General features: G+C 48.2%; 2 protein-coding genes across 3 annotated transcripts; one reads left to right on the forward strand and one right to left on the reverse strand.

Moving 5' to 3' along the window:
* Window positions 1-27,689: 27,689 nt before the first annotated feature.
* Window positions 27,690-31,866, forward strand: LOC100285739 (phosphoribosylanthranilate transferase). Of its 2 annotated transcripts, none has more exons than XM_008649749.4 (3): window positions 27,690-28,006; window positions 28,879-29,003; window positions 29,114-31,866. In XM_008649749.4, the coding sequence occupies exon 3, from the start codon at window positions 29,189-29,191 to the stop codon at window positions 31,511-31,513; it is 2,325 nt and encodes a 774-aa protein (XP_008647971.1). In that variant the 5' UTR covers window positions 27,690-28,006; window positions 28,879-29,003; window positions 29,114-29,188; the 3' UTR covers window positions 31,514-31,866. The 2 variants fall into 2 exon arrangements, with proteins under 2 accessions (XP_008647971.1, NP_001152102.2); NM_001158630.2 differs by having other exon boundaries at window positions 27,861-28,006; window positions 29,100-31,843.
* A 2,203-nt stretch (window positions 31,867-34,069) lies between these two features.
* LOC103629724 (two-component response regulator ORR24) lies at window positions 34,070-56,006 on the reverse strand. The gene is made up of 7 exons (XM_008650840.4): window positions 55,698-56,006; window positions 55,491-55,603; window positions 55,195-55,356; window positions 35,809-36,195; window positions 35,637-35,713; window positions 34,775-35,401; window positions 34,070-34,432 (listed from the first exon to the last, which is right to left on the reverse strand). The coding sequence occupies exons 2-7, from the start codon at window positions 55,594-55,596 to the stop codon at window positions 34,373-34,375; spliced, it is 1,419 nt and encodes a 472-aa protein (XP_008649062.1). The 5' UTR covers window positions 55,597-55,603; window positions 55,698-56,006; the 3' UTR covers window positions 34,070-34,372.
* Window positions 56,007-71,512: the final 15,506 nt, after the last annotated feature.

The following is a 71,512-nucleotide window of genomic DNA, read 5'->3' on the forward strand; positions in this document are numbered from 1 at the left end:
AAGATGATTTGCCTAAGCTGTTGAATTTGGGCTATTTCAATGAAGCGAAGAAAGAGCTGGTTCGTTTTGGTGGTGAAGAGACTACTCCGAAGCCAGGAAAGGATGAAGTAGTGGTCTTCAAAAGTTTCTTTAAAGCTGGTTTACGATTTCCTTTGAACAAGATGATTGCTGATGTACTAAAAAAGTTTGGGATCTACCTTCATCAGCTAACTCCTAACGCCATTGTTAGACTTATCGTTTATATTTGGGCTCTTTGAAGCCAAGGGGTGGAGCCATTTGCCAAAGGCTTCTACCAAGTACACGAGCTTCATTATCAGACCAAGGCTAGAGGAGATGGACTGCATGAAAACTTTGGTTGCTACAATTTTGCCTACCGCAAGAGTACACAATTTCCGGTGATTAGCTACCGAAGCAAGTGGCCAGCTGGCTGGAAGTATGAGTGGTTTTACGTCAAGGTTGACGAAGATAAGGAGAAGCTGGTCCAGAGCCTGCTAGAATTAATCTTCGGAGAGACCAGACCCCAGTGCAACATGACACCAGGGAGCCCAAGCCAAATTGCTCTGGCTGAATTTAGAGTTATTGCAGATCATATCGGCACTAGGGACTTAGTGCAAGAATTTTTGGCCTTCAGAGTGTTCCGAACTTTGAAGGAGTGGGACATGCCGAAGCTGAAGGGGGAAAAGAAGAAGGGATAATTTATTCGGTTGCCTTACCATTATAAATTCAAGAAACATTTCAAAGTGCCTTGCCAAGAGTGGCTGGACATGATCGAAGTAATGTGCAATGAAATACTCATCAATTATTCTAAAAAAGAAGATCAATTGATGACTGCAGCCTTCGGCACGCGTTCGAAGCGAAGGTTAAACCGAGTAATGGATGCTCTGGACTTCGAGTATCCCGACTATGAGCGGTTAGACAAGGATGTCGAAGGGCAAAAGAGAAAGAGAGTGGCTGGTGCTCTAAATAAAGACGATGAAGAACAATTAAAAAAAGAAAAAACTGAAGCCTGAGCCAAAAACAGATGATTCGAAGAAGAGGAAAGCTACAGCTCTGAAGCAGAAGGCAATTGACGAAGAAGAAGAAACTGATGCAACACCCTCTGCCACCGACATGGAGGAAATTCTAAAGGTAATGACTGAATCTTTGCCTGTCAAGCTAAGTCCACTGGGGCCACATCTGACGAAGCTTTTTTCAGAAGGAAAAGGAGCCCACAAAAATGAAGAAATCAACTAGGCCAAAAAAGCAAGGAATCATTACAGTGACAGAAGTCATCGAAGGGACACCACCACAAGCTTCAGCTCCGAAGGCCCCAGCTGTTGAGAGCACAACAGCTACCGAAGCTGCACCTTCGGAAGCCAGAGCTGCCGAAGATATTCGTTTGGAAAGCACAATTGCTGATATTGATAAGATACTGCTAAACATGGCTGCAGAAGAAGCTGCCGCAGCCACCGAAGATACTATGGCCCCGGAGCCCGAGAAGGATAAAGAAATAGCCGAAGACACTTCGGAGGATGAAATTTTTAACTTTCAAAATTTAGTTGGTCAAGAGCTGACGAAGGCTGAAAAAGAAGAGCTGAAAGAATATGCTATATCTTGCGGATATGGCCGGGAGCACTTCTCTTCGGTGGCATCGATGACGAAAAGTTGGGCTGTGTCCGGGATCAGACCGGAGCGAAGGTTATCGGTACTCTATCAAAGAGTATTGGTTTCCCGAAGCTTGAAACAGATATTAGCCGCTACCGACGACAGCATATCGTCGGTAGTTTATTCTATTCCAATTTCAAGGTAAACAACTTTTTTTCTAACTTTTATTGTTTTTAATAACGAAGATGTTTCCTAACGAAGGTTGTTTATATGCATAGTATGTTGCTGAGCAAAGCTTTGAAAATGCAGCAAGATTTGGAAGATAAAAAACACGAGGTTATAATTGAGAATTTAGAAAGCAAAATAAAAGACCAATCAGCTGCTCTTGAAAAGAGAGACTTCGAGCTTCAGACAACCGAAGGCTTATTGGCAGAGGCTGAAGCTAAAATAGCAGAATTGAATACAGAGCTTCTCCCCCAATCAGAAAGCTTCGAACAAGAAAAGCAGAAGCTTAATGCAAAATTTGAGGCCGAGATCCAAAAAAGTTCAGATTTGAAAAAATCATTAACAAGCCTTCAAAATAAATGTCTGGAGTTCAGTAATCGATGTGTTCAACGGCTGAAGCAGGTCTTCTATTCGGTTGGAGCCAGCAGCGAAAAATTTAATCCTTCGTCTGAAGACCTGCCAAGGGCCTTCGAACATATCGAAGGTGAAATTGAAGACCTTGAAGAAGTTATAGCTGGACATGGTGACTTTTGTGCCCTAGTAGCTTCTCGGGGCACAACTGTCGCCTTCCTGAAATCTAGCTGCGAACATGGAAAAGTTATCAATAGACCCAATTTCAGCTTATCACCAGCAGACCTGGATAATATTCCCAACCTTGCTCGAAGCATAGCAAATAGATTTATAAAACTGATATGGACAAAGGATGGACGAAGCAAAGCTGGTGATGAAGCTCGGAGTCATCTTAAGCCGGTAACAAAATCATACCTTGTGCTTACCTCTTCCTTCGAACTTGGATTTTGCTTATGATACTTGAATACGTACAGGATGACGAAGCCGAGGCCGAAGCTAAAGAGTAAGAAGACGAAGTTGACGCTTAACGGATGACGAAGCCGAAACTGAAGCTGAAGCTTGAATAGATAACTGTAGAAAAAACTCTAAAAATCCTTGTAATAACCTTTGTAAAGAACAATGTAATTAATCTTTACTTTGTGTACTTTGTCCATACCTTGTAATATATTCTTACCTTTCTATCAATGTATAGAGTGCTTTGGTGTGAACGAAATTATCATTTTTTGAGCCGAAGGCGAAAAACACCTTCCCTTCTTTTCGTACACAACGAAGCATAAAAACTGCTTCTTTTTCTTTTTACCGAAGCCTTATCTTTAGAGCCGAAGCAACTGCCTGTGTTATGATGATGATGATCCTATGTATGTCTAAATGAATGTTTATGAATGCAAATGTATGATGTAATGTATGGTGCAAATGAATGTCCAAACACACGCATACGAAGCCACAACCAAAGCCTTCATTCCCTTAGGAATAATCGAAGTCTCTCTTTGCCGTTTATTTTTTTGGCTTCACCGCTTATTTTTCGGTGTATCAGCGCTGACTTTTTGCTGTAAGTTCTGCATTCCCTTAGGAACGTCTTTTGAACTTCTTCGCCTTCTATTTCGGCGGTATAGTGGACTTTTCGCACTTCGCCTTATATTTCGGCGGAATCAGCGTTGACTTTTCGCTGTAAGCTCTGCATTCCCTTAGGAAAGACTTTTGAGCAGAAAACTTACGCTGCGCTCCCTTAGGAACGGCTTTTTGTAGCTTCGTCGTGCTCTACATCCCCTTAGGGACGTCTTTCGAGCTTCTCCCTGTTTTTTCTTTTCTCTTTGCACTCGATGGTGCATGCTCATCTTTTACATTTACAACTTTGGGGGATATTGCTCTTGTAGAGCTGGAATAAGAAAAAGAGAAATTATATGCTATGGCCCCATTAAAAACCTTTCTCCCCCTTAGAAAGGAAAAGGGTGCCGTAGGAAAAAATAAAAAGATTACATCAAGCTACACATAATATCGCCGAAGCTCATCCGCATTCCAAGATCTAGGAATGTTGTTGCCGTCCATATCCTTCAATCTGTAAGAACCGGGTCTTGACGAAGATACTACCAGAAAAGGTCCTTCCCACTTCAGCTATAGCTTGTCTACTGTATCTGGGTTGGCCACTCTCCGAAGTACCAAATGTCCTGGCTTAATGTTCTTTAGCCGAACTTTTCTGTCACGCCATTTTATTGTTTCGGCTTGGTATTTATTGACATTCTCTACGGCCTGAAGCCTGATCCCTTCTATAGTATCTTTTGCCACATAATAATCAGCTTTGTCCTCTGCCGAAGCCACTGTTCTTATTGATCCTGCTTTAGCTTCTTCTGGGGTTATTGATTCATCGCCAAACAGTAATTTGAATGGTGTAAAGCCTGTTGACCTTGACATTGTTGTGTTGTGACTCCACACCACTTTGAATAATTCATCTGGCCACTTTCCCCTAGGCTGATTGAAGATTAACTTCATTATTCCCGTCATTAGAATGTCGTTAGCTCTTTCGACAAGTCCATTTGACTCCGGATGTCTAACCAATGCAAAATGGATCTTCGTGCCAATTTGCTCACATAACTCTTTGAAAGCTTCGGCATCAAACTGTGTTCCATTATCCACAGTAATAGCCTTCGGCACTCCGAAGCGACAAACAATATTTTGCCAGAAAAATTTCTGAACAGTGACCGAAGTTATTGTGGCTAAGGGCTTCGCCTCAACCCATTTGGAAAAATATTCTACCGCCACCACAACATATTTTAGATTTCCCTGTGCTGGTGAAAGTGGGCCTAGCAAATCAAGGCCCCACCTTTGCAACAGCCAAGTGGGTTGTATTAACTGAGTCAGAGATGAAGGCTATTTTTGATCTCTTCCACATTTTTGGCAGCCTTCACACTTTTGGACTAATTCTGCTGCATCCGAAGCTGCCTTCGGCCAATAAAATCCTTGACGAAAAACTTTCCCCAGCAAGGGCCTAGATCCGATGTGAGATCCACACAGACCTGCGTGTATTTCCTTCATCAATTCTATACCTTCAGCTCTGGATAAACATTTGAGCAATGGAGAGCAGACTCCATGTTTGTATAACTCCCCTTCTATTATTACATATGGTCGAACTCTTGCCTCTATTCTCTTGTTATAAGCTTCGTCATCTGAAAGGCAGTTGCCCTGGAGGAAAGATATAATTTTGGTTCTCCAATCCTCACTATGAACAGGAGATATATTGAGCACTGCTCTTTCAAGAAGTTCCACCGAAGGTGCTTTTATTGTCTCGAAGAATACTTTCAAAGGTAAAGGTAGCCCCTGTGCCGCTGACTTGGCTAGCAGATCACCGTGCTCATTTTCTCCTCGTAGAATATTCTTGACAGAAAACCCTTCGAAAGAAGCTTCAAGCCTTCGAACTGTATCCAAATATTTCTCAAGCTTCGGGTCTCTTGCTTTACAACTCTTGTCAACATGACCAGAATTAACTTGGGAATCAATTTTGAGAACCGCCCTTCTTATCCCCATTGCCTTTAACTTCCGAAGCCCCAAAAGCAAAGCTTCGTATTCAGCAATATTATTTGTGCAGCTGAAATCAAGTTTCACTGCATAGCATGTTCTGACTTTGGAAGGTGCAACTAAAACAGCAGCTGCACCTGCCCTGAAGGTTCCCTAGGAACCATCGTAGAACATTGTCCAAGCTTCGGCATCGTTACTTGCTTCTTCTTGAGCCCCTAGCGTCCAATCAGCGATGAAGTCTGCTAACGCCTGGGACTGGATCGAGGATCTATGCACATAATCAATACTGAAGTCGTTGAGTTCCGCAACCCACTTTCCAATTCTTCTAGTAGCTTCTTTGTTCCTCATAATATCCTTCAAATGCTGTGATGAAGGAACAATTATATGGTATGCTTGAAAGTAGTGTCGAAGCTTCCTGGAGGCCATTAAGACATCATATAGCACCTTTTCTAATTATGTATAGTTTTTCTTTGATAAACTGAGGACTTCGGAGACAAAGTATATTGGGGCTTGCTTTTTAGTTTGTCCTTCAAGCTTCTCTTGGACAAGTGCCGCACTCACTGCAGAGTGCGAAGCTGCCACATACAACAGCAGAGGAGCCCCTGGCGCTGGTGGAGTTAGCGTCGTTAGATCTATCAGATACTGCTTCAGCTCTTCGATGGCTTTCTGCTGAGCTGAACCCCATTGAAAGACTTCGGCTGACTTCAGCACTTCAAAGAATGGTAAGTTTCTCTCTGCTGATCTAGATATGAATCGGTTCAAAGATGCCAGTCTTCCTATCAGCCGCTGAGCTCCCTTCTTTGTGCTTGGCGGTTCCATCCGAAGGATAGCTTCGATTTTATTCGGATTAGCTTCGATTCCTTTTGTTGAAACTAGACAACCAAGGAATTTTCCCTTCTTTACTCTGAAGACACATTTTTCTGGATTCAACTTCAGGCCAACTTGCCTAAAGTTAGCAAATGTTTCCTGTAGATCAGCAATGTGATTTTCTTGCTTCGTGCTTTTTACTATGATATCATCAACATATGTTAGCACATTTCTGCCTATCTGAGAATGAAGGACCTTCGCTGTCATTCTACTAAAGCTTCCTCCAGCATTCTTGAGCCCCTCAGGCATCCAAAGATAACAATATGTACCACCGGGGGTTATGAAGTTGGTTTTTGGCTCATCTTCCTTCTTCATCCAGATTTGATGGTAGCCTGAATAACAATCTAGTAGACTCATGAGCTCTGATGAAGCTGCTGCATCTACTAGAGAATCTATTCTTGGTAATGGAAACTCATCCTTCGGACAAGCCTTATTGAGATCAGTAAAATCAATGCACCTTCTCCATTTACCATTGGCCTTATTTACCATAACAGTGTTGGCTAACCACTCTGGGTATTTTACTTCTCTAATGACGCCAGCACTAAGAAGTCTTTTCACTTTGTTCCGAGCACCTTCGGCTTTGTCATCAGACATTTTCCGAAGCCTCTGCTTTCTGGGTCTGAAGGATGGATCAACATTGAGCGAGTGTTCAATGACATCCCTGTTGACACCACAGAGATCGTTGGCTGACCATGCGAAGATATCTTTGTTGTTGAACAAAAACCTTGTTAGGGTTTTCTCCTGCTCCTCAGACAATTGGGATCCCAGCAACACTTTCTGCTCTGCTATATCTTCACATAAGAGCATGGGCTTCGGCTGATCGGCCGAAGCAGCCTTCTCCCTTCTGTACTTGTATTGCTCACAAGCTTCGACTCCATCTATATTATGGATTGCTTTTGAATCTGTCCAGTTTCCTTCGACTTTTCTGGCGGCTTCCTGACTTCTATGAATAGCAATAGGCCCTTGATCCGAAGGTATCTTCATGCAAAGATATGCTGGATGAAGAATTGCTTCAAAAGCATTGAGTGTCCCCCGACCAATGATTGCATTGTAAGGGTACTCCATGTCGACAATATCAAACACAACTTGCTCAGTCCTTGTATTGTTGACAAATCTAAAGGTTACTGGCATCGTGATCTTGCCGAGCGCTACAATCTGTCTTCCTCCGAAGCCACAAAGAGGGTGTGTAGCATCATGAATCTTATCCTCTGGCTCTTGCATCTGTCTGAAGGCCTTAACAAATATAATATCCGCTGCACTGCCTGTGTCAACCAGAACATTGTGAACCAGAAATCCTTTGATAACACAAGAAATAACCATAGCATCATTTGAGGATAATCCTTGAGCTGGAGGTCCTCTTGGGAGAAGGTAATTGGGATGTGGGACCATCTTGACTTGATGAAGGGTCCCTGCACCCCAACATGTTGTACCCTTCTCTGTGCCTCCTTCTTCTGCTTCTTGTTGGCCGGCTCTAAGCATGAACCGCCTGTTATCGGGAATACCAGCTTCGAAGCCGAAGCAGCTCCAGCTTGGTTGTTGAACGAAGCCATCAGCTCGAAAAGTGGAAGTGAGTTCACCGGAGGTGGGCGCCAATGTTGGGGACTTGTTCTCAAATGCTATGAATTAAGAACAAGGCAACATAAAATGTTAAATATTAATGCCCTTCATCCGCTGAAGCATTATCTCCCCAGGGATTTAATGAACTTCGGACGAAAGCCATGAGCAAAATATCACGAAGGTCACACCTTCGCGATCAGACTTATGAAATAATGTAAAATGAGACATAAAATATAAAACATTAGAGGAAGATATAACAAAAACAGATAATATCATTCATATATTTTATCATTCGGATCTAAATATTAAAACATATTATTTAAGTATATTTATACCTTCGCCTTGACAAAACGCGATAATTCTAGTGTAATGAGTCAGCGATTACAAGATTGCGTGAACAGTACAGGGGTACTGTTCACCTATTTATAGGCACAGGGCGCAGCCTGTGTAAGGTTACATTTATGCCCTTTACAATCGACTACAATGATGACACAAAACATCAAGGGTCTTTAAGTCATTTTATCTTTAAGTCAGTTCACCCCTTCGTCTTGAGATCTGTCACTGTGCCGAAGCTTTATAGGTGATAGCTTCGGCGCTACTTCTGCGAGGATCTGCCGAAGGTGTTCTCTTTCTTTAGGATCTTCGGCTACGAAGCATACCCCCAACACCTCCCATAAAGTGCTTCGAATGGTGACATCTTCAGACTGGCTTGGTAGCTGTTGTTGTAGGAGAATTCTGCATATGGTAGCCTCTTGTCCCAACCTAACTGGTCTTGCAAAGCACAAGCTCTCAACATATCCTCAAGAATCTGGTTGGTTCTCTAAGTCTGGTCATATGTCTGCAGGTGATAAGCTGAACTGAATTTCAAGTGTGTACCCAAAGCTTCGTGTAGCTGCTGCCAAAAGTGAGAAGTAAACTGGGTGCCTCTATCCGATATTATCTTCTTTGGAATACCATGCAAGCACACGATCCGAGACATGTACAACTATGCCAACACCGCACTGTTATAGGTGGTCTTGACTAGTATGAAATGGTCCGCCTTTGTCAAACGGTCCACTACTACCCAGATGGAGTCATAACCAGCTCGAGTGCGGGGCAGACCGATTATAAAGTCCATCGCAATCTCATCCCATTTCCACTGAGGAATCTGTAACGGCTGCAACAAACCTGCGGGTCTCTGATGTTCGACCTTGATCCTCTGACAACTGTCACATCTGGCCACATACTCTGCTATCTCTCTTTTCATACCATACCACTAGAATCTATTCTTCAAGTCTTGGTACATTTTCTCACTACCAGGGTGTATAGAGTATGTTGTCTCATGAACTTCCTTGAGAATTAGTTCCCGAATCGAGGTGATGTTGGGAACGCACAGCCTATCCTTGAACCATACCACTCCTTCTGCATCTTCACGGAAATCTGGACCTTTCCCATCGATGATCAGCTGCCGGATCTCGTTGATCTTCTCATCATCCTTCTGACCTTTTCTGATGTCTTGCTCCAGAGTGGGCTCTAGCTCAATTGTCACTCCTCGAGTGTTGTTCAGAATTTTGAGACTCAACCTGTCGAATTCCTTTGCTAGCTCAAACGGCATCGGGTGAGTGAAAGGGAATTAGGCTTACACCTAGTTCCTAAAAGATTTTGGTGGTTGAATTGCCCAACACAAATAAATTGGACTAACTAGTTTGCTCTAGTGTATAAGTTTTACAGGTGTCAAAGGTTCACACTTAGCCAATAAAAAGACCAAGTATTGGGTTCAACAAAAGAGCAAAGGGATAACCGAAGGCACCTCTGGTCTGGCGCACTGGACTGTCCGGTGTGCCACCGGACAGTGTCCGGTGCACCAGAGGACTCCAACTCAAACTCGTCACCTTCGGGAAAATCCAGAGGCGCTCCACTATAATTCACCGGACTGTCCGGTGTACACCGGACAGTGTCCGGTGCTCCAAGGAAGAGCGGCTCTGGAACTCGCCAGCCTCAGGAATCTTCTCCGCTATAATTCACCGGACTGTCCGGTGTACATCGGACTGTCCGGTGAACCAGCAGAGCAACGACTAGTTCGCGCCAACGGTCACCTGCAACGGCATTAAATGCGCGCCAGAGCGCGCAGAAGTCAGGCACGCACGCGCTGGCACACCGGACACTCTACAGTACATGTCCGGTGCGCCACCAGACATCCAGGCAGGTCCAGAAGTCAGAAGCTCCAACGGTCGAATCCCAACGGCCTGGTGACGTGGCTGACGCACCGGACATGTCCGGTGTGCACCGGACTGTCCGGTGCGCCCATCGCCAGCAGCCTTCACCAACGGCTACATTTGGGTTGTTGGCTATAAATACCACCCCAACCGGCCACTTCAATGTGTGGGAGCCCAAGCAACATTCCAAGTCATCTAGTTGACATACTCAAGCCCTCCCAACCACATATATTCATTGATACATCCTATACACAAGATCTAGACCACTACAACCAACACAAGTGCCACAAAAAAGAGAGCAAACAATCGAGAACTACTCAATTGAGTTTAGCCCTAGTGCATTGTGAGATTCATTGAGAGATAGTGTGTGCTACATCTTTGTGTTCATTTGTGCGTGGAGTTTTGACTCCCATTGAACTTCCTCCAAAGTTTTGGAGGCTTGTAAAAGCTAGCAAGAGACACCAAAAGAGTGTGGTGGTCCTTGTGGGATCGAGAGTGATCCTTGAGGAGAAGAAGAGCTCGCCGATCCTTGGGTGATCGGTGGAGAGAGGGAAAGGGTTGAAAAAGACCCGTCCTTAAGTGGACTCCTCAACGGGGACTAGGCCTTCGAGGGCCGAACCTCGGTAAAACAAATCACCCGTGTCCATCGTGTTTATTGCTTGTGATTTGTTTGTTTTCCCTCACTCTAAGTTTTTCCTTGCACTATTCTTTACTAACCTTATTTGGTGTTGCCTTAAGTTAAATTCTCATTTAGTGAGGCAACACATTGCAAGAAAGAACTCGTGGCATTACTCTTCTTATCTAAACCCTTGTGATTTTATTCCCATAGACTTATTAGTAGTATTGATTTATCAATTCCGCATTATTTGAAAGCAATACTCTTTACAAGCAAGGACTTAGTTTTTATACTCCGATAATTGTATATCTTGTTCTAACCATTAATCAAGGGATCTAGTTGGGGGATAAAGTTTTATTTTTCAGGTTTCGCCTATCCACCCCCCTCTAGGCGACTTTCAGTGAGCAGCCAACATGTTGACTTGACTCTTCCTGCTAAGAGCATCTGCAACCACATTTGCTTTGCCTGGGTGATAATGAATCTCTAGCTCATAGTCTTTGATCAATTCCAGCCATCTTCGCTGCCTCATGTTTAACTCTGACTAAGTGAATATGTACTTGAGGCTCTTGTGGTCCGTGTAGATATCACACTTCTGCCCATAAAGATAATGTCTCTAGGTCTTCAATGCATGAACCACTACTGCTAGCTCCAAATCATAAGTGGGGTAGTTCTTATCATGAACTTTCAATTGTCGGGACGAGTATGCCACTACTTTCCCTTCCTGCATTAACACACATCCTAGTCCAGTGTACGAAGCATCACAATATACTGAGAATGGCTTGTGAACATCTGGCAGAACCAACACCGGTGTTGTTGTCAACTTCTGCTTCAACATCTCAAATGATTCTTGGCACGTTGGGGTCCACTTGAACTCAACCATCTTTGCTAGCAAGGCTGTCATTGGTCTGGCAATCTTGGAGAAACCTTCAATGAAACACCGATAATAACCGGCCATTCCAATGAAACTCTTGATTCCTTGGACATATTTTGGTGCTTTCCAGTCTAGAATCACTGCTATTTTCTTTGGATCCACAGCTAGTCCATCTCGGTTTATAATATGACCCAAGAATAGAACTTCGCTGATCCAGAACTCACACTTGCTAAGCTTGGCATACAACTGGCAGTCTCGTAGCCTTTGAAGTACCTTCCTCAAATGTTCCTCATGCTCTTGCTCATTTTGGGAATATATAAGAATATCATCAATGAACACCACTACGAACTTGTCGGTAGTCCATGAACACACTGTTCATCAGATACATGAAGTATAATGGCGCATTCGTCAATCCAAATGACATAACCATGAACTCATATAGTCCATACTTGGTGATGAATGCTGTTTTTGGTATATCTGCAGGTCGGATTCTGAGCTGATGGTAACCTGACCTCAGGTCTATCTTTGATAACACACTGGCTCCCCTCAACTGATCAAATAAATCTTCAATTCTGGGCAGGGGGTACTTATTCTTGACAGTGACTTCATTCAAAGCTCTGTAATCAATGCACATCCTCTTCGTGCCATCCTTCTTCTCCACAAATAATACTGGGGCTGCCCAAGGTGAAGTACTTGGCCTGATGTAGCCTTTCTCTAACAACTCATCAATTTGCTTCTTGAGTTCCACCAACTCTGGTCTAGACACTCGATAAGCTCTCTTGGAAATAGGGGCGGTGCCTGGGATAAGCTCTATGGCAAATTCAACTTTCCTTTTCAGGTGGCATGCCTGGAGACTCTTCAAGGAATACATCGGGGAATTCTGACACAATCCTAATTGTTTCAATCGGATTGGACTCCTTGTCATCTACAGATAAATGGTGACAGGCTCCTTCTTCTAGTTCAGGTAAGTATAGCTTGGTTACTACTTCCTTTCCGGATGGGGACACCAACTTAACTGTCCTCTTGTCACAACTGACAGTGGCTTGATTTCTGTGTAGCCAATTCATCCCTAGGATGACATCTAACCCTTGAGTTCCCATTACTACTAGGCTAGCGGGGAAGGCTATCCCCCTTATTTCAATCCTTAGATTCGGACAAATCCTATCGGACTAAAATTTTCCCCCAACTGAATTAACTCTCAAAGGTGGGATCATTGGTTCTATGGGGATGTAATGTGATTCTACCCAAGATGCAGAAACAAAAGAATGTGTGGCACCAGTATCAAATAATACTTTTGCTGGGTAGGATTCGACTGGAAACATACCTACTGCCATGTCCTGAGCATCCTGGATTGCTTCGGCCTCTAGGTGGTTCACCTTTCCATAGTTGTAGGCCTCACCACGGACTCCTGGTGCTTGCTGTGGTGCTCCTTGTCTTGCTGGGGCATTGACTGCTGGTGGTTGATGGACTGCTTTCTTGGGACAGTTCTTCGCCCAGTGATTCTGTTCTCCACAGTAGAAGCATGCACGACCTCCTACTTGTGTTGGGGCTGCTTGGCCATTCTAGTTGGTTGCGGGGGCAGGAGGATGAGCTACCTGATTGTTCTGACGTTGGTACTGATTTCCTCCCGGCTGAGTGTTCTGATGGTACTGCTGCTGCTGAGGAAACTGCCTCTGGTACTGGTGCTGGTGCTGACGCTGATGCTAGTGCCGGTGACCCTGCTTGAATTGCTGGGGCGAGTTGCCTGAGTAGCGGGGACGACTGCTACTCCCGGCCTGAGGCCCACCAATCTTGCGCTTCCTATCCTCCATCTCCCGACGCTTCCTTTCAGTCATGTTTGCTCTATCTATCAAATGCTGGAAGGTGGGGAAAGTGTGGTTCATAAGCTAGTAGTGGAGGGGATCAACCAATCCTCTCAGAAAATGGTACAACCTCTTAGCATCCGTGTTGACGACTTCTGGGGTATAACGGGACAGCTGCAAAAACTTATCCCTGTACTCACTGACGGACAGGGGGACCTTGCTTCAGGGCGAGAAACTCCTCCTTCCTCACTATCATCAGTCCCTCGGGCACATGGTAGCGACGGAAGTTGTCCCTGAACTCCTCCCAAGTGGTGGCTTCAGGGTTGGCATGGGTGGCGAGGTAAGACTCCCACCAAGACTGTGCTGCTCCCCTCAGCTGTCGAGGACCATACAACACCTTCTCACGGTCATTGCACTGAGCAGTGTGCAACTCACGCTCCACAGTATGCACCCAATCTTCCGTGTCCATGGGGTCAGCGGAGTGGGCAAAGACAGGGGGATGGCCCCTCATGAATTCTGCCCGCTTGTCTCTGGGCACTTGTGGCATCTGGACTTGCACTGGAGGCTGAGGTGGTGGTGGCTGCAGCTGAACCTGCTACATCGCTGCTAATGTCTGACCAATTGCCTGAACTGCCTGGGTCTGCATCAAGAACATATGCTCAATGGTCATTGGGGGTGGTAGTGGCAAATGCTGCTACAGAGCTGCCTCCTCTTGGGGTGCCTGCTGCTCTGGCTGAGCACGCCTCACACCTCTGCGCCTGTTCTTAGACATCTGTAGAAATCACACACATATCAGATCTGACTCTGCAGTCTTTCAGCATAAGAAAAGATATACGGAAATCTTCACAGCACTGAACAATTGATCATCTTCACTGACAACTTCTCAGATAAAGAGGAAAGTGGAAATAAATGGATGACCCAACTAAATAACTAACTTTATTAATAACTACACCAAGTTGCAGGGGATACCCACACCTTGGTGACAATCATTACAAAGATCCAACTTCATTACATGACCATCATAACAAGCATCCAACATAAGATAAGCAAACTAACTCTAACTAGACCGACTGGACTAAGACACTGAACTACGCATTATTACAGACTTCGACTTTGTCGATCTAGGGATCCAAATCTATCCGGGTCCTGCAGTCTGGGGTACCATAGTCAAAGCGACCACGAGGCGGTGAACAGTAAGGGTGCTGAATCCCAACAGGGGTGGGAGAACCACCATCAAGATAGTGGCGTGCCACACATTTAGCACGCAATTCCGCAACCTCTGCCCGAACCTTGCCCAACTCGTCAAGGGCGTGGTCCAACTCTGTGTTGAGCACGACGACCAAGTTGACCATGCTGCTCAGCCTGGGATTGCCCTCACCAACTGGCGAGACAATCACACCTCTAGCACTGCCAATCGAACGACGAGGGTAGTACTTCAGGTCAAGGCCATCAGCTACCCCGCTGAACAACGAGCAATACTAAGAAAGTGTTTGTCGTACTGCATCTTGCATGGCTGCCTTGGCAGTGTCCCTCTCAGTGATAGAATAGTGCTCTGAGAAGGCCTCTGCACCCCGGAGATCATCGTCCGAATGACGCACCAAGCAAGTAGCCTCCCACTGGTCCGGGTATAACCCGCGACGATGCTGGTAGACTACACAACGGTACTCGATAGACCAAGTGTGTCGGTCGAAATCCTGACACAACAGGGTATCGAGAGCGTCGTGGAAGTGATACCCGCGAGCAGCGTCACGAGTGATGGGTCTAACGATCCATCCCTCTAGCTCCGGCTCCTCCGAATGCTCCGTGCCATGGCTCGAACTGCCACCGGCGTCGGCATCGTCTCCGTCGGGGTCTCCTCCAGCAGCCAGGATGCCCTGGGGTGGTGCAGGGGGCATCTCTGGCTGAGGTGCAGGGGAAGGCAGCCTCTCAGACTCCACCTCCCGCTGAGGCAAGGGGAAGAGTCCTGCTGCTCCTGCTCCTGGCATCGGCGCTCCTGCTCCTCGTGCAGGCGACAATGCAGTCTTTCCAGCTGGCTGGACTGATCTGACACCGTGCGACGCAGTGGACACTCCGCCAGGCGAGAAGGCAAAAATGGGATCACAGACTTACGTGCAGTGCACCTGAGAGGAGCCATCTACAAAAGACATCGTAAGCACAAGAGTAAGAATAGAACTATGAGACCAGAAAGTAAACTGAAAGGAAAGTGGGGCGAAAACTTTTTGAGATAAGTAAATAACATAGAATTGGTCAAGATGACCGACTTTTGAAAAGACACTAAGGTCAAGGTAAGAGTAAGGGTCTATAGTCCTTAGGGCAAGCATTCTAGTCTAGGTTAGTTAGCGGTCCTACAGTTAGCAAGGCTTTGATACCACTTATGTCACACCCGGTTTTGGAAGGTAAACCGAATGCGAACCATGTACGTGCCAGGATCAGAACTCACGTACGCAACGATTACATAATTGGACATCATCACACAATGCTTGAATTAAATAGCGGAAAGGTACTTAGTTACATCAAGATGTCTGAAACATCCACAGAGTCTAATACATATCCATAGTGTTTAACATTAAATCAAAGTGCGGAGTAACGAAACGTAGAATGTAAGCCTACATAGGCAGCTGACTGGGGGTTTGCCACTAAAGTAAACTAGAACTCGTCGTAGTCCTGAAACTCCTCAAAGTCCTCCATGATGCCAGCTTCACCTCCTGAGCACTGAGTACAATGGGGACAACCTGGGGTGGGGTGGTTTGTAAAGCAAGGGTGAGTACACACCAACATAATCAGCAAATGTCCTGTTTTGCTGAAGTGGACTAGCTGTAGGTGGAGTTTAAAGTTAAGCGGTTGCTTTTAGTTGGTCAAGTTTTATTACTATAAGTAGAGCCAAGTTTTAGTAACGACAAATAATTGGACTAACTAGTTTGCTCTAGATTATAAGTTCTACAGGTGCCAAAGGTTCAACACAAACCAATAAAAAGTCCAAGATTGGGTTCAAAAGAAAGGAGCAAAAGAAAACCGAAGGCTGCCCTGGTCTGGCGCACCGGACTGTCCGGTGTGCCACCGGACAGTGTCCGGTGCGCCAGGGTAAATCCACTCGAACTGCTCAGCTTCGGGTTTCTGGAAATAGCTCTCCGCTATAATTCACCGGACTGTCCGGTGTAGCACCGGACTGTCCGGTGTGCCAAGCGGAGCAACGGCCGCCAGCGCAATGGTCGAGTTCAACGATCGGCTCATAACGCTACAGTCCGCGGACAGAGCGCGCAGAGTTAGAGCGCTAGAAGGCACACCGGACAGTGAACAGTACCTGTCCGGTGCTCCACCGGACTGTCCGGTGGCCCCACATATCAGAGCTCTAACGGTCGAACCCTAACCGTTGGGTGACGTGGCTGGCGCACCGGACAGTGTCCGGTGGCGCACCGGACTGTCTGGTGCGCCCATCGACAGCAGCCTTCACCAACGGCCATTTTGGTGGTTGGGGCTATAAATACCCCCCCAACCACCACACTTCAAGGCATCCAAGTTTTTAGCCAACACATTCAATACAAGAGCTAGTGCATTCAATACAACACACAAATAGATTGAATCAAAATCTCTCCAAGTCCCAATTCCACTCAAAGCAATTAGTGACTAGAAGAGAGAGTTTTGCCGTGTTCTTTTGAGCTCTTGCGCTTGGATCGCTTTTCTTTTTCCCCATTTCTTGTTCCCAAGACATTTGTAATCAAAGCAAGAGACACCAATTGTATGGTGGTCCTTGTGGGGACTAAGTGTCCCAATTGATTGAGAAGAGAAGCTCACTCGGTCTAAGTGACCGTTTGAGAGAGGGAAAGGGTTGAAAGAGACCCGGTCTTTGTGACCACCTTAACGGGGAGTAGGTTTCAAGAACCGAACCTTTGAAAGAGAAGCTCACTTATCCGAGCGTGAGCTACCTTTCGCGGAAGGTGATGAGTAAGGTATCCGTATCCTGGAGGCGTAGAAGTCCCTTGGCTCGGTCGGCCCTGCCATTCGAGGTCTCTCTTGTCGTTTTTAGGATTCCGCTATCGATATAGTCGAAAGGCACGAAAGTCGTTTTGGTAGATAACTTTTCTGAGGAAAATTTTGACGTAGAGGGGGTTCCCCCTCTTCTAGACCCGAGGCAACCACTGGCCCTTCACAGTTCCTGGAGAAGTCGTCCAGGTAAGGATTTAGACGTACACCTCGCGTGATCAGGGCATTCTTTGTGATATTCTATTTTCCTCCCTCGGGAGCTCGCGGACGTGAGCACCGCTAAGTCGTTGTTCGTCCGTCGCGAGAGCGACGTTTGGGAGTCGCTGCGGTCCTGGTGGGCCGCGCTTACCGAGGCTAATGAGCGCCTCGCCCAACGGAGCGCCGAGGTGGCGGACCTTCGGCTGCTCTGTGATGAGCTGAAGTCAGAGGCAGCGGCGGCGCGGACAGAGGCAACGTCGGCACGAACGGAGGCTTCGTCGGCACGGGAGCAGGTGGCTTCCCTCGCCGAGGAGATGCAGCAGCGGCAGCTGGAGCTTGGCCAGGTCACCAGCGAGCGGGACCAATTCCGGAGCCAAGCTACTGAGGCCATGAGCCGGGCTGAGGCCCTTAGGGGACAGCTGGCTGAGGTTACGGAGCGGCTAGCCGAGGCAACCGCTCGGGCCGGGACCCTTGCGGAGGGCCTGGCCGTGGCCGGCGGGTCTGCCTGGTCCGCCCAAGCCATGGCCTCGCAGCAGCGTGCCCGGGCCGAAGGTATGTTTTGCCTGCTTTGTGATTTTGTTTTAGCTTCATTCTTCTCCTCGTATCTGAAGAATATTGTCCGGCTGTCTTCAAGGTTCGAGACGACTCTTAATGAGTCCGTCAAGAACTGCAAGGCGCTTGCCCAGGCGGCTGAGCAAAAGGAGGCCGACCGCATGGCCATGTCCGAGGCCATCTCGGCCTTCTGCCGGACCTTTGGACTCGACGACGTCCCCTCGGGCAGCTCCCCCTAGAGTCGCCTGTGGGCCTTGGGTGGCCACGTGCGCAGCAGACTCCGTGGGGCGTTGCACCACGACGTTAGGTAGGCCTTCGTTGTCCTCGCTTCCCACTACGACGTGGATTTAGAGCGAGTCAGCGAGGGCTACTACTTACCCGACGAAGAGGAGGCCGCCCTAGCCGAGGTCCAAAGGCTTGATGTGGCTGCCAAGGGCCCAGGCGCGGCGTTGGCTTCCTTTTTTGAGGTGGAGATCCTTCTGCCTGTGTCACCGTCCGAGGCCGGGCCAGATTCCGCCGCGGGTAGGAACGACGCCGAGGGTGCTGCTCCTCCCCCTGCCGACACCTGAGCCTATGGGGAACAGTTTATTCTAAGTATGTGTATGTTTCTTGCGGCCGCTGAGGCCTAAACATTTTTAGTGTTAGAGTATAAAGCTACATTTCTTTCCTCTTGTTTCGAGTGTTAGGACTTGTTCGGTAGCAGAATCACTTATCCGAGCACGAGTTACTTTTCGCGGAAGGTGATGAGTGAGGTATCCGTATCCCGGAGGCGTAGGAGTCCCTCGGCTCGGTCGGCCTTGCCGTTCAAGGTCTCTCTCGCTCGTTTTTAGCATTCCGTTATCGATATAGTCGAAAGGCACAAAAGTCGTTTTGGTAGAAAACTTTTCCGAGGAAAATTTTGACGCAGAGGGGGTTCCCCCCTTCTAGCCCCCGAGGGAGGGTCGGTTTTGCTGAGGCAAGGCCGATCCTCCCTTGACAGTTAGACTTTTTATTTATACATGTAAAGAAAGCGAGGTACATGAAACATAAATATTTAAGGGTAAAAGCGACGTAGTTGTTCGATGTCCAAGCGTTGCTGTAGACCTCGCCTTGATCGTTGGCCAGCTTGTATGTCCCGAGCTTCAAAATTTTGGCGATGATGAACGGCCCTTCCCAGGGAGGAGTAAGCTTGTGGCGCCCTCGGGCGTCTTGTCGTAGCCGAAGCACCAAATCTCCGACTTGGAAGCCTCGGGGCCAAATCCCTTCAGGCGTGGTAGCGTCGCAGAGACTGCTGATACCACGCTGAGTGTAGTAAGGCTACGTCCCGAGCCTCTTCCAGCTGGTCCAATGAATCCTCTCGGCTAGTCTGGTTGTTTTGGTCGTTGTATGCCTTTGTCCTCGGGGAGCCGTATTCTAAATCCGTGGGTAGGATGGCCTTGGCCCCATAGACTAGGAAAAACAGCGAGAAACCCGTGGCCCGGCTCGGCGTCGTCCTCAGACTCCAAACCACCGAGGGTAGCTCTTTTATCCACCGCTTGCCAAACTTGTTGAGGTCGTTGTAGATCCTTGGTTTTAGCCCCTACAAAATCATGCCATTGGCGCGCTCCACCTGTCCATTTGTCATTGGGTGAGCTACGACGGCCCAGTCCACACGGATGTGGTGGCCTTCGCAGAAGTCTAGAAACTTTTTCCCAGTGAATTGTGTGCCATTGTCGGTGATGATGGAGTTTGGGATCCCAAAGCGGTGGATGATATTTGTAAAGAATGCCACCGCCTGCTCGGACCCGATGCTAGTTAAGGGTCGGACTTCGATCCACTTGGAGAATTTGTTGATGGAGGGAGTTCCGAAGCAGACGGGCAAATCATGTTGCCCAAGGGGCAGGACACGCTTGCCGGGGACAATCCCGTGAAAAGGTGCTGCACCGGCCCGGATCGTGGATAGATTGACCCCCAAGAGCCCTAGGGTCTCGGCGTAGATGATGTTGAGGCTGATGCCTCCATCCATGAGGACCTTGGAGAGCCTAGCGTTGCCGATGACAGGGTCGACGACAAGCGGGTACCTTCCTGGGCTCGGTACGCAGTCGGGGTGGTCGCCTTGGTCGAAGGTAATGGGTTTGTCGGACCAGTCTAGGTAGACTGGCGTTGCTACCTTCACCGAGCAGACCGCCCGACGTTCTTACTTGTGATGTCGAGCCGAGGCATTCGCCATTTGCCAACCGTAGATCATGAAGCAGTTGTGGACCTCCGGGAATTCTTCTTCCTTGTCGCCCCCCTTCTTGTTGTTGCCTTGGTCCTTGCCACCTTCTGCCGAGGGCCCTGTCTTATTGAAGTATCGCTGGAGCATGTCGCACTCTTCAAGGGTGTGCTTGACGGGACCCCTGTGATAGGGGTACGAATCTTTGAGCATCTTGTCGAACACGTTGGCCCCTCCGGGAGGCTTCCAAGAATTCCTGTGCTCGGCAGCAGCGACGAGATCCGCATCAACGGTGTTGCGTTTTGCTTGCGCCTTCTTCCTGGTCTTCTTCTTCGTGCCACGCTGGACGGACGCCTCAGGGACGTCTTCCTCCTGCCTTCCCTGAGGCTGCTTGTCCTTCCGGAAGATGGCTTCGACCGCCTCCTGACCAGAGGCAAACTTGGTGGCTATGTCCATCAATTCGCTCGCCTTGGTGGGTGTCTTGCGTCCCAGTTTGCTTACCAGGTCCCGGCAAGTGGTGCCAGCGAGGAATGCTCTGATGACGTCCGAGTTGGTGATGTTAGGCAACTCGGTGCACTGCTTTGAAAACCGCTAGATGTACTCTCGCAGGGATTCCCCTGGCTACTGGCGGCAGCTCCGGAGATCCCATGAGTTCCCAGGGCGCACGTACGTACCTTGAAAATTTCCAGCGAAGGCCTTGACTAGGTCGTCCCAGTCGAAGATCTGCGCAGGAGGCAGATGCTCCAGCCAGACCCGGACAGCGTCAGAGAGGAAAAGGGGGAGGTTGTGGATGATGAGGTTGTCATCGTCCCTCCCTCCCAACTGGCACGCCAGCCAGTAATTCGCGAGCCACAACTCCGGCCTCGTCTCCCCTGAGTACTTGGTAATGGTAGTCGGGGCTCGGAACCGGGCCGGGAACGGCGCCCGTCGTATGGCCCGGCTAAAGACCCGCAGACCTGGTGGTTCGAACGAGGGGCTCCGGTCCTCCTCACTGTCGTAGCGTCCTCCGCGTCTGGGGTGGTTGCCTCAGCGCACCCTTTCCTCGAGGCGGGCTCGACGGTCGTGGCGGTGTTGCTCGTCGCCGAGGCGATCCCGGGCTGCAGGTGTCCCGTATCCTGTGTGCTCGGTGTGGACCGAGGCCTCGCGCATGTGTCGGGAGGACGCTGCGTGATGCTCCAAGGGGCATCCTCACCTTTGGGAGGCAGTGCTCTCGGCTCGTCGGGCTGCAACATTTTCCAGGAGGTCCTTGAGTTCGCCCTAGATACGTCGCCCCTCGGTGGTGGATGGCTCCGACATTATTCGAAGTAACATCACCGTTGTAGCTAGGTTCTGGCCGGCCCCGTTGAAGGCCGGGGGCAGCCTTGCCCTGGCATCGTCAATAATACGGCGCTGGACATCCCGGGCCCGATGACGCGCTCCTCCGGTGAGTGCTCGGCCTGCCCACTCTTGCTCGAGGTTTTGTCGGAGCTGCACAAGTCACCCTGTTTCTTCGTCGAGCTTGGCCTGCATCTCGCGGAGTTGCTCGAGCTGTGTGCCCTGACCCCTCGCAGGGACCTGGGCCACAGCTAGCTCCCGCGGGATCTCAACGCGAGACGCAGGCACAGGGGCGTCGTCATTTCCTGGCATGCCGAGGTGGTTGTCTTCGTCGTGATCCCCCTGATCGATGTGGAAACACTCGCGAGTTGGGTCGTAACCCTCGTCGTCAAGGCTATGGCCATCATCAGAGTAGTCGGAGAGGTAGTGGTCACATGCGGATATGAAGTCTCGCATGGCACTGGGATCACGGAGTCCGGAGAAATCCCAACTGAAGTTGGGGTCGTCCTCTTCCTCGGAACCCGTGGTCCGGAGGTTGAGACGGCCATCAGTAGGTCCCAAGTTGACCACATATGGTACCCCGGAAGGTCAGGATATGCCCTTGCGAAAGCGCTCGCCGAAGTGGGGTCGCTTGGTGGATCGAAGCTAAATCTAAAGGGAACAGGATGGAAAAGTGATGGTACCTCCTGGTTGATGGATGGTGGTGAAGTTGCATCGGAGATGGAACGTGTCGTTATCTCAGGTGCGAGACTAATGCCCGACAAGTCCCTCGCAAGGGTGCTGGCGTCATCAGTCCTCCTAGGGTTGGCACGTTGCTGGGAAGCGACACCCGTCGTTGTCCCAGGTGCAAGGATAACACCCGACGTGCCCCCCCACAGAGGTGCCGGCGTCGTCGACTCGCTCTGGGCCGACAACCGACGAGGTGCTGCCTCTTGCCTGGCCATGGTTACTCCGTCTCCTCCTCCTCCGGCGAGGAGGGTGGCGGGGGCAAACCCGGGTGTTCCTCTTCCGCCACGGGGAGATGTCGTCGTCGAGTTCGCCTCCGCCGGGCGAACCGACGACCGTCGTTGTTGTCGCGCTGTGGGGGGAGGAGTACCATGTCGTAGCTGCCGTCGGGGGACATGAACTCGAGACTCCCAAAGCGGAGCACCGTCCCAGGCTGAAGAGGCTGCTGAATATTGTCCATCTGGATCTCAACGGGAAAGTATTTCCAACACGCAGCTGGTCCCCTACCTAGCGCGCCAACTGTCGGCGTTTTGGACCCGCGAGGACCCTCAACCGACTAGTGAATTTGACGCTGCGTGTCCCTGCCCAGATGGATTGATTCAAGATGAAACACAAGAGGGGGATGAGGCTTATATTATCTTGCACCGGGGTGCTCGTAGTAGGGGTTACAAGCTTCGCGAGAGAGGGTTTGGCCTTGAAGTGAGCCGTCTGAGTTAGCCTCCTCCGCGTGCCCTGGGAAGGCCCTAGGCATCCCCTTTTATAGATACAAGGGGATGGTCAGGCTGTACATATGGGGGTGTAGCTATGTGCTAACATGGCCGACGGAGAAGTGCTTGAGCCCTGTAGAAGCGTAGCTGGCGGTGCGGCCCTAGGTCCTGCTGATGTTTCTTTGCCTTCGTAGAGAGCTGAGAACAATCGACATCATGGACGCATGCAGGGAACCATCATTACCTATTGCCGGAGTAATCTAGATGTGACACCGGTCTTGTTCCTTCGTAGCCTGAGGCGGCTAGCTAGGGGTAGGGTAATGATGTATCCCCTGTAGCGTAGTTGGTCCGAGGCCGAGGTCGGGCGAGGTGGTGACTTCTCCTGAGGCCGAGGCTGAGGTCGGGCGAGGTTGTCCCGAGGCCAAGGCTGAGGTCGGGCGAGGCGGGACCTTCTCCCGAGGCCGAGGCTGAGGCCGAGGCCTGGGGTCGGGCGAGGCGGAGCTCCCTGTTGCGCCTGAGGCTGAACTCGGGAGAGGCCGTGACTTACTGTTGTTAGTCTTACCCTGGTGGTTGGCGCAGTAGTCAGAACGGGGTGAACAGTGTTGTTTTCCTGTCAGAACGATCAGTAAAGGGGCGAAGTGACTGCGGTCATTTCGACCTTGCCAACTGGGGCGCGCATGTCAGGATAAGGTGTCAGGTTATCCCCACATTAAATGCGCATGCAATACGGTCGGTGGTAAGGCAATTTGGCTGAGGTTGCTATACGACAAAGTTTGCCCGAGCTTAGCCTCGGGCGAGCCGGGGGTGTGCCCGCTGCCTGAGGAGGCCCTCGGGCGAGGCGTGGATCCGTCCGGGACTACTGTTCTTGCCCGAGGCCGGGCTCGGGCGAGACGAGATCGCGTCCCTTGGTAGATGAGGCTTTAACTTTGAGTTGTGCTTACCAGTCTTTATGGTCTGTTTTGAAGATGTTTTCCAGCCATGCTTAGGAGTATTAGGGGTACCCCTAATTACGGTACCCGACAATGTCCATTGGGGATGTGTGTCCAAAAGGATCCGAAGAGCCTCAACAAGCACAAGATCAACCATCATCTTCCATACAAACATCTCCACCAACTCAAGATGAGGAAATGGCTCAACAAGAAGAGGATGAAGATCAAGACGATGAGCCACCTCAAGAGGAGGACATTGATCAAGGGGGAGATGAAGATGATCAAGACAAGGAAGATGATCGAGAGATTCAAGATCAAAGACCACCACACCCAAGAGTCCATCAAGCAATTCAAAGAGATCACCCCGTCAACTCCATACTCGATGACATCCACAAGGGGGTAACCACTAGATCTTGAGTTGCTCATTTTTGTGAACATTACTCTTTTGTGTCTTCTATTGAGCCATATAGGATAGAGGATGCACTAAGAGATCCGAACTGGGTGGTGGCAATGTAAGAGGAGCTCAACAACTTCACGAGGAATTAGGTATGGCATTTAGAAATTCAAGATGTATATGATGGGGGAGTTGAAGTATTTTCTTGGATTCCAAATTAAGCAACTCCAAGAGGACAGCTTCATCTGCCAAACTAAATACATTCAAGACATACTCAAGAAGTTTGGAATGAAGAATGTCAAACCCATCAAGACTCCCATGGGAACAAATGGGCATCTCGACCTTGACACAGGAGGTAAATCCATAGATCAAAAGGTATACCGATTGATGATAGGTTCTTTACTCTACTAATGTGCTTCACGACCGGATATTATGTTTTCTGTATGCATGTGTGCAAGGTTCCAGGCAAATCCTAAGGAAGTTCACCTTAGGGTCATGAAAAGAATAATGAGATATTTAGTTTATACTCCTAAGTTTGGGCTTTGGTACCCCAAGGGATCTACCTTTGATCTAATTGGGTATTCTGATGCCGATTATGCTGGATGTAAAATTGATAGGAAGAGCACATCAGAGACTTGTCAGTTTCTGGGAAGATCTCTGGTGTCTTGGGCTTCAAAGAAAGAAAACTCAGTAGCTCTATCTACCGCCAAAGCCGAGTATATTGCTGCAGGACATTGTTGTGCGTAATTACTATGGATGAGGCATGGACTATGGCTACAAGTAGAGCAAAGTCCCTCTCCTATGTGATAATGAGAGTGCAATCCGCATGGCGGATAATCCCGTTAAACACAGCAGCACTAAGCACATAGACATCCGATATCACTTTCTGAGAGATCACCAACAAAAGGGGATATCAGAATTGCTTATGTTAGCACCCACAACCAATTAGCTGATATCTTCACCAAGCCCTTAGATGAAAAGACTTTTAGCAAGCTTAGTAATGAGCTAAACATCTTAGATTCTCGGATCTTTGATTGAAACATTGCACACATAGCTCATTTATATACATTTGATCATGTCTCTTTCATTTGGTACAAATGCATATTTCTTATTCTTCTTGTGCCAAAGCTAAGACTAATGTGTTTCCAAGAGTATTTCTATCCTTAGTCTTAGATTGAAAGGGAAATGGAATATTCCGCAAAGGAAAAACTTCCACTACAACTATGTCGGTATCATTTATCCTTTGCCCTACTCATAAACTTTCACTCAGATTCTTTAAAAGGAGGAGAAAAATAATAGGCATCTCAAGTTTCTTCATTTTTGGCGATTAATGCCAAAGGGGGAGAATTAGTAGGCCCAAAGCAAAAGGATCGCACCACCACCCTATTTTCAAAAACTATTTCACAAAGGGGGAGAAAATATTTCAATTACAAAACAAAAACCCTCTTCACAACTAAGGGGAGAATTTCTTCAGGGGAGAGTTTTTATTTAGCCAAAAAAAGCATTTGAAAAGGGGGGGGGGGATTTTTCAAAATCTTGAAAATGCCTTTTGAAATCTTATTCTTATACCATTGACTATTTGCAAAAAAATTTGAAAAGACTTTTACAAAAGATTTGCAAAAACAACCTAAGTGGTGCAAATGTGGTCCAAAATGTTAAACTAGAAGAAAGCAATCATATATACTTAGAAATACTTTCAATTGGTTTAATTCAAAGTAACTTACGCACATCTGTCAATTTGCAAACTGGTTACATTCCTGCACTTTATATTTGCTTTGGTTTGTGTTGGCATCAATCACCAAAAAGGGGGAGATTGAAAGGGAAATGGGCTTAAGACATTTCCTATAATCAATTTTGGTGTTTGACGTCCATCACAAACCACGTGGACTAACTAGTTTGCCTAGTTGTTATTTATCTCAGGTGCATAAAGTTCAACATAAACCAATAAAGAAAACGAGTTGGAAAACTCTACAAAGTTTGGAGTAAAAACAAGTATTGGTGCAGCTAGTGGCGCACCGGACACTGTCCGGTGCCTAGGCCGAGGCACCTCGTGAACTGGCCGCTCTCGGGTTTTCTGAGAGTCACTCCGCTATAATTCATCGGATTGTCCGGTGTGCACCGGATAGTGTCGGGTGAGCCAACGGAGCAACAGTCAACTTCTCCAACGGTCGACTGCGACGATGAGTGAACAGTGCACATAGCAGAAGCCAGAAGTCAGAACTGCAAAGTCAGAACGCACCAGACTGTTCTGTGTGCCACCGGACTGTCCGGTGCCGCTAGAGGACAAAGAACTTCAACGATCAACCACTCCAAACCTCAACGATCGGCTGGCGTGACACGCTCCGGACAATGAACATTGTCATGTCCGGTGCACCACCGGACTGTCCGGTGTGTCCATCGACAGGAACGACTGGAATAATGGTTGGGGCTATAAATACCCCAACTACCATCATTCAAGCCATCCAAGTTTTCAGACCTTCACATTCAATACAAGAGCAAAAGCCTACACTCCAAGACAAAATCAAAAGATCAAATCCTCTCTAAGCCTCAAAATCAACTCAATTGCTTAGTGACTTGAGAGAGGGTGTTTTGTGTTTCTTTTGTTGCTCTTGTTGCTTGGATTGGTTTATTCTTCTCACTCTAATCTTTCTAAGTGCTTTGTAAAGCTTGCAAGAGACACCTAAGTGTGTGGTGATCCTTGCGTGGTATTAGTGACCCAAGTGATTAAGGAGAAGCACTCGACCGGTCTGTGTGACCTATTGAGAGAGAGAAAGGGTTGGAATAGACCTGGCCTTTGTGGCCTCCTCAACGGGGACTAGGTTCTTTGGAACCGAATCTCAGTAAACAAATCGCTGTGTTCATTTGTGTTGATCTATACTCGATTTGTTTCCCCCTCCTTTCCTCTCTCTAAAGTTTCCTTGCTCATATTGATTTGAGTTGGCTCCCAAAGTTATCTGCATTGATTGAGCAACTCTTAGCAAGGAGAACTATCTTCCGCACTCCGAATTATTTCTAACACTAACCCCGAGTGTAGTGCGTGTTTAAAGTTTGTAAAATTCAGATTTCGCCTATTCACCCACTTTAGGCAACTTTCAACCTATCGCGACTAGGCATGAGTGCGCATGATGGTGGTAGAGCGCAACACGACAAGCCGTACTGAGCCCCAGGCTACGAAGACAAGGGGTTGACAAATTAGACATGCAAGATCTAGGTAAAAAAAAATTTGTGCTGAAGAGAGATCAAATTTACAATGTCTTATCTTGCACCTTCCTACGCTATAAGGTCCTGCCACTTATCTATTAGGCTGTTCGCAACCATCATATAAAATAAGAGGATTTATATTGTAGATGACACTGTTTGCAAAGTAAAATTTGAAATCTAAGATGTGATAAGAGATTAGATAAAATAACTGCTCGGGACAACCTTAAGTTGCAGATCCGTGAGGACCACCGTGCAAAAAAAGTTTAATTTTTTATGATAAGATCCCTGTATCCTATTGGTTTGACGGTAGACATATATTTTTTCAGTTCCAAGAATAATTTTGAAACTCTAAATATTTTTAAATATAAAATTGAAAAAGGTGCGGAAGAAGCCCACGACCACGGTCCAAAGCTAAAAAAAACGACAATGCAGATAGTGCTGGCACGGGAGCCTAGGCAGACGGCCTGTCCTTCCACCGAAATCCTACCAAGCACGAGGGTCTTCGCGGATAAGCGCCGACCGGGTAGGGGCTTTTGCCGTTTTGCGCCCCCAAGGCCCAAGCCAAGTCCCAACCCCCCCCCCCCCACCCACATACACTCTGGAGTCTGGACTTCACTTCGTCCCCGTCGAACACTCCACGCCGCTCTAGCACTCTCTGCGCTCTCCCATCCTCCTCGCTAGCCGTACTCTTCACCGCCGAAGCTTCTGGTTCCTCATCGCCGCCGCTACGCGTGAGATCGACCCGCCGCCGTCGGTAAGCAGCCCAAAGATCCCTGCTTTGTTTTCGGGTTTTTTTTTTGTCCCTGTGGGCTGTGGTTGGTTTCATACTACTGTTCTCTTCGAGCTTGTGGGGGAAACGGTAATGCCGGTGGCCGCGGCAGCGGTTCCTTGGTCCGTTCCTGTTTTCCGGGTACCTGCGGGATTTTTGCTTGCACGTCCGGCGTAGCGCGGTGCGGTTCAAGCGGTCAGGCCTTTAGCCTTTAGCACACAGGTGGTTTCTCTGTGCTCTTGAGTTGTTTAGGGTGGTAAACTGGTAATGGCGTGGGATCTGGGATTTTCGCCTCCTAGGTCATCGTTGAGATGAGGGTGGTAGTGGTGAAAAAGCCGAAAAGAAAGAAGGCTAGTGAGTTGGAAAAGGTAAAGCTGTGTAATTATTATGGCGCCCACGGCCCATCTGTACCTCTTGGCTTCTTGCAATGCCAGGGAAGATGCTGCCTCTTTGGTCGTTGGTGTTTTTAGATCTGTTATTAGTTTGCGTGCTCTGTGCTGAGTTCCGTTTACTCCTTTTCTTCCACCCAAGCAAAGAAAAAACGGTGGATTTTTTAGAAATCCTTTGGTTTCTCACTGTGGTAGTTGCGAGTCTTGTTTATTGAGATTATTCGTATTGTTTCGATGGACTAAATTCCTTGTTCTTGGTTTGGTGCGCAACTACTAAAGTTGCTTGCTTTTCAGCAGCCCCCCGCCCCCCCTTTTTTTGGGCTTCGCTTAGCTACTATCTGGACGTTGCAATTGTTTACTGAATATCTGGAGTCAGATGGCTGCAGTACTCAGGCGGGATTTAGATTGACTGAATTGCAGTTCCTTATACTACCTGGTTGGTTCATTCCATCTTAGTACTTGCTGCAGGTCTTTTTCCCTGACTGGTAATCTAGTGTTCATTCTCTTAATTCAAATGGTTTCCTCCCACGGAGCAAGATGAGGAAATATTCAAACTGCTCTTAGCCGTGTAGCACGACAAGTTTGTTGCAGAGGTAGTAGTTTCATCTCAATATCACATTATTGTTCATTAATGCTCTTTCCTTGTAATAGCTATTTAAAGCTAGTTGTTTGCTTCTGCTCTGTTTTAGCTGGTCTACGACAGGTGGACAGCTGGGATTTCTTGGCACTTTGTCAAGTCCACGAGTAGAAGTGTGGTGGAAGATTGTCTTCGTTCAAGATGATGCAGAGGCCACTGCTCCGTCCGGAGGAGTACTCCTTGAAGGAGACCTCACCTCACCTTGGTGGTGCAGCTGCTGGTGACAAGCTCACCACCACCTATGACCTGGTTGAGCAGATGCAGTACCTTTATGTAAGAGTTGTAAAAGCAAAGGAACTTCCAAACATGGACATCACTGGGAGCTGTGACCCGTATGTTGAGGTGAAGCTAGGAAATTATAAGGGGCAAACTCAGCATTTCGAGAAGAAGAACAACCCAGAGTGGAATCAGGTCTTTGCCTTCTCAAAGGAGCGTATTCAGTCATCAGTTGTGGAGATTGTAGTCAAGGACAAGGATCTTGTCAAGGATGACTTCATTGGCCGTGTTATATTTGATCTGAATGAGGTCCCAAAGAGAGTGCCACCTGATAGCCCGTTGGCTCCACAGTGGTATCGGTTGGAAGACCGAAATGGGCACAAGGTGAAGGGGGAGTTGATGTTGGCTGTTTGGATGGGCACTCAAGCTGATGAAGCATTCCCTGAAGCATGGCATTCTGACGCAGCCTCGGTCCCTGGTGATGGCCTTGCAAGCATTAGATCGAAAGTGTATCTTACTCCAAAGCTTTGGTATCTCCGTGTCAATGTCATTGAAGCCCAGGATCTTATACCAAATGACAGGGCCAGGTTCCCTGAAGTTTATGTCAAAGCAATGCTAGGCAATCAAGTCCTCAGAACCAGGGCACCGAGCCGGACCTTGAATCCAATGTGGAATGAAGACTTGATGTTTGTCGCAGCTGAGCCATTTGAAGAACACCTAATTTTGAGTGTAGAGGACAGGGTGGCCCCAGGAAAGGATGAAGTAATTGGAAGGACAATGATTTCACTGCACCATGTACCCCGGAGGCTGGATCACAGGTTGCTAACCAGCCAGTGGTATAACCTTGAGAAGCATGTGATTATTGATGGTGAGCAGAAGAAAGAGACCAAGTTTTCAAGTCGGATTCACTTGAGAATATGCCTCGAAGGTGGATATCATGTCTTGGATGAGTCAACACATTACAGTAGTGATTTAAGGCCAACTGCGAAGCCTCTGTGGAAACCTAGCATAGGCATGCTTGAGCTTGGTATCTTGACAGCACAAGGCCTGTTGCCAATGAAGACCAAGGATGGGCGTGGCACAACTGATGCGTACTGTGTTGCAAAGTATGGACAGAAATGGGTGCGTACTAGGACTATAATCGACAGCTTCACTCCCAAATGGAATGAACAGTACACCTGGGAGGTGTATGATCCATGCACTGTGGTCACAATTGGTGTATTTGACAACTGCCACCTGAACGGCGGGGAAAAGGTCAATGGTGCCAGGGATACCAGAATCGGGAGGGTCCGCATCCGTCTCTCGACGCTTGAAACTGATCGGGTGTATACCCACTCATACCCTCTTATTGTCCTGACACCTGGTGGCGTTAAGAAGATGGGCGAGGTGCAGCTTGCTGTCCGTTTCACGTGTTCGTCACTGCTCAACATGATGCATCTGTACACACAGCCCTTGCTGCCCAAGATGCACTACGTGCACCCGCTGTCCGTGATGCAGGTGGACAACCTCAGGCGCCAAGCCACGAACATTGTCTCGACAAGGCTGGGCCGCGCAGAGCCACCGCTGCGAAAGGAAATCGTGGAGTACATGCTCGACGTGGACTCGCACATGTGGAGCATGAGGAAGAGCAAGGCGAATTTCTTCCGCATCATGAGCGTCTTGAGCCCCTTGGTCGCGGTGACAAAGTGGTTCGATCAGATCTGCCGCTGGAGGAACCCACTGACCACCATACTGATCCATGTCCTCTTCATGATACTGGTTCTTTACCCAGAGCTGATACTGCCCACAGTCTTCCTCTACCTGTTCCTGATAGGGGTGTGGTACTACCGGTGGCGTCTGAGGCAGCCGCCACACATGGACACCCGCCTCTCCCACGCGGAGACTGCCCACCCCGACGAGCTGGACGAGGAGTTTGACACCTTCCCCACTTCCCGCCCGCCAGACGTCGTGCGGATGCGGTACGACAGGCTGCGCAGCGTCGCGGGGAGGATCCAGACCGTGGTCGGCGACCTTGCGACGCAGGGCGAGCGGTTGCAGTCGCTGCTGAGCTGGAGGGACCCGAGGGCCACCGCCCTGTTCGTTGTCTTCTGCTTCGTTGCCGCCATCGTGCTGTACGTCACACCGTTCCGGGTCGTGGTCTTCCTCGCGGGCCTGTACATGCTGAGGCACCCCAGGTTCCGCCACAAGATGCCGTCCGTCCCGCTCAACTTCTTCAGGCGTCTGCCGGCGAGGACTGACAGCATGCTGTAGGTTGTGGGCTTGTGGCAGATGCCTGGCTCCATTGCTGGTTCAGTGGTTTCACCCGTCAGTTGCAGCTCACAGATGGTCACTCTCCTAAGGTAGTGTATCCGAAAACAATGAACTGCCAGCTATCTTCGTGACTTTTGTAGCTTCTCTCTGTCGCATGGTTGGTTATGTATTCAGATGGTTGTGAACCTTTCCTGTAGCTAGGTATGCGTGATGCATGATGCTTGAAAACTCCGGGCGTTGGTTAAGTTATTGCTTTACCTACTTGCTCAGCAGCAGTGGTCTGCTAACGTGGTCCTCTGCTGCTGCATGTGCATCGTGTTGTTTGGTTTCCAGCTCAATTTGTCAGTTTGCCACGTGATTGGTTTCAGTTTTTACTTGGGTAATACCGACCTGAATTCCAGGCGAATTATGAACAGGAGACCCTGCGAGTTTTCTACTCCGCAGACTGGAACTAATTGGGTGCCAATCTAAAGGTGGGTACTAAAGTTAGCCAGCTAATAGCTGCTGTTTTGTTAGCTAGGTACTCCCTCCATTTTTTTTATTTTATTTGACTTTTTTAGTTCAATTTTGTACTATTTGGCTTCAAATAAAAAAGGATGGAGGTAGTAATTTTTAGCAGAGGCTGTTTAGATCCATTTTTAGCTAATAGTGTGTTGAAGGTGCGGCTGTTTAGATCCATTTTTAGCTAATAGTGTGTTGAAGGTGCATAGGACCATAACGGTGCTTCTAAGGCTTTGTTTGAGTACTCTAGTATTGATTCCAACGTACATGTGTTATACTCCAATCCATCTCAACATGTAGGTTGCGGTCAATATTAGACAACGTACATGTGTTATACTCCAAGCCATCTAAACATGTGGGTTGCGGTCAATATTAGAGTACTCAAAGTAGGTCTAAAGGCTTATGGTTTTGTTTGGGTACTCTAATATTGATCCCAACGCACATGTGTTATACTTCAATCCACCTCAACACATGTGGGTTGCGATCAATATTAGAGTACTCAAAGTAGGTCTAAAGGCTTATGGTTTTGTTTGGGTACTCTAGTATTGATCCCAACGCACATGTGTTATACTTCAATCCACCTCAACACATGTGGGTTGAGGTCAATACTAGAGTATCCAAACTAGGTCTAAAGGCTTATTCGGTTACATATGGATCGGTATGGATCAGACGACATTGAAATGGTTTAAATCTCCTTCTATTTATGTTTGACTAACAAGAGATTTAATCTCTTTCACTCCACTTCTAATCGAACGAGCCCTAAAGCTCTCCCTAAAGTTTTAGAGACACTTTAAAACTGCAACGGTTGTCTATAAAGGCAACCCCTAAATTTAGTGGTATATCCGCTAAATTTATGGTGTTTTGTCTTTTACTTTAGATTTTTGAACTCTAAACTGCAAATTAAACAAGAATTAATATGTACACATAATTTTAGACTGACAAATATATATATGTAAAAATCTAATTTAAAATATATTTGGAATATGATGCATTGTATGTAGGTGATGGATTTAGAGGGAACCGTCATGGGAGCTAGGATTTAAGGGATGTAATCTTTTAGAGTGTGGTAAAAAGTAGGATTTAGACCGTGTTCAGTAGTTTACCTATATAATTATTTAAAATACTGTTTTGTACAATGTTTACATAGTTAAATTTGAATATAAAGATAAAATAAAGATGTGTAAGTTGTTGCAGATAGTTTTAGAGGTATATATAGAGGTAACCGCTACTAGCACATGTCCCAATATATGGCCAAACCAGTCTAGTGAATAGTGATTGGCTGATGGCCAAGGCATAAAACTCAAAATTCTAGTAAAACTCAAAACTATGCCAGATCACACGACAACACATGTGTCCAGCAGAAGTCCGGTCCGGAAAGTTCACCGAGTCCGGGCGCATCAACTGCCGAAGCCCGCTCCTTGCTGCAATGCCAATGGCCCAAAGCTAGCTGGTGTGGGTGACAAGCATTTTGTTTCGAGAATCGAAGGTCCCAGGAATGTGCTTCCCGACCAGTGTCTGCCATGCTCTTTTGCCTCCTGTTTGAATTTAATGCTCACAGTTCGTACTGCCCTGTTGTACTTCATGGGTGGCGCCTAGATTGCTTTTTTTTTTTCATTTCCACTTGCAGACCAGGGATTCTAGAATTGTTCTTAATGTGCATGGTGTCTGTCAAAAAGGTTTCTAGAACTGTTTGTTTTGAATTCATAATTCTGAATCTGGACTCTTTCGATGTGGTACTACCACTAGTTTCATTAAACTTTACTTTTTCCCCTTAAATCTAGCTGTTCTCTTCTCTATCTTTACATCTAAAAGACTGTATGCAACATTACTGTCTATCTAGTGATATCAAGTCCAATATGAATCATCCTTTATTCCAAGCTCATACGTCGCACTTATTCTGTCTGCTATAGTGTTCCATAAAAAGGATATGAGCTATCAAATACAATTTCAAGAAAAAAGCAACATTTCATTGATTCAAAAAACAGATGACATACAACAGTTCAAATACTTCATGAAAATCATATCACTGCATATGGAAACTGGATCTATCTGACATAACTCCGTCTATGATCACAACTATATATAAAAAAAGACCCCTAAGAGGGGCTAGATTGTTTAATATAAAAGTAAAAATGACCACCAAAATTCAAGCCGAAGAGTAACACATGGCTTGGGGGGTTGGCAGGGGTGACAGTGGCACAGCCACACCTCCCGCCAAACTTAACACCACAGGCTAAAAACATGAGTACACTAGAGAAACATGGTGATTCCATCCAAGATGGCCTGCTCCTAGCTAGCCTTATTACAACCATGAATTGGTCAGTAGCTAGGCGATGCAGAAACATCTCCCTTCCAGATTCAAGGGGCAAAGTCCTGGTCCCCGAGGATGAAAGAATCACCATTGTTGATGAAATCCCGCTAAAAGAAAACAACTTCAGTTAGATAAACATCATATATGTAAATTCCACATGCAAAACCTTAGTCTAGACGGAGTAAATTTAAAACAAGCTAGCAATTTAACACATCTTATGGTCGAGTTATGCATGAACAAGCATGATGAATCTGAGTCAATGACCTGAGTACTAACAACTAGAAGTATTTTTTTTATTTAACACCTAGTAGAAGTAATTAAACCAACACCAGTTAGGTAAATTCCTCGTGTCTTAATTTACTTTTACACAAAAAACGCGGAATGGGATACAATGAAAATCAGGACCGAGATAGATTTTATGCATAAAAAAGAAAGAGGAAGGGTCTTACTCGATTAACCATGTAAGCAAGGAAATCATCCAAGCCATCACTCTCCGCATTGATGTTATTCACTTGGTCACTAACAACAGCTTGCTGATCAACAGTGCTGCCTCCTTCACGGAGGCTATTGTCACTTGCCCCGCCGCCATTCAGCGCCTGGGTCGAATTGTCTATCTGAAGGTCAGATCTGGTGCTTGCAGAACCAGCCCAAACAGACTGAAGCTCAGGAGACTGCGATGACAAATTACCAGGAGCCAGCATCTCACCATCTGGCGTGTCTTCGAAAGGAATACCTCTGCTCGATCCCAGAATCTTGCCACGCAGTATGCTCGCATAGGAGCTGCAAGAACGAGACGAAGAAAACCACATGTTCGAGGTCAATGGTGGCATGTCTGACCGAGGAGTGCTCAAGTTTTTCTGGGAGCTCATGACATGAACTGGTGGCTGTGGGGGTAGCAAAGTTTGGGTTCTAATTGCAGATGAGGAACCGGCATTTGTAAAATGGTTGCTTGAGCTCGGAGAGGTAATGAAGGATGGGACATTCAAGTATCTCCACAATGCTTCGGTTTCGTCAGCAAATGAATTAGAGTTCCCCAATGTGCCCTCGATGAGCTTTCTGAGGTAGATTCGGTACTTCTGAAATCACAAAAAAAACATTTTGTTACGAAGAAATGACAAAGCCATAAAATGAATGAAGTGGGCTCTTAATCATGGGGAGAAAGTAAGAAACAAAAGAAATTCAGAAGTGCACATGTGTATAGCACACCAACCTCAATACATGTGTCATGTGTGTACGCCACTAGAGCTTTGTAATATAGTAGATAGGAACACAAGCATAGTGATCGATCTAGCATAAGAGTAGAAACCAAACCTGCAAATGGCTGGCGACATTCTCTCTGGTAATGCCTTCCACATTCATGGCTTCTAGTATCTTCTTGGGAACAGCCTCTGCATTTACAGCAGCAACAAAATATCTGTTAAGAGAAACATATCTAACAGAATAACTGTCGATAGATAAAAGCCATGAAACGTGAGAAACTCACTGTCGATGCCAATCTGATGGACAGCTTCTACGAACTTGCGGTGTAGTTGACCACACCACTGGACCCTTGGCTTCTTCTGGGCTGATGTGTTCTCGCTGTGCCCACCAGCAACATCCACAGCCGGTTTGTTCTTCTTTGAACACTTCTTCTTTCTGCGGTTTGCTCCAACCTTGTCACCTTCACCACCATCCCCAGATGGCAGCTTCTGTACATCATCATCACTGCCACTGTCGATGATGCTGGTCCGTGGATCAGTCCTACTGTTCTTCACCACATGTGTCCATATGCCCCTAAGCTGTTCGAGGCGCACTGGCTTTACGATATAATCACAGGCCCCGTGCTTTATCCCTTTCATTATAGTCCGTGTCTCGCTGTTTGCGGATAGCACTACATGACATGAAGGAAACATAAGTCAATTATGACATACAGAAGTCAACAACAAGCTCAATAGACTAGATATTGAATGGTCTAGTGACCTTCATGTTAAGTTGACTAGGCACATTTTTCAGTTTTGTTTTCTTTAGGCATTACATGTGCCATTTACATTTTTTAAGAAAATGTGTCGTACACATAGTAACAATTCTATATCATTTGCACTTTTGTGTGAAAGGATCTTTAGCTTAGTTGGTTAGTTAATCTGAATAGCACTCTTCAAGTACTAAGTTTAACTCTTTGTGGGAGCGAATTTTAATTAGATTGGGTAAAAAAAATCTCCTTACCACTCTCATGACAAGCCTCTTCTTAATATATACACGTGGTTGTCTTACCTCCCGCAGTTGAGTTTTTATAATCATTTGCACCTTTTGTCATTTCAAATAATTTCATAAAAGGGCATTGTTCACATCCCTATGGAAATGAACGAAAACCAACAATGCGAAAGTGTCTCTAGCTAAGCTGGTTAGGTGGTATGAGTAGCAATCCTCAGGTTCTGAGTTCTCGACTCCCCGTAAGAGCGACTTTTAGGACGTGGTTAAAAAAAGTTGCTCGTCTGTCCCATGCCAAAGCACAAGTCTAAGGCTCGGTCCCGGTCGTGGTCGTTCTCACATGGGCTACGATGCCACTGTGTATGGGTGGGGCAGGGGTTTGGGGGTTTTCTCGACATGTATAAGAAGATCTTAATACAATGCCTGGGGGGTCGAGTTTTTTTTTAAAAACCAACAATAATGAACCAAAATGCACTCCACAAATTTAGGAGTTATCTTGGTTGCATCTAGAGCTTACCAATCCATAGAAATGTATGAAAATGTACATAAATGACATGATGCAATTGTTAGATTGATTGCTCTAGTTACTTAGATTTGAACAAATTGTAGCACATGAAACTATAAGCAACAATATGTAGTAGCTACTTTTTTCGAACACGTAGGAGAGCTACACATCATTATATTAAGAAGAAGAGGGGTCCAAAATAAACCAACAATTATAGACACAATGCAAGCTTCCTTACGGAGGACATAAACAAAGATACATAAAAACCATCATAGGATAGAACTAGCCTAGAATTACTACTTAGGCCAAATGTCTGCCAACCCAGCGGCTCCTGCTAGAGACCATCTAACGGCGTCATCTCGGATGGACTGCAACAACTGCTGGGCACACGAAGACTGCCCCTCGAAGACACAAGCGTTCTAATGTTTCCACAACCACCAAGCGACTAAGATTATAGCTGAATTGAAGCCTTTACGCTGACTTTTATCCACCGGTTGTTCTAAATTCCTCCACCAGCCTTGGAAAACATGATCATGAGGTTGAGGAGTCAAGACTTGCCAGCCCATTGGGGGAAACATGTCACCGGATTTGTCTAGCAAATACACAAGGCAATTAAAGGTGTTGCATCGTCTCCTCCTTGTCACAAAGAGGACACCTCTCATGATGGTTAGATTCTAGTTGTTAATTGTTAGAGTGGACGCGCTAACCAGTTCAATGCAAAATCTTAAGCTGTACTGAGAAGGTAGGTTAGAGTGGATGCACTAACCAGTTCAACCCAAAAGCTTAAGCCATTAGAAGGAAGACGATCCCACTTACACACTTGAACATTAATTAGGGATCCCTGGGCCCTAGCACCAGTAAAAACCCATCTAACGTATTCCAAAGCCACATGTACTCTCTGAGCACTTGAATGGACAACTGACCTCGAATGTCGCACACCCATTGAAGATCAATAAGGCCTCCTGTACTGTTATTTTTTCGACAATTCGCTTGGGTATAGCAACAACCAAGTCCGGGGCTAGGGCTGTGACAGAGTGCTCATGCAAGCACTTATCCGTCCAGAAAAAGGTGTTCGCCCCATCCCCCACAACCGTCACCACGACATCAACAAAGAGGGCAGCTACGCTATGGTGCACTTGCACCTGTGTATCTTTCTAGGGGCCATCAATTGCAAATTTCTTCTTCCATAATCACCTCATAGTCAGGGATCAGCGCAAGGCTTCAAGATTATGAATACCAAGACCGTCAAGATCAAACGACCGGCCTTCCAGAGAAAGCCCCTTCTTATTTTTGTTGACGACCTTAAGAACCCACTTGGGACAGTGCAAGGCGATGAAATGGTATATGGGGATTGCATTTAGTACCAATATAACCAAAGTGGCTCTACCAGCCAGGTAAATTAAGGTCGCCTTCCAGCTTGGGAGGCGATCAGCCACCTTATTAATGAGAGTGGCAAGGTCAACGTTGGTGAGCTTCCGGACTGAGAGAGGTAAGTCAAGGTACTTGCACGAGAACTGAATTGTTGGAAAATTGTGTAATATTCTAAATCCAGATTTTAAATCGAAACAAATTTCATAGATATTCAAACGCTGCAAGGCAACATAGCTTGCACCTGACAATAGATAAGCGTGGCTGAACACTTGCTTAAATTAGTCACAAGACCGAAGACAATTCAAAGATTCTCAAAATCTCCTTAATCACTCCCAACTCCTCCAAACATGGCTTCAGATAGAGGACAACATCATCCGCATGAAAGGATATTCTTTGTGCCCGACCTCTCCTCAACAAAGGTTGCAAGAACCCTTGTTTACAAGCTTTTCATAGTCAAGGAGTTTAGAACTGTAAGAGAATGAACTGCTTGATTGTATTGCATAGGAGAGGGATATATATATCTGAAACCCTAACCCTAATGGGTCGCATCCAACAGTGGTGCTGCCCCTCCACACACAGAGAACACACATTGTCTGGCATCCCCCACAGTCGCAACGGGGGCACCACACACAATAAGGCTGGAGCAGAGCCAAGGTAAGAGCCAACGGGTTGACGTCCCCTCGCAGTCGCAGCATTGTGAGAGTGTGAATGTTGCGAGTGGAGAAGAGACCAGTGTGCACTCCAAGAAGACAATAGCCCCTAGATGTCGAGGTAGCTGATGTCGAGGTGTTCGTGGTTGAGAGACACACACCAATATCCTGTTCTTCGGGAGGGGTCGACATTTGAGCGTCAACGATCGACGGGACGACACAACAAAAGAAGAGTAGCAGCAGACCGGGGACCATCTTGCTTCTTCTATCGTCCGGTCATCGAGGAGCCTCGCCAGGGAGGTCGGCGGCAGTGCATGCGACTGCATCGGCCATGGTGGTCGTGCTCGCAGCATAATAGAAGGGGTAACGGCGGATCCGACTGGGAAGGCCATGATAGCGACAGATCTAGCCATGAAGATGGAGATCTGGCTAAAGGGACGATGGACCTAGCCGGGAAGGCGACTGCAATGGTGGATCTAGCCAGGAAGGCCATGACAGCGACAGATCCAACGAAGGCGACGATGAACAAGGGGGATGTCGACGGGGCGGTTCTAGCTGGGCAGAGGCCTGCGTAGGGCTTGGTAGAGATGGTTGAAGCCGGCTATAGGCAAAGGTCGAAGGGGGAGCTGCACTAGGCCTAGCGACGACGTCATCCGTAGAGAGGAAGGGAGCGGCCTTCTCGTTGGTCGATAGCGTGTGGAGCATGACAACAGTTGACGAAGTTGGGAGGCACGACAGTGGTGGATTAGGTGACCAACGGTGCTGAGAGGCATGTCGGCGGCGGATTAGGTGTCCTGTGGCGCTGGGAGGTGTGGCGACGGTGGATTTGGTCCACGGCCACGCCGGAGGGGCGTAGTGCAGGGGAGGAGGCACCGAAGAGAGGGGAGGACCGCGATCAGTCGCTAGCGGCGTAGGGGAAGACAGGTGAGCCACGTGGTCGTGACGTGGGGCGAGTGCTGCAGGAGTTGCACTGCAGCGACGGGGAGATGAAGGCAGAGGACGACCACGGAGCGCCACGAGCAGCCGCGCGTGCGGGCGCGGGCCGCTGCCGTCGCGAGCGCTCCACGGGAGCAGTACGCCGGCGGATCCAGTGGCACAACAGCGAGGAGGGTGCAGCTCAAACATGGAGCTCCACCGTGGGGGGGGGAAGGAAGATGCGACCGCCGCGAGTAGAGGAGATGGGGAAGATGCTGGCGGCCTGTTGGGCCGGCGGGAGGGGAGGTGCACAGGCCCCGCGACTTGAATGGGGGCCGCCCCTGGGAGGGAAGGAAAAGCCTCCCGAGGGACTAAAAGGGAAATAAGGTTAACCTTTTCCCAATATTAATTTTGGTGGTTGAATGCCCAACACAAATATTGGACTAACTAGTTTTCTCTAGAATACATGTTCTACAGGTGCATAAAGGTTCAACTCAAACCAATAAATATACAAGAAAGGGTTCAAATACAAAGGAGCAAAGAAACCGAGTGTGCCCTGGTCTGGCGCACCGGACTGTCTGGTGTACCAGGACCGTACAATCCCAAACCAGCCACTCTCGGGTTTTTGCCAGCGCGCTCCGCTATAATTCACCGGACTGTCCGGTGTGCCACCACTCTGTCCGATATGCCAGCGGAGTAACAACTATCCAGCGCAACGGTCGTCTGCAACGGCGCCTGACATCGCTACAGTGCGCAACAGTGCATGGCAGAGCAGAGCGCAGAGTCAGAGGCGCACCAGACACTGCACAATGTCTGTCCGCTGCGGCACCAGACTGTCCGGTGCCACAAAAAGACAAACGTGCCAACGGTCAAATGCTACAAACCCTAACGGTTGGGTGACGTGGCTGGCGCACCGGACTGTCCGGTGCACCCATCGACAGCAACCACCTCCAACGGTTGTTTGGTGGTTAAGGGCTATAAATACCCCCAACCACCACCACTACAAGCATCTAAGTTTCCAGCACTTCACATTCAATACAAAAGCTAGTGCATTCACTACAAGACACATTTTAAAAAGATCAAAGCCTCTCCAAGTTTAGAATTCATTCCAACCACCTAGTGACTTGAGAGAGAGTTTGCTCATGTTATTTTGCGCTCCTGTTGCTTGGATCGCTTCCTTCCTCATTCTTGTTCCAAGTGAATTGTAATCAAAGCAAGAGACACCAAGTGTGTGGTGGTCCTTGTGGGGTCTAAGTGACACGTTTGATTAAGGAGAAAGCTCACTCGGTCTAGGTGACCATTTGAGAGAGGAAAAGGGTTAAAAGAGACCCGGTCTTTGTGACCACCTCAACGGGGACTAGGTTCTTTAGAACCGAACCTCGGCAAAACAAATCACCGTGTTCATCCGCTTTATTTCTTGGTTGATTTGTTTTCCCCTCTCTTTCAGACTCGAATTCATTTCTAACGCTAACCCCGACTTGTAGTGTGTGCTTAAGTTTATAATTTTCAGATTCCACCTATTCACCCCCCCTCTAGGCAATTTTCAGGGACGACAACGTGGAAGTTGGTGGGTCGATGTCCTGTGCAAGAGGTGGGTGGCGGTTGTGGTGGGAGGGAAGGCAACATCAAACCCTAACTTGATACCATGTAAAATTGTGGACTGGTTGATTGTGTTGCGTAGGAGAGGGATACATATATAGACCTAGAACCCTAACCCTAATGGGCCGGCATCCCAATAGTGGTGCCAGCCCACACACAGAGAGAACACACACAGTCTAACAAGAACATTCATAACTAGGATGAATGACATAGAAGAGAGAGGGTCTCTCTGTCTTAACCCACACTAATGATAGATCAGATCCCATGGCTCCCCATTAACCAACACTCTTGTAAAAGACAACCTTAGGAGTTTAGACAGAATGTTGCACCACACAGGACCAAAACCAAGATGCGTCAATATTTTAAAACGAAATTCCCAAGAGATCGAGTTAAAAGCCTTGCTTATGTCAAGCTTGAGAAGGACACACGGTTCCTTTTGAACATGAAGTGCTTTAACAGTTTGCTGCACCATAAAGAAACTGCCATGGATGCTTCTACCCTTCACAAAAGCACTCTAGTTGACAGAAAGTAGATTAGGAAGTTTAGGTGCAAGCCAGTTAGCCATCAACTTAGTCACTATCTTGGCGAAACTATGAATTAAGCTTATAGGGCGATAATCTTTGACAACCGCTGCCTCCACATATTTGGCAACAGAGTGACGTAAGCTGAATTCAGTAAATGGAGTTTATTGACGTCCGCATCTTCCAAATGTAGGTATAAAATCAATTTTGATGATTTGCCACACTTAGTTGTAAAAAGAGACCATCTAGGCCAGGAGCTTTGTCAGAAAGCAAGGATTTAATAGTCGACCTCACCTCTTCCTCTAAAATAGGTAGATCTAGATTAGAAAGATCTACTACGGGAATATGAAAGGATTGCAGGTCAGTGAAGTCTCTATGAGCCTCACATACCTCCAATTCAAACCCCTCACATTCCATATCAAAATTTTAGACGCATCCATTGTGAACACTATAGAGACGACCAAGGGGAGCAAAGTCCTCTTCACACCTCCAAGGGGGTATCCCCCACAAGGACCTAAACATCATCAAGATCTTCAAACTGCTCAGGCACCTGCCACCCGAATAAAGCTGCCAATGCCGCCACATGATGTTGCAAAAGAGGTTTAGATAAGAGATGCTTGTTTCTGTCAACATCATCTAGACATAGAGCCTCTTTATCCCCAATCAAACCTAATTAACGAGCTATTGTAGATTGAACTTGCTTGGCCACCGCCAATTGTCACCCACCTTCGCCATTATCAATCGGTTGTTGCATCAAAGAAAAAATTTTTGATGGCAATTACTTTGCCCGACGCCTCCGGTAGGCTGTCTGCAAAAATAAGCAGGACACCAGTCGCAGACACTTGATAACGAAGCATCTAACCGGCGAGCACAAAGGGGACATCACGAGAATCGATGCTCCATTATTTGCTCTTCGTCTTTTGTAAACTTTGGTCGCAAGCCTCTTGGTAGCCTAGTGGGAGGGGGTGGGTCTGAGACCACTCTAGGCTTGAGAGTAGTCTAGGCTAAGGATAGAAGCACCTGAGGCCCCAAAAATGATGTCTTGTCGGGGCCCAAGAAGCCATCCAAACCGTTGTCCAATGAAATGGGAGGCACTTGTGCGCACCCATCCACATGCACCGCCTTCATTGCCTCGCTTCCCGCCACCGAAACATCCATATCTTCCATAATGCCCAAAACTTTCCTTGGAAAGGAAACCAACTTTTCATTATTGTGGGTCACGAGGATCAACATGTCTTGAAAGATCAGTGGGTGACTTTTCGCTGACACTGAACCACCTTCGACCATGAGGCCATGTCCAGATTGATAACAACCGAGGCGCTCATGAACTGAATGTTAGCACCACCACCATCACTAGGACCATGAGGACTGAGGAGGCCCCAGCGAGCCAGGGGGCGACCAGGCGCCACACTACCACCATTTATGCCATAAGCACCCAAGGGACAGGGGCGAACCATCGCCGCCCAAACCCAGCGCCAACCTAGCACGTACCACATCTGGGTACAACATACAACGTTTCCAAGCATGATCATCCTGGTCCGTTGGCTCGATGATGACGTGATTCATAGCTAGAGGGATCCACTCTAAGGCGAAACACCAAGCATGTAGACGAGGGCAAGACAAATCCCGCCGTGATAGGAAGTCTGGATGAAGCTCGATCATCCAATAGTGCTCCCTATAGTCACAATAAATGAGTACAATGGTAATTTTCATTCGCACTATGTAAAAATCTCTCACAAGTAGCATGTCTCGTTCCTTGACCTTATCGATATGGGAACTTTGTGACTATTGTGCTCCCGCAGAAGCTACTCAGCCGTAGTGAGCCCTTAAGCATGCATCAGAATTCCTCTCAATTCAAATTCGATAGGAGTCGACAGTCCAAAGGCCTCAACATGAGCAAAACGAGTCCATCTTTTAAATTAATTGCACACTAAAATTCAAACAATGGAGTAGATTTCTATCCACCTCGCGAACAATATCCTTGCCATGGACCTCCAGTCTAGTGCCTACTACAGTGGCAAAGAGTGCACTGCACAGGGCTATCTCCTCCTGAGCGATGTCGGCCAAGAAGTCCAACATGGACGCATGTGGGGACCGAAAATGTGATCACTGACCCATGGCACGCGCTCAACAATGACCCATCCACAGGGCTAGGGGCGAGGGGTGGTTGATCATTATTCTGCCCCCTAGCACCTTGCCGGCTGTGGGAATGGGGTCTCCGCTTCTGTTTTCATGTCTCCACTAGGACCTCAACCTTGGACACTTCAACAACAACTTCTCCATGCAGGAGAGCATCCAACGAGACCCGTCGCCAACCCTGAACTAGGCCCGGATTTGTCCCACCTAGCCGTGAAGGGGCATAAGAGCTCTCTTCCGACTTATGCCCGCCATGAGGCTAGCGATCCTTCACCAAACTAATACGCGCTCCGCCACAGCATTCCCCTTTGGTGTCGGAGCCCCAAGCCATCGCCACACTTCCCTTTTCAGCACCCAAATTCCTTCTATCCCAACACATTGATGCCTAATGGTCGGGCCACACACATGTGAAATAGTGGGTCTGCCTTCGACACTCCAAAGTCTAGTGCTTTGTTGACAAGCAGCCAAAGCACTTGCCCCATAAATCTGTTGGTACCGACCTCGGTGGAAGGCGATTCTCCACCAAGCGACGTCGACAAGACCACTGGCTTTCAACCTTTCGCCACCTGTCTGCAATTGGCGTGTACCTCTCCACCGCGGGATGCACAATGACGACTCGAACCCTCGTCCTAGGCGCACCAAGTTGCTCTCGCACCAACCTTGTTGGGTAAGCAACCATCGTCGCACCATTCACAGTCCGAAGCGCTTATTTACACGCGCAAGGGGGAGGTTGGCCATCAATGTAGACACATCGTTGCCACACGAACCACTCACATACAACAAAAGGCTAGTGAACCATCTTTCAAACTTCAAACACATCTTAGGCATAAATGGAACCACGCTTGGAGACAAGGAGGGGGATGGGGGAATCGATGTCTGGTAAAAAAGAAGGGGGTGGCTGCGGCCGAGGAGGTGTATGTCGACCCTAGGGTGGGCACCAACGTGGGTTAACGGGGAGGGGAGACGTCGGGAGAAGGAGGGATAAGAGCCACCGGAATAAAACATGACATTTTGGGCAAGGTTTGGTCAAAGCTTCAAGACTACAAACATTATTAGCTTTTAAATTAATTAGCTTTAAGATATATAAGTTATATGTATAGATTTGCAATGGTAATGCACAAAACTACAAATAACAAAATTTCGTTACATATAGAGGAAATCGTAACATGTTACTTGAAAGGGAAATAGGCTTACACCTTTTCCTAAATAATTTTGGTGGTTGAATTGCCCAACACAAATAATTAAACTAACTAGTTTGCTCTAGATTATAAGTTTTACAGGTGCCAAAGGTTCAACACAAACCAATAAAAAGTCCAAGAAAGGGTTCAAATAAAAAGAGCAAAAGACAACCCAAAGGCAGCCCTGGTCTGGCGCACCGGACTGTCTGGTGTGCCACCGAACAGTGTCCGGTGCACCACCGGACAGTGTTCGGTGCACCAGGGAGTTCGACTCTAAACTTGCCACCTTCGGGAATTCGGGGAGGCCGCTCCGCTATAATTCACCGGACTGTCCGGTGTGCCAAGCGGAGCAACGGCTACTCGTGTCAACGGTCGTCTGCAAAGGAACAGTGAAACGCTACAGTGCGCGACTGCGCGCGCAGAAGTCAGAGCAGGCGCAGAAGGCGCACCGGACAGTGAATAGTGACTGTCCGGTGCACCACCGGACTGTCTGGTGGCCCACATGTCAGAAGCTCCAACGGTCAGAACCCAACGGCTTGGTGACGTGGCTGGCGCACCGGAAAGTGTCCGGTGGCGCACCGGACTGTCCGGTGTGCCATACGAGAGAAGCCCTCACCAACGACCATTTTGGTGGTTGGGGCTATAAATACCCACCAACCACCACACTTCAATGCATCCAAGTTTTCAGCCATCAAACCTCATACAAGAGCTCTAGACTCCATTCCAAGACACAAACAAAGAGATCAAATCCTCTCCCAAGTCCGGAACCACTCCAAACAAATTAGTGACTAGAGAGAGAGAGACTTTTGTGTTCTTTTGAGCTCTTGCGCTTGGATCGCTTTTCTTCTTCCTCTATTCTTGTTCCCAAGATCATTGTAATCAAAGCAAGAGACACCAAGTTGTGGTGGTCCTTGTAGTGGACTAAGTGTCCCATTTGATTGAGAAGAGAAGCTCACTCGGTCTAGGTGACCGTTTGAGAGAGGGAAAGGGTTGAAAGAGACCCGGTCTTTATGACCACCTCAACAGGGAGTAGGTTTGCAAGAACCGAACCTCGGTAAAACAAATCACCGTGTTCATCTGCTTTATTTCTTTGTTGATTTGTTTTCCATCTCTTTCGGACTCGATTATATTTCTAACGTTAACCTCGGCTTGTAGTTGTGCTTAAACTTTATAAATTTCAGATTTGCCTATTCACCCCCCGTCTAGGCGACTTTCAATTGGTATCGGAGCTCGGTACTTCATTAGAGCCTAACCGCTCGAAGTGATGTCGGGAGCATCCGCCATGAGGGAGATCGGGACCGGCGACAAGTCCGCAAGCTCGGGGAGAACACACTCAAGGAAGTACGCCCACAAGCACAAGGAGGAATCCTCTTCCTCCATCAAGTCCCAACGGAAGGGTGACAAGAAGAAGATGATGAAGAAAGCGGTCTACTACGAGACCAACTCTTCGTCACCCTCCACCTCCGGCTCGGAATCAGCATCCGCCACTTCTAAACGCCATGAGTGCAAGAAGTATAGTAAGATGCCCCTTCCCTATCCTCATATTTCAAAACGCACTCCATTACTTTCCGTCCCATTAGGCAAACCACCTATGTTTGAAGGTGAAGATTATTCTATGTGGAGTGATAAAATGAGGCATCACCTAACCTCACTCCACAAAAGCATATGGGATATTGTTGAGTATGGAGCGCAGGTACCAAAAAAGGGGATAAGGATTATGATTTGGAGGAGGTCGAACAAATCCAACACTTCAACTCCCAAGCCACTACTATACTCCTCGCCTCTCTAAGTCGAGATGAGTATAATAAGGTGCAAGGGTTGAAGAGTGCCAAGGAGATTTGGGACGTGCTAAATACCACGCACGAAGGAGATGAGGTGACCAAGATCACCAAGCGGGAAACGATCGAGTGGGAGCTTGGTCGCTTCATGCTTCACCAAGGAGAGGAGCCACAAGCCATGTACAACCGACTCAAAACCTTGGTGAACCAAGTGCGCAACCTCGGGAGCACCAAATGGGATGACCATGAGATGGTCAAGGTTATTCTAAGATCACTTGTATTTCTTAACCCTACTCAAGTTCAATTAATTCGTGGTGATCCTAGATATAAACTAATGTCTCCCGAGGAAGTAATAGGAAAATTTGTGAGCTTTGAATTGATGATTAAAGGCTCAAAGAAAATCATCGAGCAAGGCGCCTCCTCCATACTCGAGGCACAACCCGTCGCATTCAAGGCGACGGAGGAGAAGAAAGAAGACTCTACACCAAGTAGGGTCCCCATCGACGCCTCAAAGCTCGACAATGAGGAGATGGCGCTCATCATCAAGAGCTTCCGCCAAATCCTCAAGCAAAGAAGGGGGAAGGACTACAAGCCCCGCTCCAAGAAAGTTTTCTACAAGTGTGGTAAGCCCGGTCATTTCATTGCTAAATGTCCATTATCTAGTGATAGTGACAGGGGCGACGACAAGAAGGGAAAGAGAAGAGAAAAGAAGAGGTATTACAAGAAGAAGGGCGGCGATGCCCATGTTTGCCGAGAGTGGGACTCCGATGAAAGCTCCACCGACTCCTCCTCTGACGAGGACGCCGCAAACATCGCCGTCAACAAAGGTCTTCTCTTCCCCAACGTCGGCCACAAGTGCCTTATGGCAAAAGACGACAAGAAGAAGAAGGTAAAATCTAGATCCTCCACTAAGTATGCAACTTCTAGTGATGAGGATAATTCTAGTGATGATGAGGATAACTTGCTCACTCTTTTTGCCAATCTTAACATACAATAAAAAGAGAAATTGAATGAATTAATTAGTGCTATTCTTGAGAAGGATGAACTCTTGGATAGCCAAGAGGACTTCCTTATTAAGGAAAACAAAAAGCATGTTAAGGTTAAAAATGCTTATGCTCTAGAGGTAGAAAAATGTGAAAAATTAACTAGTGAGCTAAGCACTTGCCATGACACTATTTCTAGCCTTAGAAATGAAAATGCCAAATTAATTGCTAAGATTGAGAAATCAAATGTTTGCGATGATTCAATTGTTAATCTTAGAAATGATAATGCCAGTTTAATTGCTAAGATTGACATGTTGAATGAATCCCTCTCTAGCCTTAAAATTGAAAATGAAAAATTAATTGCTAAGGCTAAAGATTTAAATGTTTGCAATGTTTCTATTTCTAATCTTAGAGATGAGAATGCTATTTTACATGCTAAGATTGTTGAATTAAATACTTGCAAACCTTCTACATCTACCATTAAGCATGTTACTATTTGCACTAGATGTAGAGACATTAATGTTGATGCTATTCATAATCACCTAGCTTTAATTCAACAACAAAATGGTCACATAGCTCAACTTAGTGCCAAAATTAATGAGCATGACTTAAAAAATGAAAAATTTAAATTTGCTAGAAGCATGCTCTATAGTGGGAGACACCCTGGCATTAAGGATGGCATTGGCTTCCAACAGGGAGACAATGTCAAGCTTAATGCCCCTCCTAAGAGATTGTCTAATTTTGTTAAGGGTAAGGCTCCCATGGTTCAGGATAACGAGGGTTACATTTTATACCCTGCTGGTTATCCCGAACACAAAATTAGGAGAATTCATTCTAGGAAGTCTCACTCTGGCTCTCATCATGCTTTTATGTATAAGAGTGAGGTATCTAGTTCCAGGCAATCAACCCATGATAAATTGCCTAAGAAGAAAACTCCTATTGCATCAAATGATCATAACATTTCATTTAATACTTTTGATGCCTCCTATGTGCTTACTAACAAATCAAGCAAGGTAGTTGCCAAATATGTCGGGGGTAAACACAAGGGGTCAAAGACTTGTGTTTGGGTACCCAAGGTGCTTGTTTCTAATGTGAAAGGACCCAAGACCGTTTGGGTACCTAAGAACAAGGCCTAAAATTGTTTTGTAGGTTTATGCATCCGGGGGCTCAAGTTGGATTATTGATAGCGGGTGCACAAACCACATGACTGGGGAGAAAAGGATGTTCTCCTCCTTTGAGAAAAACCATGATCCCCAAAGAGCTATCACATTCGGGGATGGAAATCAAGGTTTGGTCAAAGGACTTGGTAAAATTGCTATATCTCCTGACCATTCTATTTCCAATGTTTTTCTTGTAGATTCTTTAGATTACAACTTGCTTTCTGTCTCTCAATTATGCAAAATGGGTTACAACTGTCTTTTTACGGATATAGGTGTTACTGTCTTTAGAAGAAGTGATGATTCAATAGCATTTAAGGGAGTGTTAGAGGGTCAGCTATACTTAGTTGATTTTAATAGATCTGAACTCGACACTTTCTTAATTGCTAAGACTAACATGGGTTGGCTCTGGCACCGCCGACTAGCTCACGTTGGGATGAAGAATCTTCATAAGCTTCTAAAGGGAGAGCACATTTTGGGACTAACAAATGTTCATTTTGAGAAAGACAGGATCTGTAGCGCATGTCAAGCAGGGAAGCAAGTTGGTGTTCATCATCCACACAAGAACATCATGACGACTGATAGGCCGCTTGAGCTACTCCACATGGACCTATTCGGCCTGATAGCTTACATAAGCATCGGCGGGAGTAAGTACTGTCTAGTTATTGTGGATGATTATTCTCGCTTCAGTTGGGTGTTCTTTTTGCAGGATAAATCTCAAACCCAAGAGACCTTAAAGGGATTCTTGAGACGGGCTCAAAATGAGTTCGGCTTAAGGATAAAAAAGATTAGAAGCAACAACGGGACGGAGTTCAAGAACTCTCAAATTGAAGGCTTCCTTGAGGATGAGGGTATCAAGCATGAGTTCTCTTCTCCCTACACACCACAACAAAATGGTGTAGTGGAGAGGAAGAATAGAACTCTATTTGACATGGCGAGGACCATGCTTGATGAATACAAGACTTCGGACTGGTTTTGGGCGGAAGCAATCAACACCGCTTGTTACGCTATCAACCGTCTCTACCTTCACCGAATCCTCAAGAAGACATCATATGAACTCCTAACCGGTAAAAAGCCAAATGTTTCATATTTTAGAGTCTTTGGTAGCAAATGTTTTATTCTTATTAAAAGAGGTAGAAAATCTAAATTTGCTCCTAGGGCTGTAGAAGGCTTTTTACTTGGTTATGATTCAAACACAGGGGCATATAGAGTCTTTAACAAGTCCACTGGACTAGTTGAAGTTTCTTGTGACATTGTGTTTGATGAGACTAACGACTCTCAAGTAGAGCAAGTTGATCTTGATGAGCTAGATGATGATGAGGCTTCGTGTGTCGCGCTAAGGAACATGTCCATTGGGGATGTGTGTCCTAAGGAATTCGAAGAGCCTCCACAAGCACAAGATCAACCATCTTCCTCCATGCAAGCATCTCCACCAACTCAAGATGAGGATCAAGCTTAAGGTGATGAAAACGAAGATCAAGAAGAGCCACCTCAAGAGGAGGACAATGATCAAGGGGGAGATGCTAATGATCAAGACAAGGAAGATGATGACGGTTCAAGGCCGCCACACCCAAGAGTCCACCAAGCAATACAACGAGATCACCCCGTGAACTCCATCCTCGGCGATATTCATAAGGGGTAACCACTCGATCTCATGTTGCTCATTTTTGTGAACATTACTCCTTTGTGTCTTCTATTGAGCCATACAGGGTGGAAGACGCATTAAGAGATTCGGATTGGGTGTTGGCAATGCAAGAGAAACTCAACAACTTCACGAGGAATGAGGTATGTCATTTAGTTCCACGTCCTAATCAAAATGTTGTAGGAACCAAGTAGGTCTTCTGCAACAAACAAGATGAGCATGGTGTGGTGACAAGGAACAAAGCCCGACTTGTGGCCAAGGGATATTCACAAGTCAAAGGTTTGGATTTCGGTGAAACCTATGCACCCGTAGCTAGGCTTGAGTCAATTCGCATATTACTTGCCTATGCTACTTACCATGGCTTTAAGCTTTACCAAATGGACGTAAAAAGTGTCTTCCTCAATGGACCAATCAAGGAAGAGGTCTATGTTGAGCAACCTCCCGACTTTGAAGATAGTGAGTACCCTAACCATGTTTATAAACTCTCTAAGGCGCTTTATGGGCTCAAGCAAGCCCCAAGAGCATGATATGAATGCCTAAGAGATTTTCTTATTGCTAATGGCTTCAAAGTCAGCAAGGCCGATCCTACTCTCTTTACTAAAACAATTGCAAATGATTTGTTTGTATGCCAAATTTATGTTGATGATATCATATTTGGGTCTACTAACAAATCTACTTGTGAAGAGTTTAGTAGAATTATGATTCAAAAATTCGAGATGTCTATGATGGGGGAGTTGAAGAATTTTCTAGGATTTCAAGTCAAGCAACTCCAAGAGGGCACCTTCATTAGCCAAACGAAGTACATTCAAGACATACTCACCAAGTTTGGGATGAAGGATGCCAAGCCCATCAAGACACCCATGGGAACTAATGGGCATCTTGACCTCGACACGGGAGGTAAATATGTAGATCAAAAGGTATATCGGTCGATGATAGGATCTTTACTCTATTTATGTGCATCTCGACCGGATATAATGCTTTCTGTATGTATGTGTGCAAGATTCCAAGCCGATCCTAAGGAAGTTCACCTTAGGGCCGTGAAACGAATCTTGAGATATTTAGTCTATACTCCTAAGTTTGGCCTTTGGTACCCTAGGGGATCCATTTTTGATTTAATTGGTTATTCAGATGCTGATTGGGCAGGATGTAAAATTGATAGAAAGAGCACATCAGGGACTTGTCAGTTCTTGGGAAGATCCCTGGTGTCTTGGGCTTCTAAGAAACAAAATTTTGTAGCTCTTTCTACCGTCGAAGCCGAGTAAATTGTCGCAGGCCATTGTTGCGCGCAATTGCTTTGGATGAGGCAAACCCTTAGGGACTATTGTTACAAATTAACCAAAGTTCCTCTCCTATGTGATAATGAGAGTGCAATCCGCATGGTGGATAATCCCGTTGAACATAGTCGCACTAAACACATAGCCATTCGGTATCACTTTTTGAGGGATCACCAACAACGGGGGGATATCGAAATTGCATATATTAACACCAAAGACCAATTGGCCGATATCTTTACCAAGCCATTAGATGAGAAAACATTTACCAAACTTAGGCATGAGCAAAACATTCTTGATTCTAGGAATTTTGATTGATATTTTGCACATATAGCTCATTTATATACCTTTGATCATCTCTTTCATTTGCTATGACTAATGTGTTCTTCAAGTGCATTTCATGCTAAGTCATAGATTGAAAGGGAAATGGAGTCTTCGGCGAAGACAAGGCTTCCACTCCACTCCATCGAATTATTCATCCTTCGCCGTCACTCCGCACCGCTCTCCAATTTGGTATAATCTTCACTCCTATATTATTTACCACATGGGGAGAAAGTATGAAAAAGGGCTTATATTTCACTCACAAGTATCCGTTTTTGGCGATTCATGCCAAAGGGGGATAAAGTATTAGCCCAAAGCAAAAGGACCGCACCACCACCAATTTCAAAAATGTAGTCTTTCAAATTTGTATTAAAAGAAGGTTTTTCTATTGGTATCTTATTGTTGATAGAACTTTCAAATTGGTATAACCCCTTTCAAAATTTATATCTAAAACCCTCTTGAACACTAAGAGGAGAATTTTATTAAGGGGGAGTTTTGTTTAGTCAAAGGAAAAGCATTTGAAACAGGGGGAGAAAATTTCAAAACGTAAAAATGCTTCTCACAATCTTATTCATTTACCCTTAACTATTTGCAAAAAGACTTTGAAAAGAATTTCCAAAAGAATTTGCAAAAACAAAACAAGTGGTGCAAGCGTGGTCCAAAATGTTAAATATGAAGAAAGCATCCATGCATATCATATGAAATATATATTGGTTTAATTCCAAGTAGCCTTTGCACTTACATCATGCAAACTAGTTCAATTCCGCACTTATTTATTTGCTTTGGTTTGTGTTGACATCAATCACCAAAAAGGGGGAGATTGAAACGGAAATAGGCTTACACCTTTTCCTAAATGATTTTGGTGGTTTAATTGCCCAACACAAATAATTAAACTAACTAGTTTGCTCTAGATTATAAGTTTTACAGGTGCCAAAGGTTCAACACAAACCAATAAAAAGTCCAAGAAAGGGTTCAAATAAAAAGAGCAAAAGACAACCCAAAGACAGCCCTAGTCTGGCGCACCGGATTGTCCGGTGTGCCACCGGACAGTGTCTGGTGCACGTGCACCATCGGACAGTGTCCGGTGCACCAGGGAGTTCAACTCCAAACTTGCCACCTTCGGGAATTCGGGGAGGCCGCTTCGCTATAATTCATCGGACTGTCCGGTGTAGCACCGGACTGTCCGGTGTGCCAAGCGGAGCAACGGCTACTCGCGTCAACAGTCGTCTGCGAAGGAACAGTGAAACGCTATAGTTCGCGACTGCGCGCGCAGAAGTCAGAGCAGGCGCTGAAGGCGCACCGGACAGTGAATAGTGACTGTCCAGTGCACCACCGGACTGTCTGGTGGCCCACATGTCAGAAGCTCCAACGGTCAGAACCCAACGACTTGGTGACGTGGCTGGCGCACCAGAAAGTGTCCGGTGGCGCACCAGACTGTCCGGTGTGCCATACGACAGAAGCCCTCACCAACGGCCATTTTGGTGGTTGAGGCTATAAATACCCACCAACCACCACACTTCAATGCATCCAAGTTTTCAGCCATCAAACCTCATACAAGAGCTCTAGACTCCATTCCAAGACACAAACAAAGAGATCAAATCCTCTCCCAAGTCCGGAACCACTCCAAACAAATTAGTGACTAGAGAGAGAGACTTTTGTGTTCTTTTGAGCTCTTGCGCTTGGATCGCTTTTCTTCTTCCTCTATTCTTGTTCCCAAGATCATTGTAATCAAAGCAAGAGACACCAAGTTGTGGTGGTCCTTGTAGTGGACTAAGTGTCCCATTTGATTGAGAAGAGAAGCTCACTCGGTCTAGGTGACCGTTTGAGAGAGGGAAAGGGTTGAAAGAGACCCGGTCTTTGTGACCACCTCAACAGGAAGTAGGTTTGCAAGAACTGAACCTCGGTAAAAACAAATCACCATGTTCATCCGCTTTATTTCTTTGTTGATTTGTTTTCCCTCTCTTTCGGACTCGATTATATTTCTAACGCTAACCTCGGCTTGTAGTTGTGCTTAAACTTTATAAATTTTAGATTTGCCTATTCACCCCCCCTCTAGGCGACTTTCATTACTAAAACTGAAAACAATGAGAGGTCTACTTGGTTATGAACAAATGATAAGACACACAAGTACAAACAAACAATTTTTACTTTTCATAAGACTAATGAATGCGGCGTAACATACAAAACTTAAAACAGAATCATTAAGAGGTCAACCAACACCATCTAGGGCTTATGAATAAATAGTAACAGTATAACAAACATAGAAAATGGACAAAATTTTAGTTTCCTGTAATGCTTACAAGCAAACTGTAAGTATGAAGCTACAAATGACAAAAATAAGTAGCCAGCTCCAGTGTACTTAGCACTTAGGAACAGACAAAACATTAAGGGAGAGTAATTAGCTTGATTGTATCAGAACACATGCACCCCCAAAATCAAGACTTATGATTGGTATATGTACCATTTATTGATACCCTCATACCCAAACAATCATAACCAGCAGCTCTACGTACCAACTGAGTTATAAGCAATCCATCGAATGCATGTATCTAGAACAACATCCAAAAATGGTAGTACTACAAATTCTCATGATTGCTATTCTCTAAATGATCAAAAGAATGCCATGCATAAAAATGGGAAGGGCAAGGGCTTTACTAATGACTGGGAGATCCATCTCCACGCCGATGAGCTCGAGGAGCTCAAAGCCGTCCATGTTGGGCATGACAACGTCGCTGATCACCAGGTCAAACTGGTCCCCGTCATCCTTCCTCTCCCTGAGCATTTCCAGCGCCGTCCTGGCGTCCGTCACCACCATCACTATGTCGCCAACACCAGAATTCCAACCGTAAAAACAAAATCACCCAAACAAAATTTTCATCGTCTGGACTAAAATTGTATCACAACGGAACCAGGGGTAAAATAGGGGCGGCTAAGAAGGCAATAACACACACCGTTGTAGTTGCAACACTTCAACTGCCTCTCTAGGACCTTGAGGCAGACGCGATCGTCGTCGACGACGAGCACGCGCAGCCCTGCTGGGAAGGTTTTCACGTCCATCTCTTCCCTAATATCGGAAATGCACACGATCAGTTCCAAGAAAGCAATAACCGACCACCAAAATCCCCTCAAGGAACCCGAAAAGGCTTGAACTTTCTTACCTACTAAAACAATGTATTCCGTCTAAGAACCTCCGGGAAGCAAGAGCAATAGAGGCAGAGGGAAAAGCGAAGAAAGCGAGGCGATTTCCGGGTGAAGTCCAATGTAGTGAGTGCGAGGGGAAGGGGGGATTTATAGCAGGGCCAAGGGGGACTGGGGGAGGAGCAGGGACTGGAATGCGCTACAAAGATGGAAGGTGTTCATCCCTGCAATGTAGAATTCCCCTCGCATTAATTCCTGCCTTCAGTTATCCTGTGTTTCCACCACCAGCATTGCTGTGTTTGCTCGTCGCTTATGCGCCGAGGTTCGTTTCAGTTTCTTGATGGAGGAAAACCAGCCAAACCACCAAAGAATCGCACATTGTTTAAGAATTGTGGTCTGCGCCGGCCGAACTCACCCGTCTTCGCCGCCGGTGCTGACGGAGTAGCCTCGCCCCCGAGGGGTGGATTCGCGGGCTATGGCGTGCACAACATAATTGGAAACCTCCGACCTGCTTTCACGGGAGTCTCCATCACGACTATCTATCGGTCGCCCGATTTGTTTTCTGTTGGTGCTGCGCGGAGGCGTCGACATGGTCCGTGAGGTGAGGTAGGCGAGAGAATCGTGATATGGCAACCGCTGACCCGGTGAGACAGTGTGGTCCACGCCGGTCAAACTGCAACTGCACATCTTCTAGCTCGTTTATTAATTTATTATTAGGTAAAAATAAAATTAACAAATATATTTTATATAAATATAATAATACTTCAACAAAGTGGTTTTGATCACAAAAGGTTGAGATTAAGATTTTTTACAGTTTTGATGTTTCATTAAAAAATGAGTGGTTTAGCCTACTTAAATCATCTACAATGATATAGAAGCATTGTTCGATCTTTTTCATTATTCATTCATGTATAAGATGCATGTTGAACCATCGATATTTCAGTTAAATGGTTGTTAATTTAGCCTACTTTTGTCTGACAATAGCTAGCAATGTTTAGCATTTAATATTTAGGTGAAATATATTGTTTCTTATAAAATGCTAGAGCAATATTTTTTTATTAGGGATGATGATTTCCAAACACATAGTAGAAATAAGCATACAAAATGTCAAAAATGGGTAACAAAGTAATAGGAAAATTAAATCTTAAAAACGATAGAAATTCATAAGTAAATATAAATATATACAAAAGGGCCAAGGGAGATGATAGCAACAACTCATAATCTTTTACCAACAACTATATCACAAAAGGTTTGCTAGCCTCTTTGTCCTATTATATTTTATAGTAGAATTGTCTGTAGCTTATTGTATTTGTGTTTCAAGTGAAGATGACTCTATATAATTTAACACATAAAACATAATTTTATGGATTGAATAAGATATTATATTCAAAGGTTAATTGTGGCAACAAGATAGAAAATATAGAAACAAGAGTTATGGCCAAATTTGCATCCTAAGAAAACAACAAAGAGCAAAATAACATATAATAGAGAAGTACAAACAAATTTCTAGCAACAAGTAACAAACTTTGTTGAATAATGTTGCCACTTGAACATTTTACGGCTCTTTTGTTCTTTTAATATTTATCTTTCAAAGTTAAGATTGTATTGTATTTCCAGCAAACAAAAAAACAGGCTTCTATCAACTTTGACCACTATTCCTATTAGAATATATTTAAAAATTCCAATAAACTGTATGCTTATGGAACTACTTAAGATGAACGTACACAATGATACGTTTCTACACGCCAACAATAAATACTTCAAATATTATTGACATCAAAATTTTAAATTAGTGGACCAATCTTGTCCAAATTATCAGTCTCTATAACTAGATGAGAAGGCAAAGGATGGAGTAAAATCCTCATTTAGAAATATAAGAATATAAGACAGACGAGGTTCTTAAAATATCAATAGTTAAAAACTCTCAAATATGCATATGGATCATGAGCATATATAGTCTGCAACCTGGAAGGTTCCATATGGATCCTTGTATTGTCATGAAGTTATGTGGAAAAAGATATGTTTAGCTAACTTTGCATGTTCCATGTGAACCCTTGTTCTACCCTGAGTTGATGTGGATTCTCTATCATGGACATGATGTACACAACAACATTAGAAATATCATATCTTGTTTCATGGGAGTCTCCATTCCCACCATTCATGGCCCTTCCAAATTTGTTTTTTTGTTTTTTTGATAAATCAAGGTGCCACTAAGGAAGGCGAGGGGCTCATGGTATGGGAATATGGGAAACAAAGACCCGACGAGAACAATGTGGTCCAACTTAGTCAAATTATCTAGCTTGTTGTTTCTTTTGCTCCTTTTTTGTAATACCTACTTTGTAAAAAAATCAAAGAGAGAAATAAAATTCATGTATATATGTATGTGTGTTATCTCTACTTGTCATTTCATGTGGACACCTCACTCATACAAATGAATAAGTAATAAAAGACACTCAAACAAATTATGCATCATGCTGGTATTTTATTTTGTGTGCATTCTGTTACAATATAAAAATAATATAGAAAGAAATATATTAATATCCAAACTTGGAGATTTAACCCTAATATGCAAATCGGAGTTTAGAGGGAAGAAAGAAAAAAAATGCTATACAAATAAAGGAATAGATATATAAATAAAGGTAAAACTATTAATACTGGTATATTAATTTGAACAGTTGACCTAATTATGAATATCACAACTAGTGGAATTCAAATATGAAATCCAAGAATTTGGGAAATAGGAAAAATGGAGATAAGAATAAAGGAAAAGAATCCTTAACTCGGATGGGCCTAGGAAACGATTTTTTGGCCCACCTTCACTTTTATACCGCGTGGCCTAGGTCTTCAACCCGCGCGTCGCTCGCACTGACAAGGATGGCCCAGTGGCCGGTCGCACGGGCATGCTTGTCCATTGCATGCCGCTGACGTCTGGGGTCCGGCTGTCAGCCACTTATGCGCTCGCGCTCGTTGGATGACTGGTGGACCTGGGTTGGCAGCGCTATCCTCTCCAACGAACACCGAGGATGGCGGATCGTAGCAGGGGCGTGCGGTCATGTGGACCTGGGTTGGTGCACCGGCACACCGAGATCCACGGGGGCGTGAGCTTATAAGTTCCGTGGACTCCGCCATAGGCGCAGGCGCTTGACCCTGAAACCAATCCGTGCGAGTAAGTGCAACCGAGGCGAAGAGAGCGGGGGAAGAACTTCGTCGCCGCGGCGAATTCGCGCCGCCGGCAGGGGAGTGGACTGCGATTGGGCCTACGGTGGCGGTCGGGTCCCTAACTTTGCGTCGGGTGGAGTTAATCGGAGTTCGGGTGACGGTGTGTCCGGGAATTCCTCGCCGGATATCTATCGCCGCCGCGGAACAATTGTTGGCGCGACTGTGCTTGCATCGCCGTTCTGTGGGGGAAGGGAAGGTGGAAGAAAGGGCACCGGCCGTTGATCAACCTGTGAACGGGTCAGATTGAAACGCTGGTACCTTTTCACTCCAGAGAACCCTGACCATTGATCCGTGTATCAACGATCTAGATTTGGTCTGGGCATACCTCTTGTGTGGGCAGATCAGAACCGTTGATCTGCAGGCATGCGGCCAGAATTAGATCGTTGGGTAACCCTTCGCGCATGTAACCTTGGCCATCGGATCGTGATCCCACGGCTCAGGTTTGATCGTACCCCTTCAACTAGCGCAAATTGCTAAAGAACCCCTAAGTAAATGAGAATTCAACCCGCCGTCCACATGTGGGGCGCCCTGTGTCTTAAGAACTTTCACTTAGAGACCCCTGACCTTTCTTCTAAATGAGGCCCAGTCCAGAACCCATTTAATTTGAATAAAAGAAATAGAAAATGGATTTTTAATATGAAAATAACTACTAGAACTTGATAAATTCATAGAAAATTCATACTTGCTCCAAATTAATCCATTCCACTTTCTAAAATTTTGTAATTTTATTATCTATCACTTAGAGCCTCTGTTTTGTCATGAAAACAGTAAGAAAATTTATTTCTCATTTAATTCCATTTCAAACACATAAAACCTTTAAAAATTCATATATTAAAATCTATAACTCCAAAATTAATGATTCCTGTTCTTATAATCTTATTTTAATGTGTAGATTATTATTATGTATTTTGTTTGCATGTTTGGTGTGATGTTAATATTGCCTATACATTGCCTGTTTGTATTGCTACGACTAGCGTGAGGTCGCGAGTCATCTGAAGATCATCCTGGTACCTGGAATCTCAAGTCCCAGGCAAGTTGTGCCCTTGATCACTTCTTTTTACCTACTCATGTTCTGATTAATCATAATGATCTGCATAGGTTAATTTTGATGGGACCCAATAGGTTACCCTAGTTTGTCTATCTTTATACCTTGTTTACCACTGAACTTTTTGGGTAGGACTTGCTAGTGCTTTATGTGGTTTTGGGTATGAAGATACATTATTCATGATCACACTTTTATTATCTGTTTATTATCACTGTTCATGATAAGATCATTATGTTAATTGGAACATGGAGAACCACCCGGGAAAACAGTGCTACCACAAGGGTTTAATGGGACGCCCTTGGCCGATTAATTAGGAAAGCTAGTGGAAGACTACCTTACCTGAAAGGGGCAAGGGCAGTAGGGGAGTGGTCAGTGTAGGGAGGCCCTCGGGAGGATTTTGCTGCGATGGCGGTCCTGCAAGGGATTCCTGCATTAGAGCTTCCTATAAACTGTAGCGGGTTTTCTGAAGCTAGTGGAACTTTGTAAAGGCCTCGTAGTGTTACCCTGCCTCGCCTCCTCGGTAGAGGTGTATGGGAAGTCGCGATCCCTTGGCAGATGGGTAACATGACTTGTGGGTAAAGATGCGCCACCTCTGCAGAGTGTAAAACTGGTATACTAGCCGTGCTCACGGTCATGAGCGGCTCGGACACTCACATGATTAAATTATGGAACTTAAACTCAATTTGTCATATGCATTGCATCGCAGGTGAGGTTGTTACTTTTGTTCTACTATTTAATTGGGTTGGTATTTACTTATACTTAGTAATTGCTAATAAAATTTTGACCAACTTTAAAAGCAATGCTCAGCTCTAACCATCCTCTTTGGTAAGCCTTACACTTCACGTGAGCTCCCACCTTTGGCGAGTTCATGCACGTTATTCCCCACAACTTGTTGAGCGATGAACGTATGTGAGCTCACTCTTGCTGTCTCACACCCCCCCACAGGTCAAGAACAGGTACCACAGGATGAGGCGCGTGGAGGAGGCTGCAATGTGTTCGTGAGAGGTCTAGGTCGTCGTCTCCCAGTCAACTTTGGTTTGCTGGACCGTTGTCTCCTTATAATGTAATTATTTATTTTGTACAGAACTCCTATTATATAGTAAAGATGTGACATTCGATCCTGTGCCATGATTCATCATATGTGTGAGACTTGGTCCCAGCACACCTGGTGATTATGTTCGCGCCCGGGTCTTGGTGCCCCGAAATCCGGGTGTGACAGAAGTGGTATCAGAGGAATGTTGACTGTAGGACGAAACCTAGATAGAACTGGACAACAAATATTTACTTACCTTTGCTACTCTGATTCTTTCTAAACATTTCTTAATCTTTTCTCATCTAATTCCGCTTACTGTGAATATTCTTACCTTTTCTTTCTAAAGACAAATGTGGATTTCACACTTTGAAATCTTGTGCCTAAAGTGACTTTAGGAATAGGAGACATACACTTAGGAACAAAAACAAAACTATTTTTATAGGTATTTATACGCTTGAGTGCTTGTTCTTATGATACTTGTTTGATTTGGATCTTTGATTGAGTGTGATGAGTTGTGGAGTAATGTCCACAATTACATCTGCATATACATATAGGAAAAAAATGCTTATAAAAATAACTAGACAAACTAGATTATCCCTCATTAAAGGATCTAGCCTAAAAATATCCATCTCATCTTAAAAGATTCTATCCTACACTCATAGATCCATCTTATCTTAAACCATACTCTCTTATCTTAATAGACTCATCTTATCTTGAAGATTTTATCTCATCCTAATAGATCTAACTGGCCTCAAAAGATTCTATCTTATCTTTATGGATCTGTCTTATCCTAATAAGCATACTTATCCACCCTAGTTTAACAACCATGATCTAATGCAAATTAATTAGATCATATCTAGTCAAACTAGTCATACCAATCTAATCTAGATCCCATCTAACCTAATATGATCTAATCTAAAGTGAGTTACATAAATAGGTTAGTGTCGGCGTTTCGAGACAGGGGGGTCCCTAAGCCGACGAGTGAGTGTGCTGCGTGCCCCAGCCCAGATGGGTCGAGCGCGTGGGCGAGCGCGAAGGGGGGAGAGGCGAGGTGGCCGGAGTCGAGCGTGAGAGAGGTGGAAGTCCCGCGGCCTTCGTGTTCGTCCCGCGCCCAGGTCAGGTGCGCTTGCAGTAGGGGGGTTACAAGCGTCCACGCGGGTGAGGGAAGCGAGCGGCCCCAAGAGAGCGCCTGTCCCGTCCTCGGTCCCGCGCGGCCAACCTTCTCTAAGAAGGCCCTGGTCCTCCCTTTTATAGTCGTAAGGAGAGGATCCAGGTGTACAATGGGGGGTGTAGCAGAGTGCTACGTGTCTAGCGGAGGGAGAGCTAGCGCCCTAGGTACATGCCAATGTGGCAGCCGGAGAGATCTGGGCACCCTGCTGGCGTGATGTCGTGGCTGTCGGAGGTGCGGCGGAGCCTGGCGGAGGGACAGCTGTTGGAGCGGTCGAGTCCCTGCTGACGTCGTCCTGCTTCCGTAAGAGAGCTGGGGGCCGCCGTCGTCATAGAGCTTGTGGAGCGCCATCATTGCCCCTTCGGCGGAGCTGGCCGGATGGGACGCCGGTCTTGTTCTCCGTGACCCGAGTCGATTCGGGGTAGGATGATGATGGCGCTTCCTGTTGACGTGGCGGTCTGTGCCCTAGGCAGGGCGACGTGGGGGTTCCTCCGAAGCCGAGGTTGAGTCTGCCTTCCGTTGCCGTGGCCGAGCCCGAGCCATGGGGTCGGGCGAGGCGGAAGTCGTTCGGCCGAGGCCAGGGCGGAGTCCGAGCCCTGGGGTCGGGCGAGGCGGAGTTTCGTCGTCTTCCGGGTCTTAGCCTGAGTCCGAGCCCTGGGGTCGGGCGGAGCGGAGTTTCGTCGTCTTCCGGGTCTTAGCCCGAGTCCGAGCCCTGGGGTCGGGCGGAGCGGAGTTCGCCGTCTTCTGGGTCTTAGCCCGAGTCCGAGCCCTGGGGTCGGGCGGAGCGGAGTTCGCCGTCTTCCGGGTCTTAGCCCGAGTCCGAGCCCTGGGGTCGGGCGGGGCGGAGTTCGCCGTGGTGCCTTTGGCAAGGCCTGACTGCCTGTCAGACTCACTCTGTCGAGTGGCACTGCAGTCGGAGTGGCGCAGGCGGCGCTGTCCTTCTGTCAGACTGGCCAGTGGAGCGGTGGAGTGACGACGGTCACTTCGGCTCTGCCGGGGGCGCGTGTCAGGATGAAGGTGTCAGGCCACCTTTGCGTTAAATGCCCCTGCAATTTGGTCAGTCGGTGTGGCGATTTAGTCAAGGTTGCTTCTGAGCGAAGCCAAGGCCTCGGGCGAGCCAGTGATGTGTCCGCCATAAAAAGGGGGCCTCGGGCGAGACGGAAGTTTCTCGAGGTCGGCTGCCCTTGGCCGAGGCTAGGCTCGGGTGAAGCATGATCGAGTCACTCGTGTGGACTGATCCCTGACTTAATCGTACCCATCAGGCCTTTGCAGCTTTATGCTGATGGGGGTTACCAGCTGAGAATTAGGCGTCTTGAGGGTACCCCTAATTATGGTCCCCGACAGTAGCCCCCGAGCCTCGAAGGGAGTGTTAGCACTCGCTTGGAGGCTTTCGTCGCACTTTTTTGCAAGGGGACCAGCCTTTCTCGGTTGCATTTCGTTCCGGTGGGTGCGCGCGAGCGCACCCGCCGGGTGTAGCCCCCGAGGCCTCGGAGGAGTGGTTACACTCCTTCGAGGTCTTAATACCTCGCGCAATGCTTCGGCTGGTCTGGTCGTTCCCTCATGCGAACTGGCCGTAGCCCGGGTGCACGGTCGGGGTCCAAGCTCTCGGGCTGGTATGTTGACGCTGTCAACGATTTGGCCGGAGCCGGTTTTTGCGAGAGCAGCCCCCGAGCCTCTGCACAGGGCGAGAGGGCGATCAGGGACAGACTCGACTTTTTACATACGCCCCTACGTCGCCTTTCCGCAAGGAGGAGGGGGGGAGTGCGCCATGCTACCCTCGATGGGCACCGAACATGGTGTCTCCGGTGAGCTGCAAGCGGGTAATCCGAGTGGACGTCCGTGCCCCGTTCGTTGGGGGTCGGCTAGGGGCCCAGAGGCACGCCCAAAAGTACCTGCGGGTGATTTGCCAGACCCGGTCCCCTGGCGACGGGGTCCGAGGGCTCGATGCCTCCCTCCGATGGGATTCCGTTACAAGATCGTTCCCGCTGGTCTCGGAAATGTCCTAGGGTACCTCGGGAGCGCAGCCCGAGCCTTGGTTATGTATCGAACGTACCCCTGGTCATCCCTCGCTCGGTGTCTGAGGCGACTGTGAACCCTTCGGGGGCCAGCCTTCGAACCCCTGATCAGTAATGGGCGCGGAGCCCGAGTAGCCTGAGGCGGCCATGGAACCCTTCGGGGGGCTGGCCTTCGAACCCCTGACCAGTAGTGGGTGTCGGGCCCACGCGATCTGAGGCGGCTGTTGAACCCTTCGGAGGGCCAGCCTTCGAACCCCTGATTAGTAGTGGGGGGCTCGGAGCCCGGTTCCTTCGCGGAGAAGGATCCCTTTCGGGGTATCCCCCTTTCCCGGTCCCTGTTGCAAGAGATAGAGAAAGAGGAAAACGGAAAAGGATACGAAATCGGACGACGTGGCGTACCTTTTCTGACGCGATTATTACGGCGAAGGTGAAGCGTCGCGCGCTCCTCCTGCCAGAGGCGCCGCGTGTCCCACCGCGGAGTTAATGCGACGGGGCGAGTGGTTGGCGGGGCGGCTGTTGCGCGCGTGCGATCCGTTCGAGGAACGGGTCACGGGTGCACCGTCTCCACGCCGTGAGAGGAGGCTCTCTTGCTGTCCCAGGATGGGACGTGAGCCTGGCTGACGACGTGACTGCTGCGCCCGCCCGCCTGCCACCGCTATTACTGCCGGCCCTCTTTCGGTCGCTTTGACCGACGCGCCAGACTGGCGCTGTTGGGTCGCCTCGAGTCGCGGCATTGGCTCCGCAACCGAAGAGGCGCGATGGTGGCACAAGTGGCGGTGCGGTTGCTTGCATGCAGCAACTGGCGCGCCGGTTGCTCGACGCGTGGGCCTGGGTTCCCAAGCTGGCGTGTCAGAAGTTGGAGAAGCGCGTCCATCTGGCGCGGTTGCATGCCGCCTGCATGGCTGCCCGCCCCTTCTGCCCGTTGGTCTGGGCGGAAATGGGGGGTCGCTTGTAACCGCTGGACGATCGTGCGCACCACGCGGGGCGGTTCGGCTTCTTCTGCCCTGAGCCGGCTCGCATGACATGCGGGACCCAGCCCCCGAGTCGCAGGGGAGGGCCTTGGAGCGTGTTGGAGAAGACTCAGCCCGTGGCGCCTAGGGGCGCACGTAGGGAGAGTTGCCTTTAAAAGGAGGGAGACTCCTTTCGGAAGGCAACCATGTCTTCTTCCTCCCTTAAGCGTCGTGTCTTCGCCTCCTCGTTGGAGGAACGCAACTCCATGGGAGTTGGTACCTCTCAGCCATCGTTCGGCTTCAAGGATTTTCATCATGCTGCCCGGCTGCTCCCCTCCGCCGGCGGTCACCTGAGATGGCGACCTCCGGCTTGATGGTGGGGGAAAGCGAGCCGGGCTGCGGCCTCTTCCCCTCCCTCAGCCTCAAGGATTTTCATCACCAGGGCTGGGGAGGGGAGTGCGCCGAGTTGAGGTCGGCCCCCGCGTGGGCGGCGGCCCGCTCCTTCACTCAGTGATCAGAGGGAAAGGCGGCCGTCGTCCGTGGCGCTGGCAGCTGCAGCGTGCCTGGCTTTCAGGCGCGGGTGGCTTCGGAGCCGCTCACGGTGCCGGCATCCGCCACGGCAGCTTGAAGAGGTTCTGCTGCCGGCGAGATAGCCGGGGCCGGCCACGGGCTGACCTCCAACTCTACGGCCTTCTGCCCGTCCTTGCCTTACGAGTTTTGGCATGGGCGGGGGCCTCCTGGCAGCGGCATCTAGCCTGAGGTCGGCGTTGCCGCTGCTTGGTCCCTCGGAGCAGAAGGCGTCGTCGTCGCCGCTGCTGGAGCAGGTGACGGCGCGCCATTCGTCGGCCTTCAGTTGCTCCGCAGGCCTTCCCCCTCGGAGTGGGGTCGTTCGTGCCTGCGGAGGGGGAACCGGAGTTCCGTTCGTAATGGCACTTCGAATGCCAGTGTTTTTTGTTCATTGCGGCTGTCGGGGCCTGAACATGTATGTAATTTCGGCACGGAGCCGTGTTTTTTCCTCATTTTCGAGCACTAAGTCTCGCCTGTTGATTATCTGAACCGCTTTACCAAGCATGAGTTGCCCCGTGTCAAGGTGACGGGTGAGGTATCCGTATCCCGGAGGCGTAGGAATCCCTCGGCCCGTTCGGCCTTGTTGTCTGGGGTTCCTCTAGCTTAGTTAAAGAGACCCCTCGGCTGCCCTTCGGTGGACCGAGGCTAGGGGTAGCGATATCAGTATGAACAGAGGCGGAGTTGGCTCGAGAATGGGAACCTGGTTGGCCGGAGCCTAGCCGTGTTGTCCGTCAGCGGAGCCGACGCCGAAGTCGATCAGTCGAGACCTCGGGTCGGGCTGGCGCCCTTGGAAGCCGGTTGACCGAGGCCCCAGGGGTAACCGGTCGAGCCGCCTGCTCGGGCCGGATTCCCGGAGGAGTCCCTGGGCCGCGTCGCCGCCCGAGGCTGGGTCGGGCTTTGCTGAAGACGTCGTCGATGCCGAGGGTGCTACGGCTCCCTTCAGCGTGAAGACCCGAGCCTGCAGGATCAGATCATCTTGTAGCGTGTGCTTTCTGCGGCCGCCGAGGCCAGAAAAAACACACCCTCGCCACGCTTGCGAAGCTGCGCCTTTTTTCCTCTTGTTTCGAGCATCTGGACTCTGTCGGTAACAGGGATGTTTGTGTGAGCGAGAGTTGCTTTTCGCGGAAGGGACGAGTGAGGTATCCGTATCCCAGAGGCGTGGGAATCCCTCGGCTCGGTCGGCCTTGCCGCTTACGCGTACTTTCACCCGTCCATGAGGCCCTGTCCCCGACTTAGTCGAGAAAGCTTGAAGGACTGCTTCGGCAGGAGAGCTTCCGAACGTGAAGACTTGTTTGGTCCACGGAGTCGCTTTATCCGAGCGCAAGTTACTTATCGCAGAAGGTGATGAGTGAGGTATCCGTATCCCGGAGGCGTAGGAGTCCCTCGGCTCGGTCAGCCTTGGCTGCTTACGTGTACTCCGTCGTTTCCAGGATCCGCTTTCCGAAGCAGTCAAGAAGCACGAAAGAAATCCTGCTAAAAAGAGATCCTTTTTCGAGGAAAAATTCGACGCAGAGGGGGTCTCCCCCCTTTTAGCCCCCGAGGGAGGGTCGGGCTTTGCCGAGGCTAAGCCGACCCTTCCTTGACGACTAAACTTTGCGTAGGTGCGAGGTATATGAACAACTTGAAAACATCTTAAGGGTAGAAGCGACGTAGCTGTTTGATGTTCCAAGCGTTGCCGTAGATCTCGCCTTGATGGTTGGCCAGCTTGTATGTTCCGGGCTTCAGAACTTTGGCGATGACGAATCGCCCTTCCCAGGGGGGCGTGAGCTTGTGCCTCCCTCGGGCGTCTTGCCGCAGCCGAAGCACCAGATCGCCCACCTGGAGTTCTCGGGACCGGACCCCTCGGGCGTGGTAGCGTCGCAGGGACTGTTGGTACCGCGCCGAGTGTAGTAAGGCCCTGTCCCGAGCTTCCTCCAGCTGGTCCAGCGATTCCTCTCGGCTAGCTTGGTTGCTTTGTTCGGTGTAGGCCCTCGCCTTCGGGGAGCCGTATTCCAGGTCAGTGGGCAAGATAGCTTCAGCCCCGTAGACCAGGAAAAACGGCGTGAAGCCCGTGGCACGACTCGGCGTCGTCCTTAGGCTCCAGACCACCGAGGGGAGTTCCTTCATCCATCGCTTGCCGAATTTGTTGAGGTCGTTGTAGATCCGAGGCTTGAGCCCTTGTAGAATCATGCCGTTGGCACGCTCTACTTGCCCATTCGACATGGGATGAGCCACGGCGGCCCAGTCCACCCGGATATGGTGATCCTCGCAAAAATCCAAGAATTTTTTGCCGGTGAACTGGGTGCCGTTGTCGGTGATGATGGAGTTCGGGACCCCGAAGCGATGGATGATGTTGGTGAAGAACGCCACCCGCCTGCTCGGATCTGATGCTGTTCAGAGGTCGGACCTCGATCCACTTGGAGAATTTGTCGATGGCGACCAGCAGGTGCGTGTAGCCCCCGGGCGCCTTCTGCAAGGGACCGACGAGGTCCAGACCCCATACAGCGAAGGGCCAAGTGACGGGTATTGTCTGCAGAGCCTGAGCGGGCAGGTGCGTCCGCTTCGCATAGAATTGGCACCCTTCGCAGGTGCGGACAATTCTAGTGGCGTCAGCCACCGCCGTTGGCCAATAGAAGCCTTGCCGGAAAGCATTTCCGACAAGGGCTCGGGGCGCTGCGTGGTGGCCGCAAGCCCCCGAGTGTATTTCTTGCAGCAGTTCCCGACCTTTGGCGATGGAGATGCATCGCTGGAGGATGCCCGAGGGGCTGCGATGGTAGAGCACCTCTTCGTCGCCCAGCAAGACGAATGACTTGGCGCGTCGCGCTACCCGCCGAGCCTCGACTTGGTCGAGGGGTAGCTCTCCTCGACGGAGATATTGCAGGTACGGGGCCTGCCAATCTTGATCTGGCGTGGCCCCGCTCTGCCCTTCCTCGACATTCAGTGCCTCACCCTCGGAGGCCGAGGGTACCTTGGGCTGTGCCGAGGGTACCTCGGGCTGTGCCGAGGGTACCTCGGGCTGAGCCGAGGGTACCTCGGGCTCGGGCGCGTCGTCGAGCTTGACGGAGGGTTGATGCAGATCCCGGGAGAAGACGTTCGGGGGGACTGTCGTTCGCCCCGAGGCTATCTTAGCCAGCTCGTCTGCGGTTTCGTTGTAGCGCCGAGCGATGTGGTTGAGCTCAAGCCCGAAGAACTTGTCTTCCAGGCGCCGAACCTCGTCGCAGTAGGCCTCCATCTTTGGGTCACGGCAGTGGGAGTTCTTCATGACTTGGTCGATGACGAGCTGCGAATCACCGCGGGCGCCGAGGCGTCTGACCCCTAGCTCGATGGCGATCCGCAATCCGTTGACCAGAGCTTCGTACTCGGCCACATTGTTGGACGCCGGGAAATGGAGGCGCAGCACGTAGCGCAAGTGCTTTCCGAGGGGCGAGATGAAGAGCAGGCCTGCGCCGGCTCCCGTCTTCATCAGCGACCCATCGAAAAACATGGTCCAGAGCTCCGGTTGGATCGGAGTCGTTGGCAGCTGGGTGTCGACCCATTCGGCCACGAAATCCGCCAACACCTGGGACTTGATGGCCTTCCGAGGGGCGAACGAGATCGTTTCGCCCATGATTTCCATCGCCCACTTTGCGATCCTGCCCGAGGCCTCTCGGCACTGGATGATCTCCCCCAGGGGGAAGGATGACACCACAGTTACCGGATGAGACTTGAAGTAGTGTCGCAGCTTCCGCCTTGTCAGGATCACAGCATACAACAGCTTTTGAACTTGCGGGTAGCGGATCTTAGTCTCGGACAGCACTTCGCTGATGAAGTAGACCGGCCTCTAAACGGGCAATGCATGCCCTTCCTCTTGCCTTTCGACCACAATCGCGGCGCTAACCACCTGAGTGGTCGCGGCGACGTAGACCAAGAGGGCTTCTCCGTCCGCCGGGGGCACCAAGACAGGCGCCTTTGTAAGGAGCGCCTTCAGGTTGCCGAGGGCTTCCTCGGCCTCGGGGGTCCAAGCGAAACACTCGGCCTTCCTTAAGAGGCGGTACAGAGGCAGACCTCTTTCGCCGAGGCGTGAGATGAAGCGGCTCAGGGCCGCGAGGCATCCCATGACCCTCTGTACCCCTTTTAAGTCCTTGATGGGTCCCATGCTGGTGATGGCCGCGATCTTCTCCGGGTTGGCTTCGATGCCTCGCTCGGAGACGATGAACCCTAGGAGCATGCCTCGGGGCACCCCGAAGACACACTTCTCAGGATTAAGCTTGACTCCTTTCGCCTTGAGACACCGGAATGTCACTTCAAGGTCGGAGAGGAGGTCGGAAGCCTTCCTTGTCTTGACTACGATGTCATCGACGTAGGCCTCGACTGTGCGACCGATGTGTTCGCCGAACACATGGTTCATGCACCGCTGGTACGTCGCGCCCGCATTCCTCAAACCGAACGGCATGGTGACATAGCGGTACATGCCGAACGGCGTGATGAAAGAAGTCGCGAGCTGGTCGGACTCTTTCATCCGGATCTGGTGATACCCTGAGTAGGCATTGAGGAAGGACAGGGTTTCGCACCCAGCGGTGGAATCCACGATTTGGTCGATGCGAGGCAGAGGGTAGGGAACCTTCGGACATGCTTTGTTGAGACCAGTGTAGTCTACACACATCCGCCATTTCCCCCCTTTCTTCCTCACAAGCACAGGGTTGGCAAGCCATTCGGGATGGAATACCTCTTTGATGAACCCTGCTGCCATTAGCTTGTGGATCTCTTCGCCAATCACTCTGCGCTTCTCCTCGTCGAATCGGCGCAGAGGCTGCCTGACGGGTCGGGCTCCGGCCCGAATATCCAGCGAGTGCTCGGCGATATCCCTCGGTATGCCGGGCATGTCCGAGGGACTCCACGCAAAGACGTCGGTGTTCGCGCGGAGAAAGTCGACGAGCACTGCTTCCTATTTGGGGTCGAGCCCGGAACCGATCCAGACCTGCTTGGTGGTGTCGCCACTGGGGTCGAGAGGGACGGCCTTGACCGTCTCCGCTGGCTCGAAGTTGCCGGCGTGGCGCTTCACGTCTGGCACCTCCTTGGAGAGGTTCTTCAGGTCGGCGATGAGGGCCTCGGACTCGGCGAGGGCCTTGGCGTACTCCACGCACTCCACGTCGCATTCAAACGCGTGTTTGTACGTGGGGCCGACGGTGATGACCCCGTTGGGGCCCGGCATCTTGAGCTTCAGGTAGGTGTAGTTGGGGACGGCCATGAACTTCGCGTAGCATGGCCTCCCTAGCACGACGTGGTAGGTTCCTCGGAACCCGACCACCTCGAACGTCAGGGTCTCCCTTCGGAAGTTGGAGGGTGTCCCGAAGCAGACGGGGAGGTCGAGTCGCCCGAGGGGCTGGACGCGCTTCCCAGGGATGATCCCGTGGAAGGGCGCAGCGCCTGCTCGGACGTAGGACAGATCGACGCGCAGGAGCTTGAGGGTCTCGGCGTAGATGATGTTGAGGCAGCTGCCCCCATCCATCAGGACCTTGGTGAGCCTGACATCGCCGACAACGGGGTCGACGACGAGCGGGTATTTCCCCGGGCTCGGCACATGATCGGGGTGGTCGGCCTGGTCGAAAGTGATGGGCTTGTCGGACCAGTCTAGGTAGACTGGCGCCGCCACCTTCACCGAGCAGACCTCCCGGCGCTCTTGCTTGCGGTGCCGAGCCGAGGTATTCGCTGCATGCCCTCCATAGATCATGAAGCAGTCGTGGACCTCGGGGAATTCTCCTGCTAGGTGATCTTCGTTCTTGTCGTCGTCGCGGGCCCTGCCACCCTCGGCGGGTGGCCCAGCCCTGTGGAAGTGACGCCGAAGCATAACGCACTCCTCGAGGGTGTGCTTGACGGGCC

Source organism: Zea mays, chromosome 6 (genome assembly GCF_902167145.1).
Source record: "Zea mays cultivar B73 chromosome 6, Zm-B73-REFERENCE-NAM-5.0, whole genome shotgun sequence".
NCBI classification, from domain to species: domain Eukaryota; kingdom Viridiplantae; phylum Streptophyta; class Magnoliopsida; order Poales; family Poaceae; genus Zea; species Zea mays.

Coding starts and splice junctions, on each gene's coding strand:
- LOC100285739 (XM_008649749.4), top strand. CDS start 29,189: ATGATGCAGAGGCCACTGCTCCGTCCGGAGGAGTACTCCTTGAAGGAG.
- LOC103629724 (XM_008650840.4), bottom strand. CDS start 55,596: ATGGACGTGAAAACCTTCCCAGCAGGGCTGCGCGTGCTCGTCGTCGAC. Junction 35,714..35,808: donor CCATCAGATTGGCATCGACA/GTGAGTTTCTCA, acceptor CTGTAAATGCAG/AGGCTGTTCCCAAGAAGATA. Junction 35,402..35,636: donor ATGTCGCCAGCCATTTGCAG/GTTTGGTTTCTA, acceptor TTGTGATTTCAG/AAGTACCGAATCTACCTCAG.